Here is a 60,948-nt window from a genome sequence, read left to right on the forward strand (position 1 = left end):
ACAGGTGAGTGTGTCACCTGTGACAGTGATCCAGCTGGATGGAGACTCTCCATGACCGCTGATGTCACACTTGTAGAGGCCTTCATCAGACCTGGAAACATGCTGGATGGTCATGTGACCTGTAGGCTGCTTCCTGATGAGGGAGCCATCTTTATAGAAAGCAGCTGGGAGGTTGGAGGGAGTGGTCTTTGTTTTACAGAGCAGAGTGACGTCATCTCCCTCCATCACAGGGAGGACAGGACTCTGCAGGATCACTGATCCACCTCAACACAGAGACAAACTACAGCATTTCATCCATTTACACACAGCTTCATCAACACTAACTCCACACACTCAGCTTACCAGTGACTGTCAGGTTAACCATGTTACTGATGGGACCCTCTCTGGACTCACACCAGTAAACTCCACTGTCCCATGTAAAGAGATGGGTGATGTTACAGGAAGAACTATAATTTTTTCCCCAGTCGACCCCACACTGAGTACTGTTTTCTGTGTTTGTGTTTCTCCTCAGAGTCCATCCAGCAGAGCTGTCGTCCTCCTCACAGCTCAGAGACACAGAGTCATCTTTAAAGAACTGAGAGCTGCTGGGACTCACAGTCAGACGAGCTGTGAGGGTTAAAATAAAAATTATGTTGATCTTTTTAAAAATATTGCCAGAAAATTATTTCTACTTTTAGTAGTTTTACATTAGTGACCACCACTGAAAGAAGGAGTAACAGACTTGATCATTTAACATAATTGGAATAAATAAATAAAAAAGGTTACTGACCTTGAGTTGCTGCACAGCTCAGCACTAAGATCAGAACTGAAGAGAAATAAAACAGTTCACTGAATTACTGAGAGGAAAACAATTTAGTTTTCTAAAGGTAACCAAGGAACAAACTCTGGTGGCTCCTTTTATTATGTGGCAACTAGATATTAAAAGGAGACACTAGATGGAAGAAAAAGAAGATAGAGATGGATAAGATGCACTGTACAGGGAGTGCAGAATTATTAGGCAAGTTGTATTTTTGAGGAATAATTTTATTATTGAACAACAACCATGTTCTCAATGAACCCAAAAAACTCATTAATATCAAAGCTGAATGTTTTTGGAAGTAGTTTTTAGTTTGTTTTTACTTTTAGCTATTTTAGGGGGATATCTGTGTGTGCAGGTGACTATTACTGTGCATAATTATTAGGTAACTTAACAAAAAACAAATATATACCCATTTCAATTATTTATTTTTACCAGTGAAACCAATATAACATCTCCACATTCACAAATATACATTTAGAATAGAATAGAATAGAATTCAACTTTATTGTCATTGCACATGTCACAGGTACAAGGCAACGAAATGCAGTTTGCATCCATCCAGAAGTGCTTTAGCCGCGATATAGATATATTACAATATATATTAGCAATAATATAGATATGTAAGTATACTACAGAAATGGGTCTATTATGGTATGTTATAATGTACACGGTGTGAAGTATGTTATGAATATTCTATAACTATAAGTATGTACAGGCTGTAGTGAGTACAAGCTATGTACAGGCTATGAACAGGATATAAATATGAAATAAAAACTATACAGAAATCTGAGATATACAGTTATACAGAAATGTGAACTATGCAAGTTATAAACAGTTGTAGGATTGAAAAATTATCATATGTACAGAATGATATTCACACAGAACTATACAGTAGTGCAGTTAGGATAATTGTGATAGTGATAAAGTGCTAGTGGTTGTGGGTGTGTGTATGTTCAGTCCATGAGTTTAACGTGGGTCAGATGTCAGGAGGCAGAGTTCAGGAGTCTGACAGCTGTGGGGAAGAAGCTGTTCCGGTACCTGGTGGTCTTAGTCCGGAGGCTCCTGTAGCGCCTCCCAGAGGGCAGGAGGGTGAAGAGTCCATGTGATGGGTGACTGGGGTCTCTGATGATTTTCCCAGCCCTTTTCAGACACCGCTTCCTGTAGATGTCCTTTATGGCAGGAAGTGGTGCTCCGGCGATGCGCTGGGCAGTTTTCACGACCCTCTGCAACGCCTTCCGGTCCGAGGCGGAGCAGTTCCCGTATCAGACTGTTATACAGTTGGTCAGGATGCTCTCGATGGTGCAGCGATAGAAGTTCACCAGGATGTCTGAGGACAGGTGGTTCTTCCTCAGAGTCCTCAAGAAGAAGAGGCGCTGGTGAGCCTTCTTGACCAGCTTGGAGCAGTTGGTTTTCTGACATTCAAAAACAAAACAAAAACAAATCAGCGACCAATATAGCCACCTTTCTTTGCAAGGACACTCAAAAGCCTGCCATCCATGGATTCTGTCAGTGTTTTGATCTGTTCACCATCAACATTGCGTGCAGCAGCAACCACAGCCTCCCAGACGCTGTTCAGAGAGGTGTACTGTTTTCCCTCCTTGTAAATCTCACATTTGATGATGGACCACAGGTTCTCAATGGGGTTCAGATCAGGTGAACAAGGAGGCCATGTCATTAGTTTTTCTTCTTTTATACCCTTTCTTGCCAGCCACGCTGTGGAGTACTTGGACGCGCGTGATGGAGCATTGTCCTGCATGAAAATCATGTTTTTCTTGAAGGATGCAGACTTCTTCCTGTACCACTGCTTGAAGAAGGTGTCTTCCAGAAACTGGCAGTAGGACTGGGAGTTGAGCTTGACTCCATCCTCAACCCGAAAAAGCCCCACAAGCTCATCTTTGATGATACCAGCCCAAACCAGTACTCCACCTCCACCTTGCTGGCGCCTGAGTCGGACTGGAGCTCTCTGCCCTTTACCAATCCAGCCACGGGCCCATCCATCTGGCCCATCAAGACTCACTCTCATTTCATCAGTCCATAAAACCTTAGAAAAATCAGTCTTGAGATATTTCTTGGCCCAGTCTTGACGTTTCAGCTTGTGTGTCTTGTTCAGTGGTGGTCGTCTTTCAGCCTTTCTTACCTTGGCCATGTCTCTGAGTATTGCACACCTTGTGCTTTTGGGCACTCCAGTGATGTTGCAGCTCTGAAATATGGCCAAACTGGTGGCAAGTGGCATCTTGGCAGCTGCACGCTTGACTTTTCTCAGTTCATGGGCAGTTATTTTGCGCCTTGGTTTTTCCACACGCTTCTTGCGACCCTGTTGACTATTTTGAATGAAACGCTTGATTGTTCGATGATCACGCTTCAGAAGCTTTGCAATTTTAAGACTGCTGCATCCCTCTGCAAGATATCTCACTATTTTTGACTTTTCTGAGCCTGTCAAGTCCTTCTTTTGACCCATTTTGCCAAAGGAAAGGAAGTTGCCTAATAATTATGCACACCTGATATAGGGTGTTGATGTCATTAGACCACACCCCTTCTCATTACAGAGATGCACATCACCTAATATGCTTAATTGGTAGTAGGCTTTCGAGCCTATACAGCTTGGAGTAAGACAACATGCATGAAGAGGATGATGTGGACAAAATACTCATTTGCCTAATAATTCTGCACTCCCTGTAGAATCCAGCCAACAACATCACCAGACAAGCGAGGAGAAACAGGACTACACAGTAAAGAGACGTCCAAAAGTACAGCGAGAAGTTTGGATACACCTGCAATGAGATCAAGATGCAGAGATCCATGCCATTCATATATAGGTTTTCTTTTTGTTTGTTTTTTTTAATGTGCAGGGTAAAGAGGGCGTACCATAACAAACACAGACAAGGAAAAGACGTTGAAGAAGGGTATGTTGCATTTAGGGTGATAAAGTATTGAACCTGGGATAGCATTTTATAGGGCAGACACCTCCAAGAATTACAAGGTCATTGTTAAATGTTGTCATTTTTATGCTTGCCAACTCCGATGAAAGGACTTACACTGTCCCCCTCCCCAGATTCTTGAGGTTCTGGTTGGGGGTTGTAATGTTTTATTGCAGATACATCCTATCTGGAAGATCTGCTTCTTTTGATGTAAGCTTCCTGCCCAGCAGGAGGACACACACACACACACACACACACACACACACACACACACACACACACACACACACACACACACACACACACACACGTCTTTGTAACCAAGGGGGGTTAAGAGGGGAGGTACGTGTTGTAAACTATTGTGTGAACTGTAACAGTTTGTCAATAAATAGCTGCGAGGGAAGCTGCTCTTTGAAGGACTTTGGGCTGGAGACAGGTTAGGAGCGTGAGCTCCAAGAGCTGGTTCTTGACCAAAGGCCTCCCTTGCGCAAGTAAAAAACGATCGATCGCTGTTGCCTTGTTTTTCTTTCACGGGAATAAGTCCGAGATACAGCGGGGTCTGACTTTAGACCCAACAGTTATGTCTTGATTTTTTTTTTTCTTTTTTATGCTGTTACTGTGCAAGAAAACTCTGCAGTCCTAAAAATAAAACCTGAGCAGTTAAAGTGTTTTCATCAGAATAGGAAACTAGATCACCGCACAGCTGCTAGTTTCCTGTTAATCACAGATTGACAAAAATAGATGCTCCACACAGAGCAACGCTCCATCTTAGTGTTTAATGCAAGCGCAGAACAACTGCACTCATCTATCCATTTAAATTAATACTTATCAACATAAGTGGGTTCTGGAGACTGTTCCAGGTTTAGGGTGAAAAATGTGGTACAATTCGGGCAACACAAACACAACAGCAACCATTCACACTACAAAAAATGCAGGAGTAAGTCAGGGTTCAGGATTGTACCCAAAAATACTCTGATGTCCAGACCAGAGGAATCAACCTTTCTGTTAGTACTACCTGCTCTACTTCCTGAGCTAAACCTTTTAGTTTTATTCACTAAAGCTGAAAGTGAGGTTTATGCTTTACTTGGATTGAGAAATATTTAATAATCTTGAATTAGAATACTGATTGTTAATTTAAGCTGGCAGCTGTTTAACAGACAGTCTGAGCCACAGCTTGCCTCATTGGTGAGACTGGTCTAACCCATTTACTGCAACCTCAGAGGAAAGGACACCACACTGCTGCTGCATTACCAAACAAGTTGTCTGCAGGCACTGGTGACATCATACTGCTCAATTCACTCACTGAGACCACAGCCTCACTTCAGGTTTGACAGCATTTCTAGCAGGTAACGGCAGACGAATTGAATGTGAATTGAGGCTGCAGTTTGGGGAAAGTCTCAGAGGGGACTGGGGGCCGGGGTGGGTATATCCACATATACTATCATATGTGGATAAAGAAACAGTGGTCTCCATAAATGATCTCCAATTCTAAATGGATACTTTATATAACATTTCTTGCTAGTACTGGTTTCAACCATCTTTTGCCTTCTTCATGGCATAAATTTATTCACCTCAGAGAATTTGGTCTATATTGGCAAGATATCATCACACAGTTGCTGAAGATTTGTCAGCTACTTATCCACAATTCAAAGATCTCTTTTCACCAAATCCAAAAGGTTTTCTAATGCAGGTGAATTGTTGCCTTAGTTTCCTGCTTCTAGCTGACAGGAGTAGCAGCTGGTCTCTTCATGTGGTGCTGTGGCACATCAGCTTTAACTTTCCACATGTTGGGTTGTCAGAAATGTTCTTCTGCACAACTTGGATGTAATAGGTGGTCAATCATACTGAGTTACAGCAATATGATTGGCCACTTGTTGTCGATTCAGTTTTGTTTATATAGCACCAATTTACAACGACATTCGCCTCAAGGTTTACCTCATATGGTTGTGTAGCAAGATAGTATACATCAACACTGGCAACACCTCATTCTTCATTCATTTAGCCTACTTTTTATTTTATTGCTTTTTTATTACTGTATATCTTAAAAATCTAAAGAGGTTGATTCTGTTCATCTGGACGTAGCGTTTTCAGTGCGAGAAGCTTTTTCATCACTCATCCAAGTGACTTCTTCAGTCTCAGCTGACTGCAGGTTTCCCCAATCTTATAAGGTATGACTGAAACTAGCACCACTGACGAACAATGGGCTGTCAAGTCAGTTCAGTGATCATTAATATGCAAATTGTCACGACCACTGATCAATCACAATATTGATCAAGTTCGTCCTCAAGATGTTCTTAAGATGAATTCAGTCTGACGTAAATATTTTGTGCCTTCTCCATAATAACTCATCAACAGCAGATGGTTAAAGTACAGAAATGCAAACAGAGAGAATCTACTCACAGAGATAAAGCAGAAATGTTTCCTCCATTGTTGCTCTTAGTAATCTGCAGTTTCTCATCAGCAGTGACAACATATAGTGACCTGGTCCTTCCTCTTCATATATGTCTGTTTCCATATATAAAAGCATGTGTCATAGTCCCTGTTGGGTTATTTTAGGGCTCACCATTCTGGTCAGATTGTTGACACCTGTGGTCGTAATCAGGATGTTAAATCAACTGTTTGCTCGCTCTTCACCGTGCTTAGTTTTCTCTCTCTTTCTCCTTCCTTCTACCAAGCAAGAGCTCGAAATCACGTTCAGATTTCTCTGGCATTAAATTATTGTTTTTCAGAGAAAGAGAAAAAACTAAACTAACTTATGTTTGGGAGCTTGGGGGTCCCTGCTGCTATATCATTCAATAGATCCCCCAAATACACAGACACACCAGAAATTGGTTTGGTTCCACCCATAAAAAGCTCATTTCCTTTGAGACAGTACATGTTTATGCTAGTGCGTGTTGTGAGATTATTCTGTTATCATATGTTACCATATATATGTAATCAAAGTAGTTGAATTATGATACTGCTGTAGATCATATTATACCCCTTAATATAGAGTGTGTGATCAGTATGTAGTTTTAGTTTGCATTATACTTCTGACTTAAAAGAGTGTGAAAATCATTAGATCTATTGGATTGACCTGTATTACTCGACACTGTTGAATGTGTTACACTGTTTCTTGACATTTCATACTGCTGAATCATGAAGAGAATGTTGTGTGCAGAAGACCTTGTACTGATAATGGGAGAAACAGACTACATTCCATGCCCCCACCTTTACAGAGAGCAGAAAGACAGGGAGCCGAGGTCATAACTTAGGCGCCGTGTGAGAGAAAGAATGTGAATGTTTAGGCTTTTATGACTAGGTGGGGGCTACTAGAGGCTATAAAAGGCTGACTAACCCGTCACCATTTTGAGACTTGCGGTGACCCTCTGCAGGCAGGTCTCCCCATCATGATGGTTCTTATGCTCTTAAGTGTTGAATTATATGGAAATAAAATATTGTTGATTGAGCATTTATACACCGAGTATTGTCCTTCCTTCAGCCCAAAGATTAAAAGAACTGGGAGATTTTAACAGTGTCCTAACCTCACAACAAATGTACAAACCTTAGGAAATCACAGAAAAGTGTTTCTTGTAGTTGAAAAAGGCTGCAAATTGTCATATGTGCCACCAGCTACAGGTTGAGACATCAGCCATCTTGTATTCTTCTAATACATAATTATCCCCCCTTTTCTTTTCTTTTTCGACTCTCCCTGGGTTACGTGTTTGGAAGAAACAGCAACAGGCAATCATCACAGCCCGAACACCATCACACACTGAATGGTGATGCGAGCCAATACAAGCCCAGAAACCCCAAGTGGCTGCAGCCTAGAGTGAAGCCCAAGCCACAATGGAAACCATGTGTGTCGGACCAGAAACACTCAGAAAGGCCTCCATCAAGACCCGGTGAGGGCCAGATAGCACAACATGATCCCGCCCATGTAGCACAGATGACCAGGAAGAGGAGCCCAAACTAATCTCCCTTTTTTAGTAAAGTAACTAGTGTATATGTAGTGATAAGCTGGGTTAGCTGCTGATGATTTTCAGAGGTGTTCCTGAGTTCCTGCAGTGACCTGTAAGTCTGTGTTTATTGCAGTCCTGCCTGAGGGCTTCAACACCTTCAGCATTCACAGTCTGCAGCCTGGTCCTTTGTGCACTGGGACGTCTCTAGATTCTCTGAAGATGAATGTTAACTTAAAACCTCCCTGAGGTACTTTTTACGTCCAGTAGAGGGAGATGTTGGTTCTGCATGAATGTGAGCAGAAGCTACTCTTCCAAAGTGTCCTGCAAACTCAAGTTTTTAAAGGTTTGCTGATTTGTGTATTTATACATCTGCATTTACTTCATGTACTTTTGTTGCTGTCTTAGTCTATTGTTAGGACAGAATACATACATGGTAGGTCGTGAGAAATGTCGACAGCAGGACTCAGTAAACCTGTTGTCAGATATGTTAGTGGTGGCAAATGTTAACTGGGTATAAGGAGAAGCTATAGTATTAACTTTGTGTCTTGGAATTTACGCAACTAGAGAAACATGTCTTGAAAATACAGAGTACTGACCTCTATAAAACTAAAAACTATAAATGTGCACAGAAGGTGAAATGCTGTGAAGTGGTTTTAAGTGGAGCTACGTATAGAGGCCTGTATTATTAAACAAGCACTGTAAGTACTGTACAGTAGTTTATTGTAAAAGCACTTATGTGGATGGAGGTTCCCAGGTAATCTCTAGTGAATATGACCCTTTGGGATGGTTCTGATACTCACTGACCTAACCTCTAATTATGTGATTCATTAGGCGTGTTGCATGGACCCCCACAACCCACTGAAACACAAACTTAAAGTTATTAGGCGAACAAACATGACATAACCTACAAAGAGTAACTGTCTGTTATCTGGGTCTACTTACGTTTACATTTACAATCAGAGGAAACTGTCACGCCAAGCCAGTTATCAGCTCATTCAACACGTTCTCACTCCCAACTCGTCAAATGTGTGACGCATGGTCAGGCTCCCTCTGCTTCACTTATGGACGCGCAGGGTACCCCCCTCGCGTCGAGAATTGACGTGCAGGGTCTTCCTATTGAATACTATGCTGCTCCCTGTGTGTATAGTGTGTATAGTCTTACAGTGACAGCTGGGCGTCGTGTACCTGGAGTCAAGTGTTTTAACCGATGCATGAAACGATACATTTTTAGACATAAGTTGTAATGGCCGTCATTTTCTTTGTACGTATTTATTACACGGCGTGCTGCGGAGAAAAGTCTGTTCTAGCGTTTGAGTCTAAGGTTTCTTTTTTAGCACCTGACGGCTCTTTGTTGCTTTTCATCTGTAAACACTCTGCATCCTCTTTTATGTGATTCAGTTTATTTTGAAAACTCTCAACAGAATCTTGAGATTTATTGTGAAAGGTTTATGTGGAAAATAAAAAAGCGGACATGCGATGGTTTTACTGTCATTGTTGGTAATGACAACGCATAAAAACAGGCACTTGTCTGTCTCTAGTGAGGTTATATTAAGTATAAGAGAAAGAAAGAACTTTAAGAAATTAATATAGTCACTACAGTGATCATCAAAATGATGAAAAAATATTGTTGTAAATAGTTTTTTTTTCGACACCACGAAACAAACGATAGCGTAAAATGAAACGATAGATGTTTTTATATCGTCATCCGATATATATCATTATATCGAACCGCCCTACTGCAGTGTCTTCATCACAAACAGGAAACGTGCTGACCAAAGGCTAAAAACCATGCATTCCAGCATGCAAAGAACAACCTTCACGGTCAACTTAACAACTACAGCAAGAACATTTTTAGATTTTTCAACTAAGTCAACTTTTCAAAAGAAAACTACCGTTGAAACAAATTGAATCCCATACGAATATAGTAATTTGCTTATGCTGGATGTTAATGTATGTGCAAAGCATAAAAGTTTAGGTCTAGCCAATCTGTAACGCACTTTTTGGGCATTTTGTATTGCCTTGTATCTCTTTGTGTAATCTGGCTCTCTTCTATTTTTCCAGTATGTTTTTGCACCTTGTAGAACTGTACAGTTTAGTGTGGAAGAGGTGGGAAGTGGAGCTTAAAAGCTAAGAGGGAAAATAAAAAAGACAGTAAGAGATGCAAAAAAATGTGACAAATTAAGCAGCACGTCAGTAGATTATATATATTTCATTTCACACATTCCACACATAGTACAGCAGTATTTCATGTCCTATACACAAACCTTCCTTTCAATTAAAATAACACTGTATCTGAGCAGGAAGAAGAATAAATTCTTATTAACACCTGCCCCCTATCTATAATAGTACAAATAGGCGCTTACAACCAAAATACACTCTGACACTATTCTACACAGCGCAAAACAAATGGTAAATGGCCTGTATTTGTATAGCACTTTACTTAGTCCCTAAGGACTCCAAAACACTTTACACATTCAGTCATCCACCCGTTCACACACACTGTAGCCACAGGCCACGATCGCCCCAACAAAACAGCATAATAATAAATTAGCAATACACTAAATATCAAACTAAAGGGATAATTCTTTCTACAGTTAACTCCTGTTATTTTCATCTTCCTCATATTGGTTTATCATTTTATTCTTATAGCACATTTTAAGTTGAAAAACATTTGTGCAACCCTTAAGATGATCATGGAGAGAATTCCACATTCTTATACCAGTAAGTGTTTGACACAATAGCCTTTGTGTTGTCAATTTTATAAACAAACTAATAGTTTGTTCGCTATATTTAACATTATGCATAATTCTTAGCGCTGTCCTCTGTAATAAGTATAATGGTTTTATAATAGTCGCATGTATGTATATGTATATATATATATATATATATATATATATATATATATATATATATATTTAGTTTATATATATAAACACCCAGCACGCCCCTCATGGGCGGTTTATCCTTCAAGCTCGGGTCCTCTACCAGAGGCCTGGGAGCTTGAGGGTCCTCACGCAGTATCTTAGCTGTTCCCAGGACTGCGCTCTTCTGGACAGAGATCTCCGATGTTGTTCCCGGGATCTGCTGGAGCCACTCGCCTAGCTTGGGAATCACCGCACCTAGTGCTCCATTACCACGGGACCACCCTTACCTTCACCCTCCACATCCTCTCGAGCTCTTCTCTGAGCCTTTGGTATTTCTCCAGCTTCTCGTGTTCCTTCTTCCTGATATTGCTGTCATTCGGAACCGCTACATCGATCACTACAGCCGTCTTCTTCTGTTTGTCTACCACCACTATGTCCGGTTGGTTAGCCACCACCATTTTGTCCGTCTGTATCTGGAAGTCCCACATGATCTTAGCTCGGTCATTCTCCATCACCCTTGGGGGCATCTCCCATTTTGACCTTGGGACTTCCAGGTTATACTCGGCACAGATGTTCCTGTACACCATGCCGGCCACTTGGTTATGGCGTTCCATGAATGCCTTGCCAAAATGTACCAAAAGTTTTGATGAGGACTTAATTCAAGACAACAGTTGTTTTTATTTACAAACACCTTGTTTATAAACAATATGATAATGAAATTTCCATAATGTTAGAAAGTAATAATTCTGAGTCTTACCTTCAGGTTTACTCCGAAAATGCTGTCTAAGAACCAGTAACACCAGTAGAACCAAAACACAGACTGCTCCAACAGGAAATAACACACAGAGAAGGAACGAGGAATAAGCAGGAGTGTTTGTAGTAATAGAGGCTGATGTAGGTGGAGGTGTGGATGTAGGTGGAGGTGTGGTGGTGGGTTTGTCTAAAATAAAGCAAACACAGTCATTAAGTTGTCGTCACATTGTGAATTTTGAAACCTGCAGAAACACAGACAGGTGAGTGTGTCACCTGTGACAGTGATCCAGCTGGATGGAGACTCTCCATGACCGCTGATGTCACACTTGTAGAGGCCTTCATCAGACCTGGAAACATGCTGGATGGTCATGTGACCTGTAGGCTGCTTCCTGATGAGGGAGCCATCTTTATAGAAAGCAGCTGGGAGGTTGGAGGAGTGGTCTTTGTTTTACAGAGCAGAGTGACGTCATCTCCTCCATCACAGGGAGGACAGGACTCTGCAGGATCACTGATCCACCTCAACACAGAGACAAACTACAGCATTTCATCCATTTACACACAGCTTCATCAACACTAACTCCACACACTCAGCTTACCAGTGACTGTCAGGTTAACCATGTTACTGATGGGACCCTCTCTGACTCACACCAGTAAACTCCACTGTCCCATGTAAAGAGATCAGTGATTTTACAGGAAGAACTATGCTTTTTTCCCCAGTCGACTCCACACTGAGTCCTCTGTTTTTTACTTGTGTTTCTCCTCAGAGTCCATCCAGCAGAGCTGTCGTCCTCCTCACAGCTCAGAGACACAAAGTCTCCTTTATAGAGCTGAGAGCTGCTGGGACTCACAGTCAGACGAGCTGTGAAGTGTTAAAATAAAATTAAGATGATCAATGACAATGTCTTAAAATAATTAATAATATCACAAAATTATTTAGGAAAATCAAAAGTGAAAGCACATGTGTGTTGTGAGGGCTACGAGAGCAGCTGTCAGATTGTGAACCCTTTAAATTCATTTAGCTACTTCCAGCAATTTTACATTGGAAACTTCCACTAAAACAATGCATATCAATCTTGACAATTTAACGTATTTGAAAAACAAAACTATTTATAAATATAATATAATAAATAAATAACTAAGGTTACTGACCTTGGTTTGCTGTGCAGCTCAGCACTGAGATCAGAACTGAAGAGAAATAAAACAGTTCACTGAGTCAGTGAGAGGAAAGCAAGTTTGTTCTTCTAAAGGTAACTAAGGAACATTAAACTCAACACAAGTGGGTATGTTGTTTTTTTATACAGGATGTGTTAAAAGGACAAGATGAAGGAAGAAAAAGATGGAGATGAGTAAGACATACGCTGTGGAAACCAGGCAACAGCATTAATAAACAAGACCTGACACAGACCCAGGAAGGGAGGCCAAAGAATACACGATGAAGAGAACTCCAACACAGAGAGAACACGGAGCACTGTGGAAGATGCTGATGGCCTATACAGCAGGAGGTTTATTAGGCATAAGTAAATAAGTAAGTAAGTGTTAGAGAACGATGGCTTCACAGGCAAAACGGCCGAAGGAATCAGTGCACACACAACTATTTATCCACATTCCTGTATTAACATCAAGCAAATCTATCATGCAGCGCTGGTGCTTTCAGAGCAGCTCTGAAGGTGTTCAGTACTAACAGGCATAAATGTGTGGATGTGGGGAATTTTGAGGCCCAGTTAAGTTCAGCCTGTTTTCTTATGTTTTCCTATTCACATGTAGGTTGGTTGATGAGATTATTCTGTTCATGTGCTCTAACCTCACAAGAGGTGCTTTATGTTGTAAGGTAAAGACGCTACAATAACCGAGAGCAATCAGTAACCTATGAGCAAGCAGTTGGAAACAGTTGGGGTTAAAAACTTTGTTTTAACAGGAAGAAACCTCCAGTGAAACCAGGCTCAGGCCGGGGCAGCCATCTGGTTATGGGTGATGATATTTCTACTAACAAGGGATTTAGCAGGCGTACCTAATATAGAGGCCAGTTAGTATACATCAACAATGGCAACCCTTCAATCCTCAATCATTTCCTTTCACTTTTGTTTTATTGCTTATTTATTATTGCATACACTCACCAATCACTCTAAACCTCTGCAATCAGTTTGTTACCAAACATACCCACAACTGACTGAGTGTAACATGTCTGCACATTTCAAGTAAATCCACATTTTCTACAAGATTCCTTCTTACTGTGTAACATGGTATGAGTCCCTCTGTAGACCTGCTCTGTGTTCTCATGATGTTCTTAAGATAAATTCAGTCCAATCTAAATTTCTCTTGTCTTCTCCAGTAATAACCCGACTAAAATACAGACACTCAAACAACCAGAGAGAATTTACTCACAGAACAGATGAAGCAGAAACATTTTCTTGTTTGTTCCTCTCAGTAATCTGCCCTTTCTCATCTGTTATCAGTGACAGCAAATAAAGCACGTCCGCTTCCTCTCTGTATTTTTCCCCTTCTATATATAAAAGCCTGTGTCACAGCCATTTGGGTTATTTAAGTACTCACAGTTCTTGTTGGATCATTTCACCTATTCATTCTCACACCCACTCCTTCACACCCTGATGAACACAGCAGAGCTACTTGATGTCCTCCAGTATCTTGCAAAAAGATACTCTGGTATGCAAACTGGAGCAGCCAGATATCGAACCATGAACCACAAAGCGGTTGTGGCTCAGACTGACAGTCTGTTTTATGTGGAGCTTCATGAATCAGATTCATTTGTGTTTTTATTTCTGTCGTCTGATTTTTGGAGCACCGCTGTATCCTGGTACCTTACATCTCCCTTTATAAAGCTCTCTGCAAGCTACCAACACCCACACACATGTACATGCACACACTAATGCTTACACATACACATCATATATCTATGGCCTTTAAGTGACTCCTGACCTCTTTACTGTTAATCAGACCTGATTTGGGGGTCACATGTCATCAAGTGCTCTTTTCTCCCTGAGGTAAGTCCAATCACATTTGTCCTCCCATAGAAAGTTTTTTTTTTGCTCATTTCCTCCAAGTTAGTACATGTTCATGTTAGTGCATGGTTTGATTGCTCACATATCCCATCACTCTATGCTCTTATAAGGTGATCCCAATCCCTGCTCTATAATAATAAATTCATGTAGTAAATAAATTAAATCAAAGACTGTCTATAAATAATCAGAAACATCTCTTCAGATATTCATGTAAATGCAAAAAAATATTTAACTTCATACTTCAGTTACTTATTCAGTTTATGCATACAAATATGATTTTAAGTAGAGTCCCATTATTCTCTTGAACTCAAAAATTAGAATAAAATAATAATATAATAAAATCAACATTACAAATGGTGAAAAAGCTGATGTATAAGTGAAATAACTTCTTTTCAGTTTGATTATTTTTCTAAAATTCAATTCAATTCAGTTATATTCATACGGCACAAAATGAAACAACAGTCGCCACAAGGCGCTTTATATTATAAGGTAGAACTTACAATAATACACATGAGAAAATCCCAAAAATTAAAAACAAAGAAAAACTCATTTTTAACAGGAAGAAAGTTCCAGCAGAACCAGGCTCAGAGAGGGGCGGGGCCATCTGCCGCGAGCAGTCTGGGTGAGAGAAGGAAAACAGGATAAAGTCATGCTGTGGAAGAGAGACAGAGATAACAAGTACAATTCAATGCAGAGAGGTCTGTTAACACATAGTGGGCAAGAAAGGTGACTGAAAAAAAAACACTCAATGCATCATGGGAATTCCCCAGTTGCCTATACCTACTGCAGCATAAGTAGAGGAGGAGGATTCGGGGTCACCTGGTCCAGCCCTAAATATTTGATTTAACAAACAGGAAACTTTTAAGTCTGATCTTAAATATATATATTTATATGATGTGAACACTGATGGGTCTTTACCTTACAGTCTTTTCAACAAAGTGCCAGGAGGATTGCCATTATTTATACATCAGGGAAACCAAACAACATCTGGGGAAGTGGATGGCACCACACAGAAGAGCTAACTCATCAGTAAGTCAAGGAGGTCATCTATGTGAAAAGGGAAGATATACAAATGTATAAATAGTTTAAGAAAAAAAAACAGGTTGGGGGATGACTTGGTTCTTGGTTGATAAGAGAGGACGATGTTTTGGTAGATCTGGGGTTTATAATAGTGGCAATATTAATTAGACAAGGACAGCTGAGTCTTAACGTGGTGACTCCCTTCCTTTATTGCCAGGCTGCAACCCACCAAAACACACACAAGGCACAACCACCAGAGGGCGCAGTCCTCATAAAAGAACAGTGCTCTTTAATGAATTCACAAACTTACATCGAAGGGGTAGCAGTAACACACATCAGTTATCAGTTAGCCATCTAACTATATTCTAACGCTTAACTTTTACCGACTCTGCTTTACTCTTATTTTGCGACACCACCCTCTAGTGGTGCATTATGATATAAACATTACAGAACACAACAACCTTTAGTTACAGGAGGGAGAACACTGGCTGTGTCCCAATTCAGGGTATGCACACTTGAAGTACGCATTTCAAGTGCGAATACGTCACCGCCACGCGACGACGGCTGTCCCAATTCAAAGTGTACTTCAAATGCATACTCCAAATGCACCGTCGATTTCCCTAAATATCAAGCGTGGTCCGGTGCACGCTTCGTGGCACGCAGCAGTGGGTGTGGATAATTTTGCCGCAAAATACGGCAGAAGGAAGCAGCTGAAGAGTGAGCTGTCAAAAGTAAGTACTGAATATTAATAACGAAGAACATTAAAACATTACTGTTGGCCACATGTCGGCAAAGTTATGTGACATTAGTGATGTTTGTACTTTCAGCGTTGACTTGGTTTTAAAGCCTCCACTTCTAAATATATATCTAGTTGACCTTAATCTTACAGAGAATGTGATGATTTTATGGATAATTAAAGTCAGTCATATATCCACAAACACAACAAGCTGAAAGTCAGTGATGCTGCTCGGTTTGCAGTCCTGAATATGACGGCACAAGCAGGATTCACTGCACTGTTAATGTTAGCTATGTTATATTGCTGCCTCTGTTCGGTGGTGTCGAGCCAAACGGACTTTAACGTGTGTTTGAACGAGCTGACGGTTCACTCGTTAAGCTGAAAGAAAGATGCTTTAATCACAGGAGTCACACATGTGTCCACTGGACCATCTGGAACTCTTCTTGTTTAGCACTCGTAATAACACAAACACTAAATCCTCCTTCTCTTGTGCTGTTTTGTAGCAGTGTGTACACCTGAGACTGTCACCTGTCTGTCTGTCCTGCACTCTCTCTCTGTTTCTTTCTCTCTGATTGTGGAATAAAAGTATGAACATGTGTTTATAAGTTACACTTGTGTTTGAATCCTGCAGCTTATCACACATTTGATTTCCATGTGTGACAACTGCAAGTGTCCAGAGTGAGGACAGACTGAGGGACCCACTGCTGCACATCATCTGTGAGGCTTTGCACCCTGATGATCCACCAGGACAAACTCAGCAGTGTGTGAGGAAGAGGAGGAGGAAGAGCCAGCAGCAGCTGACAGATGGAGAGAATAGACAGACTGTTCCCTGTTTGTGAAGGACTGCTAGGAAAGTTTAACATAACTAATTGTCTGTCCTGAATCAGTCTTATTAGGTAATGTTCAAATAATTTTATCATCCCAGTGTTTCCAGTGTGGGAGAAAGTACTCAGGGCCTTCAAGTTACACACTATGAAAGGCAGCAACAAGTTTAATATTCAGAAACCTAAAGTATGTATCAGCAGCAGAATGGAGCTAAAAATAAATGTTTGTTTCAGTTCTATGAAGCTTTGAGTATTTTGGATTAGTAGCACTGCTGTGTTTGTTGCATCATATTGCTGTAATTGTTTATATGCTTTATATATTCTGAGGTAAGTTGATCTATAGTGTTACATCATATTCTATAAGGATGTTATGTGTTTGTGTACTTTCTGCCCAGTTTGACCCATTTAGCAGAAGTCAGCCTGTTTAAGGCTCTGATATCTATTCTGTATGACTTAAAGCAGTTATGACATGGTCTGATTTTCTCACCCAATAAAGGAATATTTCATATATCAGTCTGTTCTTCATTCTATCAGACACAGTTATCACAGCTCGTACATTTTCTTTTTATGCATATATGTAAGCATTGAGCCAAATGTAATAATGCCAACATATTAAACGAACAATATTTGTCTCTTATGTATAATACATCTGTATATACACTGTCAAAGATACTTGTCTTTGAGTGAAGATTTAAGGTGATAGGAAATATAAATAACTGCAACTTTAATCTTTGACCCAGAGTTCAAGCTCACTGCTGTAATATATCCTGTAATATATATATATATATATGTATATATATATATATATATATCGTATATATATATCATAATAATCTGACAATACATATAATATTGGCCATATTATATTAACATTACCACAGTGAGATGACTTTAGTCTCATGAACAACATTAGCTAATTATTATTTACTAACTAATCTTGAAATGACTGTTCAGTACAGAAATGAAGCCCAACTATCATGTTTTACAGTCCTGTGGTCTCAACTAATCACAGTGATGTCATGACAAAAATGAATGAACAACAAAACATTTTTTTCTCCTTCATTTCTGTCACAAAGCTGTATGAAACATTTCTCGCGGTTAGTATCATGGTTGCTAGGCAACCTGAACAGCGCGACGAAGGCTAGACCATCCCATTTCACAAGCCTCTCACTTCCGCACTTCCCGTACTTGTAGTACGCACCGTCCGTAGTACGCGTAGTGTGCGTACTTCAAGCGTGCAGACCCTGAATTGGGACACAGCCTAAGAGACGAATGTTTCTCTGCTGAGAGGACAGACAAAGAGGGAACTGTTATTGTTATTTGATTACAGTGTGTGACGCAATACACAAGAGGCCAGGATAGAAAATTTCACAATCATTTCTCTCCAATGTAATTAAGCTGTGTTTCATCAGTCTATCACAGGCTCACTACAGAGAGGCAAACAGTCATTCGTGCTGTTAAATCAAAGTAAAAAGTATGTGTTTTAGTTTAGTAGATGATCATGAAAAAAGTCACAGCACAAACAAGAACCAGAACGCAAGATGGAAAACATAAACAAGGACAAAATGCCGTTCTTTTCTTCTTTGGGATTAAGAAAACAAGAGTTGCTTTTTGGAGGCCTTTGTTTTCCAATATCTTATTCATGTTTTTTATGATGGATCGGATTTTCATCAGATTGACAGAGGTTCAATCCCAGTATCTTATCATATGTATCTCAAATAACAATCAGGTATGCATTCATGTGAAGGTTAAAATGTGTCTGCTGTTACAGCTTGGAGTGCAAAGTGCTTTGAGTGTTAGGCGAGAGTAAAATATGGTTTATGCTTCCTGCATTCTGTGAGTTCACAGTCCATTTACCATGGACTAAACTGGGGAGAGTCGGGCAAAGAGAGCACTGCATAAATAAATTTACCAACCAACAGCTGGGCAGACCAGTATTGTATCAGTCAGTGTCAATTTTATTTCTATAGCACATTTAAAAGCAACAAAGTTGACCAAAGTGTTTCACAAGTTAGTTAATGAACAAGAGAAAACAAATACAGAAAACAAGACGTGAGATGACGCACATACAATGTATTTAACATAAAAACAAACATAAAACAAACCCGATGGTTCTCAGACTGAACTCAGGTTAAAGCTAACATAAAAAGTGACTTTTAGTTTGAAACAGAATTTGAAAGACTGGATAGATTCTGAATTGCCAATATCGCGTATCAAGTTATTCCAGAGTCTAAGCACTGCAGCTGCGATACTACCATAATAAATTATCCAGCGAAGGCCCAAATTCCTCTCTGCTTTAAACCAGACCTGAGTCCTAATAAGATCATGCTGCTCGATGATCTCAGTGCTCCTGCTGAGTTATATTTGCTGAGGAGCTTGCTTTTATTACTGGGCGCAATACATTTGGCACCAGAAGAATATTTAACGTCCAAAAGTGGCTGAATGCTGCAATTTGTTGTCAATAAAGTAACAGAGTCATCCTGGAACCTGCTCAGTATGGATCAGCCAGGGTCAACATCACACCACTGGAGCAACCTGTAACATGTGTGGCACTGCAAGTTTTTGTTAGTTTTTTTCCCCCTTTTCCCCCAAAATGATGAACATGCACATTTGTTTCCATTATCTGCTGCTCTTTGCAGCACTTAAAGAGGATGTTTCACTTCCTAAAAGGCCTCAAGAGTAAAAATACTTGAGAAATACTGTGTGAACTTTACTGTTAAGACACAGCCCTGTGTTTCCTGACTCTTTCCCGAATCAACTAATGATTTTTTATCAGACGTTTGGGCCTCGGTGCGTTGCTCATAGCTCTACTGCACCACTACTACTGCTTCTCTGGGCCACACTACAAAGGTGTTGCTGCTTTGCCTTTTTGTCTTTTTCCTTTTTTTGTTGCTGACTTTGACCTTTAAAATGTAACTTGCTGAGTCACATCTTAAGTAGAAAGTATATCAATTACAATGAATACTTTCCTCTCAGACATAACTGACTTCAATCTCTGGTGACCCAGAAAGTTTTAAACTTTGAAGGTTTGTGTCTCGTCTTGTGACTGATGACACAAAGTCAAACAGAAAACACAAACGACACAAATGTCACAAATGCGGGGACACGAACAGAACACCTGGAGAGGACACAGGTAGGGATACTAGAAAGACTAAACACAAGACTTGAACCCTAAGAACTAATACAAAATGGAAAAAAATAATAACAACAAACTCAAAACTCTTGGCCAGCGACCCAGGACCACGACAGCTCTAAAACAGAGGTGTCAAACTTAAGTTTTAACTTCTTTTCTTCTCATATTAAGTTTAAAAGTGCAGTGAAACTTCTGTACAGTAACAGAAAAAAGGAACTTCCCTTGTTTGGCAGTCATTAAAGCTGGCTGTGTGTGGCTCACGATGCAATCTAACGCTTGCAATCATTGTCAGGAAACCATTTGTATGACCTGAACAACATCTCTTAGGTTCAATGGACCTTCTTGGTAATTAGTACCGTTTTGATATATTTGCTGGGTAAAATTCCCAAGGCAGTGCAGTATTTGTTCTTCCTGTGTATTTTTAAAGCTTCAAACCTATAAATATGTCACGGCCCAGAGGATCAGCAGGTCACTGATCAGTAGTTCTCTCTCTCTCCCTCTCTCTCTCTCTCCCTCTCTCTCTCTCTCGCTCTCTCTCACTTTCTCACGGCGGGTTCACGACCTGGGCCTACCTGGGCCTCATTACTGTTACTCGCATCACTCCAGCCCACTTCTGAGCAAGTCTACTGATGCATGTTAGCGCATTCCTTCTTCTTGTGTTCCCCAAGGTGCATTCCTGTTTTGTGAGTGTTTGGTGAGACACTGATCGTGAGTGGAGAGTGCCTGAAGAAGAGCAAGTGTTTTTTTTTCCCTCCATGGATTCCCCAGAGCCTTTTTCCCTATCACCGCTCTGTATATAACACTTCCCCTGCACAACTTTATTACAGTTCCACACCTGGTGGAACTGTAATAAAACGGCGAACCGTGACAAAATTATCATAATTCTTTCTCCTTCTCATCAAACATTTCTTTGTGTTCCCACAAATGATGTTTTTGGTTGTGACACAGGAAAAGGGACTGAAACACAGATGAAATGTGTGAATCACACAGGGAGGACTACAGAAATAACTCCCACACACTTCCCACACACATTCCTAGAAATAACTGTTTCAGTTGTTCAGTTGTTCAAGGACAGTGGCGCTCCTACCCTGTTTGGCGCCCTGGGCGTAGACTCCCTCTGCCCCCCACACACACACCCATATGAAGAGAGAGAGAGAGTATGCATAGTATGCAAACAGTTACCAAACAGCCATCATAATACATCATACAATGAGAACAGGACAAATCAACAATTGACAATGACTAATTAATATTATAATCTCTAACTTAATGTATTGTTTGGAGTTTAGTCTGTTACTATTTTTATCATTTCTTCTTGGAGCAACTGTAACCAACATAATTTCCTTAGGGATTAATAAAGTATTCTGATTCTGATTGTTTCAGGATGACCTGCCATTATCCAATGACACATCTGCTTACCTGTATCTTTTGCTCGTTTCTCCTCCGCTTCTTTTCTCTTTTTTCTAAATTGAGGACCTAATGGCTTTGAACCCAGGATTCAAATCATGAATACATAATGGGCTTGGATTTACAACATTATGATTGAAATGTGCTCTATTTGGAAGCAGCCGGGCCCCCTCTCCTTTCCACGGGTTGTGTGTAAGACATTAAATCATCAAAATATAAATTTTAAATTGTTAGTGATCCCTTTACACCGAGTTCTAAAGTGTATATTTATTTTATTACTCTTCTTATATTTATTGTTCGGTTACTTGCACTGCTGTAACTGGAGCCTTGTTGTCTCGTGTCTCTATATACTGGACTGTATGTAGCGGAGATGACAATAAAGTTTACTTTGAATTCAGCTGCGGTGCAAATTATAAGTCTGTATCATGATGTCTGGTGTTTTCGTGTTTGTTGGTTTATTTTATTTAGTTTTATTTTGCGAGTTGGTTATTAGATGCTGCTCCAGCCAGTCAGAGAATCCCCCGCCGCCCCGCCCTCTCCTCCCTGTGCCGCAAGCAGCAGGCGCACCTCGCAAACGGAGGGCGCCCTTACTCTCAGCAAATGAGCGATAGAAAACAGTGCCTATGCCATCCCCAGTATGCGCTGGCATGACGTCGCGCAGCATGAGTACGAGCAATTTTTTAATTTAATCTTCTTTTTTTTTTTGCCGATGCCCGTGATGCCGCTCCCCACCATGATGCCACCCCGGGCAACCACCCGTGTCGCCCGTATCTAAAACCGCTACTGTTCAAGGATGCTAAATGTGACAGCAGATACATAATATTTGATGGGCGAGTTTATTTTTTAGACTTGTACATCATCAGTGTTGTTTATTAATACCAGCCCTACCTTTATGTGTTTTTGTTGGTGTAAGATGAACTGAGTAACATGCACAAACAATTGCAGATGTCGCAAATGATCCTATTTGAAACTCATATCTGTAAATTTTATTACTATTATTTTTAACTTGTTATAAGGTTCAATAAACACTATATCAGACATGGTTCAGGCTCTAAAGCAGGGGTGTCCAAACTTTTTTCACTGAGGGCCACATACATAGAAATATATAGAAATATAGGAGGGGCTGGGCCACTTACTAGAAATTAGGTATATAACCTTAACTGTAGCGTATTAAAGTTAGAAAAATCACTTAAAAGTGGTCAAATGTGTTATATTGTTGAATATAATTAAAGACAAAACTGCCTTCATCACAGCTTTCCATAAATGGATCTTTATTAATTTATTCAGAAAAAGCTTTGGTAGCTCATTCTCAGAACAGCAGCAGATTTCTTGTTAGACAGAAGATTTACAGCACAGAGAAAAAACAATAAAGGGTTAAATGGGACGGGTACATTTCAAGTTTGTTATTTAAGTTATTAGGCTTAGCAAAACATCTATTAACGTTCATTTGAAACGATTATCAACACTAACAGACTGAACTGGACTTAATAACAGGAGTGTATAATTTTAGTGAATTATTCTGGTGAGTATCAGCTGCGCAGGGTAAATCGGGCCATCCGGCTGCGGTGCTGATCGCCACTCGTGCCAAAAATCCGGACAAATGTCACTTGATCAAGGAGCAGATCTGCATCAGATGAGATCAGCTGACTCTGCGTGTGTGTGCGCTGTGCACAGCGGTGTGTACTCTGTGTGTTAACAAGAAAAACGCATATAAGAAAGTGGTGCGCAAAAGCAGGGTAGTGACAGAACTGATGCGCATTATTGATATTTGAAGCATGTGTACCTGCACATTAACACACGGGTACTGTGGAATATATATTTTACTCACCTAAAGCGCTCGTGCTCTCGTCCACTCCCCGCAAAGAAATTAGCAGCTGTGCGGTGTCTGTGGCATCGGTGCTCAAAAGTACAGCTTTATCAGACAGCTGCAGTTTAATGTTGGCTGACGAGTCTTCAATGCGTCGCACAACTGTATTTCTGGACATGCTGACGTTGTTGAAGTCCTGCACTGTTTCTGGGCACATTATTTCGATGACTTTCACGAGGTCGTGTTTTATGAGGTCTCCATCTGAAAAAGGCTTGCCATGTCTTGCGATGAGTTGGGCGACCTCATAGCTGCTATTGGAGCCTTTTCCTGGACAATTTGAGCTCGAAAGAAATACTGTTGTTGACCCTGCAGGAGAGCTACCCTTTGCTTTAATTTCTGCTCTCCTTCAGCACCAGTGTAGGATGCATAGGCCTGATGTTTGGTTTCATAATGACGTTGTACATTATACTCTTTCATAACTGCCATAGTTTCAGTGCATATTCTATTCTATTTATAAAATTACTTGCGGGCCAATTAAAAATGGCCGGAGTTCGGACACCCCTGCTCTAAAGCGATCACATTAAAACGCTCTGTCTTTTGTCTTCTGGCCGATGCAGACAAACACAGAATCTTTTATTTCCTATTTTATATGTCAACGCTGATTTACTGATATGAAGCTTGTCCATCCAACCATCACGGTCTCTTTTAAAGCAGAGCTCCCTCTCCTGTTCACAGATACATGTTATGAAGGCTGATTCCAATTTGCTCTCTGGAGTTTTGGAATTTCCAGCGATTTCTCTTCTTAGAGTAAAAATCCCAGGAACAGACACAGCTGGATCTCATCTACACCATTTCCTCTGCTAAGCATGACCTGTCCAGGCAGATCTCTGGCTGGCAGATGGCCACCCCTCCCTCATCCTGGTGGTTTTATAGGATTTTTGCATAAAAGAGAGTTTTTCTTTCTCAATGTCATCAAAGTGATTGCTCATACAGAATGGGGATCATTTGATTGCTGAGTTTTCTTTCTTTTATAGTAGTCTCTACTTTAAAATATAAAGTACCTTAAGGTAATTCTTGTTGTCATTTGACACTATTTAACTAAGCTAAACTGACTTTGTTTAAATGTCACTTGGGAATATATGAGGCAGAGTTGAGGCAGTTAGCCTAATGCCAACCCTCAGTTAATGTGGTCAGTCAAGTCCAAAGATTTCAGAGATTTGGGCCAAATCTGGGCAAAATATTAATTACCATCAAGAATTAATGAATTCCTTGCTCCTGATATCCAGACTAATTTGGTTGGTTCTCACATACATTCCTCCTCCAAAGGACACACTGAAATCTGTTCATCCATGACTTTATGATGTTTCCTCTAATTCTTTTAAGGTCATGTAAGCTCTAATGTCCTCTGACCCAGATGAGTCATCTTACATCACAGGTGTCGAACTCCAGGCCTCGAGGGCCGGTATCCTGCAGGTTTTAGATGTGTCCTTGATCTAACACAGCTGATTTAAATGGCTAAATGACCTCCTCAACATGTCTTGAAGTTCTCCAGAGGCCTGGTAATGAACTAATCATTTCATTCAGGTGTGCTGACCCAGGGTGAGATCTAAAACCTGCAGGACACCGGCCCTCAAGGCCTGGAGTTCGACACCCCTGTCTTACATCCATCCATCTTCCTTCCTTCATGGTAAAGGGCTGGAGCCTAAGACCCCATTATGCTATGTTGTCTGTGTCACGGGTGTTGCGTGCGTACGATCTTTGTGGCACCTCCAAGGTGGATTGCATCGAAGATAAAATATATGATTGGGTCAGTTTTGACCTACAGCTAAATGATACTTTAGATCAGGAGCTCTCAGTTTTGGCCTTCCATCCACACTGAGACAGCCTTTTTGGTCATGGAAAATTGACCTTTTTCAAAACGCTCTCCAAAGCGGATACATTTGTAAATGCCATTTTTGTACGGCAGTGTAGATGGAGGCTTAACCCAGCTGCCAGAGAGCGAGAGTCAGGATACAGTCTAGACAGGTCACCAGCTTGACACATGGCTGATGCAAAGAAACAGACAACCACACACTCATGTTCACACCTGTGGGCAATTTAGATCACCTAACCACACTAACGACAACCCAGAGCCTACACAGGAAGAACATGCAAACTCCATCCAGAAAGGCCCAGGAGAGGTTTCTTCCTCCCATTGTTAAGAAAAAACTATTTCGAATCCAAGGATTGTATTTCCACCTCTTTACACTGAGCCAAATTATAAGAAAAGATTTTTTTGCACTGTGTGCAGTTTATGACTGGGATTTGTTGACCAACTGCAGACAGAGCCGGCAGTCTGTGTTGGACCTGATTTGTTACCCTGCCACACAGATGCTGGATGAGTCACAGGGTGATGAGTTAAATTCAGTCTAAAAGAAAAAGACTGGCAAACAACAGGAATACTTCAGGACTTTATTCTGTGTGAAAACGGACATGAAGCCTGATTGTGTACTTGATTTTTGTAGCAAGAAGTGTCACGATGAAACGACTGCTTGACATTCAAAAAAATACACAAAATATAAACACAAGATAAATACACAAATATCCTCTTAAGAAAAAAAAGAGCTGAAAACCAGAAACGCTGTGATGATGATTTTCACATGTAAGTTTTACTCTTTTCTTGCTCTTGCTGAGTTTTGCAAACAAGCATTTTCACTGATCATTCTCACATGTTAATAGGAACAATGACAGAGAGGTTACAGGATCACACTGCAGCAGTTGTTCATCAGTTCTTAATCAGGTTGCATCTGTGACAGTCTTTTGTTCCTCATGAGTTTATTCATACTCGTGTAAAAGTAAATGCAGTGTTTTAGATGACAGAGCTCCTGGCACTGCCAAATCACACACGGCAAATATGTGATTACATGAATTTCATCCCAACACCTGTTTCAAACTTCCACTGAAATTTCCTCAATCTCTTGTTTTAACATTATCACTATTGTTGAAATTGTTCTTTTATTTGATTTCCACAGGAATTAAACATGATTGTGTTTCAGATGTTTAGTGTACCATAAATAAAGATTAGAAATATAATGACCAAAGCCCCTTCCACCCTTATTTATTATATTATGTTTGGACATTGGGGGTTTTGCACCTTTGTGGTCTTGCTAGCTAATTCCTCTGTGCAGGCAACTGTACAATGGCAATGAATAAAGTTCAAAAGTGGGATTAATGACTTAGCAAGTTGTGTCAAGCTTACAGCCACAGTTTAAAGTATCAGGAAAACAGCTCTGATTTTACCTTACTCAACATGGTAACATTTGCTGAAGGCCAACATAGATTCATGTGGGAATACATTTAACATGTGCATAAATAAGCATAAATCAAGCATAGCTCGAAGGTTACAGCCGTGAAAACTGAGCATCACATTTTCACATGAGTGTGCATGATGTATATGTGCATGTATGTATAAATGTTTTTACATTTGATTCTGGTCTCCTTTTAGGTCACATTTACGCTGCTGAACAACCTCCAAGAATGACCGTTGAATCAGTCAAATTAATTTCACTTCACACTTGATCTACTGACAAACTAAAGCAATTTCCACATATCCTTTATCAGGCTGTGTTAAAGCCTGATAAAGTGCTGAGTTAAATTTTGAGACACTAATCTGCAGCAATAAGATTAGTAAAAAACAGAAGCACCACTTTTCTTAAAAAATTGGAATTTATGAGCAAGTCTAATTTTACTAGATTTACTAGAAAGATTTTCTAGATGATAATGGCATCTTTGAGGTTTTTCAATCAGGTTTTAAAACTCTTCAAAGCACAGAATGTGCATTATTAAGGGTTTTTAATGACATCCTTCTGGCATGCGATTGTGGTAACCATGTTGTTCTTGTCTTGCTTGACCTAACTGCTGCCTTTGACACCGTAGACCACAATATTCTAATTTCTCGATTACATGATGTAGTGGGTATTGGTGGCACTGCACTTAATTGGTTTAGGTCTTATTTGTCAAATAGAACTTTCTCTGTCAGCCTTCTCGGTTACGAATCGTCTTCTGCTCATCTGTCATGCGGCGTCCCACAGGGCTCAATTTTAGGGCCACTGCTCTTTTTACTGTATCTATTGCCTCTGGGTTCTATCCTCAGAAGGCATGGGATCTCATTTCATTGTTATGCCGATGACTGCCAAATTTATTTGTCACTAAAGCACAAGGATGGCATCTCCATAAAACCTCTCTTGACATGTCTAGATGATATTAAAGCTTGGTTGGCTCTGAACTTTTTAAATTTTAACGAAAAGAAAATAGAAGTGTTGGTGTTTGGACCCAGTGGTCCCTGTGAGTCCTCCTCTGATGTTTTAGGATCCCTGGAAGTCTATTTTAAACCTGTTGTTACTGACCTTGGTTTCAAGTTGGACAGTGATTTTAAATTGGACAACCAAATCAGAGCAGTGGTGAAGTCCAGTTTTTATCATTTAAGGTGACTGGCAAGAGTAAAATCTTTTCTTTCGAGGCAGCACCTTGAAACAGTGATCCATGCATTTATTTCTTCCCGCCTGGACTACTGTAACTCACTTTATGTGGGGGCCAGTCAGTCATTGCTCTCACGTCTGCAGCTGATTCAAAATGCAGCTGCACGACTCCTAACAGGAACTCGAAAAAGAGAGCATATAACCCCCGTGCTAGCCTCTCTGCACTGGCTGTCTTTTAGAGTTCATTTTAGAATTTTCATGTTTGTTTTTAAATGCCTTCACAGTTTTGCCCCGCCTTACCTCTCTGAGCTTCTTCATCTCCACACACCCTGTCGGTCTCTCAGGTCAGCTGACCAGCTGCTCCTGGAGGTACCGAGATCCAAGAGGAAGCTCAGAGGGGACAGGGCCTTCTCTATTGTGGCTCCAAAATTATGGAATAATTTGCCCATACACGTTAGAGAGGCCCTCTTCACTGTCCACTTTTAAATCGCGTCTTAAAACTCACTTTTATTCTTGGCTTTTAACCTCAGTGAGACTTAGTTTTTCTTTTAATTGAAGTAGTTATTTAATTAATGATTTCACTCTTCTTTTATTTGGTTTTCACTTATATCTAATGTTATTTTATTTAACAGTTCTAATGTACAGCACTTTGTGTCAACTGTGGTTGTTTTAAAGTGCTTTATAAATAAATAAAGTTGAAGTTGAAGTACTGTGTAAGCTGGAAGCAGCAAATAACACAATAACTGTTAAATCAGCAGAATTCTGTTTTCTTTTAGAATTTCTTTACTCTGCATTCCTCACAAAGACTTAACATTGTCTCCATACCCCGAGATAAGACAGAATAACTTTTTCAATGTGAAACTTCATAATTAATTTCTTTGTGAGGTCCCTGCTGTCTGTCCCCCTGTTCACTAATATCACTTGGAAGTTGGGACAGCAGCAGGAGCTGTTCAGAGGTCTGAGACACTTAGATGTGCTGCAGATCATCGGTAGGTTAGTGTGAACCCTGAATCTTTTCTCCTTTATGCTTCCTGTAGATCACAAACCCAACAAAAGCAGCAATGATGAGGACAGCAGCAACTACCACACCAACGATCAGTCCAACAGATCCTGCAGGTGAGAAACAGGTGTGAGGTGTCAGCTGTCAGGTAGGTGATGAGTGAAGAACAGAACAGAATCCATTTCCTCTTCAAACTGCTGTCAGACATTATCTACTGCACTCTGATCACATCACTCAGACCAGCTGCTTTCTACAAAGTCTCATCAACAACATCTTTAGAAACAAACATCAACAACCAGGAAGCAGCTTCACCTCTGATCACACACACACTCAACTCTACTCACTCACCTGGAGGATCAACATGAAGGTAGATGATGCTGATGGGGGGAGCATTCAGATTAGCTCTCTTCCTGCGTCTTTTTTTGTTTGCCTTTACACGACACTCGTATGTTCCAGTGTCATTAATCGTCACATTCTTCAGAATCAAGGACACGTTTCCATCCTTCATCTGTTTGTCCTGTAGATCCACCCGGTCCTTAAAAGATGGATGTTGGTGCACTAAAGTTTCCCTCCCATCCCGATACAAAAAAACATATTTCTCTCCCAGGTCAGCTCTGCTCCACTCCACAGTCTGGATGTTGCCTGGAGCTCGACATGTCAGCGTGACATTCTGTCCAGACTCAGCTGTGATGTTTTTCTGGGCTGAAAAAAGAAAAACCGGAGAGCAGAGATGTTAAAGGTCAAAGTACAAATGTTCATTTCTACAGCAGACAGAACTCTTCTGCTGAGAATTTCCCTTTAACTTCAATTCCGCTTAAGTTTACTAGTTTAACTGGTGAAATTTTTTTTTCCAATGCCCTTAAAAATTTCTTATATGCTGAGGAAAAGGAAAAGAGTTTCTTAAGGCAGAGAAGCTCATTTAAATTTCAGATCGTAGAGACCATTACTTTCCCGTAGGAACGCTGCGTTACTGTGTTACTAAAACGGTGAGTTTTTTTTGCAAGAATGACTCATGACAGTGACTTAAGCAAGTGCGACGTTTGTGACAACAGCTGTGTGCAGATCAACAATGGGTAATATATAGAGTGTGGGAGAGAGTATGAGCATGCAGCGTTTAAAGCGTGGAAGTACTGACCTTACTTTGAGTTTGATACCATATAAAGTGACAAAAACATAAAAAAAAAACCCTGAACTTCCAAGCAAGCACCGAGTGCACTATGACGTAATGGGAAATTCCCAGAGAATCTTGCAGATTATTCCACTGACTGCTGCAGCTTAACTGGACCAGGGCAAACCTCCGCCTACCCCACGCCTGCTTTATAGGTGAAAATAGAGCAACAGGACCGCTAGTGTTTGATTTTATTTATTTTCTGCTGTGTTTCACTTGCATCTATTTGAAAGACTGAGTGTAAACACAAAAAGATATTTCATTGTATACGCTGGAATATGCAGAAAATAGGTTTAAATGTTAAACAAATTTCTTCCAGTCAGAGAATGTTGCATATAATTTAATTTTTGCTTGATGCATAAAGTTAAAAGATTAAAACTAATAAAACAAGTTTTAAACAGAGAATTTTCCATTTGATTACATTTTATATGATGGATTAGGCAGAAAGTAGAAGAGTAGAAGATCTATCGCTTTATCACCTATTCAGGTTGTAAATCATGTTTTTAAAAAGTAACTAAGAAACTAATTACTTTTGAAAATAAGTAATTGTAAAGTAAAGTGTCGTTGTCAGAGGCTACGATGCACGTGTACCATCATGAATTTTAAACAGGGTTTAATTTAAAACAGAAAAGTGGGAATCATGTGTGGCTGCCATTCACATGTGTTACTGATCATGTGACTCTGAGGGTTTACAGATTTACACTCCTGTGACATAATATCACAGCACAATATATATATATATATATATATACATATATATATATATATATATATATATATATATATATATATATATATATATATATATATATATATATATATATTTTAGCATTATTTATCAAGGTGTTGACATGAACATGACAATTTATATCAACTATGCACTGAACTTTATTTCAGTGGTTTGCCACACGTTAGATTAATTAACAAATTAGTCAACAATTTATCTTCTGAGAGCTAAATTATCTATGATGGCTTACCCAAAAGACCCAGCAACCTAGCCCTCACATTTTGAGTGTATGGGAATACACGCCACACTGAAAGCTAAATATCAGATATTAAATCCATCTGAAAGGAAGATTTACACAGCTTTACTGAATAGAATTTAAAACTATAAACGCAGACAAACCCTAAACAACCTAAAGTTAAAAACCCTGGTTCCAAGACCTGGAGATCATGACGACCACATTCAGCTGCTGCTTGTTTGTGTGTCTGTCTGTATTCACCTGAAAAGCTGCCCTGTGGGGCAGAAATTAGATGACTAATGTTGCTGCTGATGACTGTCCCATTTCTTCATCTTCTTCACCGTGAGAAACCCTTAGGTTGCATAGTTTAAAAAAATCATTTGTTTCAGAGCATTTGGACGAAGCTCAGCCAAGTATGGCCCCGTAGACTGCACTAATATTATTAGAGGCATATCTCTGTTCTAGACTTTAAGAATAATACTCCTCCTTTCTCTCTCTTCTCCCTTTTAGTGCTGCTGAGCTCACTATGAAGTCCATATTCAACAGCATGAATCAACCTCAGCTATTATGTCTACTTCATTTGTGATGAAATAACAGGGAACCAGACCTCACCTGCCCATAAAACTACATGTACAGACAATCCCCCAACTGAAAATGAGGGACTGTGAATAAAAATCTCTGTAACTCCTAAAGTCTTAATGGAAAACATCTTTAAACACATTTGAAGTAAACATGAACACCAACTAAGGGTTAAAAATCCACATCCCAAATTCCTCCTCAATATTTGATACTTTCTTAACTTGATTTTCATAACTTTTATCTTGAAGGCACCCATTGCAGGTTTAGGTTGCATTTAATTCTAATTGTACATCTTAGATAATAGAAGCAATTTTTCTTTTAAAAAAATGAAAAAAGTTGTAAATCCTGGCTTACTTATTAAACCCAGATGTTTTAAAATTGGTAGAGACCACAGCTCACCTTGCGAGGCAGAAACCAGCAGGCACACAGAGAGCAGAGTCCAGCCGAGAAACACAACCATTCTCACCCTCCAATACATGAACTGATGAATGAAAACTAAAGTGCTGTGAAAGCTAAAAATTCTGACTGTGAGAAGAAGTGGAAGTGGGAGGAGTTAAGTGGGAACAATGCAGTGGGCGTGGGTGAAAGGCTTTGCTCTTGAGTCAATAAATGAATAGACTAATAAAACACTGATGGCAGAACTACACTACCTACAGTATTCTGTTATGTCATTTTAAAGCCTTTAAATTATACTCATGTATAGTTTTACAGTCGTTTTAATACATGACTGTTCAGTGGCGTGTTGCTAAGAGACACTCCTGATCCTGCTGTATTGAATCCATGTAAGAAAACAAAAATCCAGGCACTGAGAGCGAAATGACTTGTGCCAGTGTGAAAGCTGCTGCCGTTGGTTATCAGGTCTCAGTGTGGCAGCTCTGCCTGTGTGTTTCTTACAGTGAGGAAAAACATGCCAATAAAACTACACCACCTCCTCTTCCAGGGCTCTGAGAGCCATTACACAGCATTTTTCTGATAATAAAATGAAGCCTTTATTTTATTTTGATTTTTTTTCCATTTAAGAATGAACTCTCACTATTAGGGAGGGCCAGCTCTGCAGCAGGAGTGTATTCATTCAGTGTAGGTGTAACGGAGTTAAAAAGACATCTGAAAAACATGCACTCACCTGGTCTTAATTATTATTTTAAGTGTGAATTTTATCATTTTTTTTTGTTGTATTTTATTTTTGAAAACCCAGAAGCCGGATCTCACTCTAGCGTTTAGAAGCTGCTAACGGTGCGCACACACCGAACGCGAAAGAGGCGGCCAGAGCGTCAGGTTCACATGTAAAGTCAATGGAAAGAGCACGATGACACGCGATTGCGCGTCTGGCGAAAATGCGGAGGCAGATTTGCGCCGGAAAACGCCAAAACCCGTGAAATGCGCGTCAGTGTACCGCGTGGGGCACGTGTGACTCGCGAAAGAAAACCACGCGCGTCAGGTTGTGTGTTGCATTTTGTGCACACGCTGAGTTGGAAAATATGAACTCCGGTGTCAAATCACGCCCCGACAACCAATCAGGAGCCTGGTGACGTGGCTGTAACTAGGTCAAAGGGGCAGATCCAGTCACCCCGTATGGAGGAAAAGCTCATCTGTGCCGTGGCTAATCATCCAGAGCTAAATGATGCATGTTGCTACTTCTACCGAGACAGGAATAAAACGGACCTAGCTTGGAGGCACATTAGTGAGGAGATTGGGCAACCTGGTAAGTTCATTCATTCTGCTTTTTAATTTCCAGACTGACCCAATGAAACCGTGCAAAAGCTAGCAAGCCCACCTACTGTCCTGATATTTTCCCACTGATGTACAAATACCTTTCCGCTAACAAGATAATGTGTTTATTCAGAGGACATCTGCAGCACAACACATCTGGCACAACTTCCTCCCACATTTCCGGTTCACGTGCGTGGAAACATGCAATTTTGAGGCGCGGTGGATTTTCCCTGGACACGCGTTGAGGTGCAAATGTGCACGCGTGACATTAGGGGCGTTTGGGCGTTTTCGCTCGCCTCTTTCGCGTCCGGTGTGAACGCACCGTAAGGCTTCCGCTCCTCACAGCGCGCGTTTGCACTGTGAGGGTAAGTTCTGTAATGAAAGGCTCTGGCATTTTTATGGTTTCTGGTGTGAATGTTGATACATAAGTTGTACATGTCGATGCATATAGGTTTATATTGATGTTAGGATGTTACTGTGTAACCGAAACAAAGGCTGGTTGCTGTTAAAAGGTGTTTGTGCCGTATTTATGCTCTTTGGCAGTAAGCTTCTGTCGGCCCCCTAGTGGTTGCTGCGCATAGCAGTAAATGTGTTTGGATTTACTGTTTTTCTGTGCTTTTTGTAATGTTGTTTTACATTGTAGGAGCTACAATTGCTGTACCACCAGAAGACACCTGTTAAGTGTTTTCTGTCTTCTGCAGGTACGTGAGCTTGTTAACAGTCATTTTGTCTGCAAAGCACAAGCAAATGAAAATGTAATGCGCTACTGTTAATTTGTCCACTAGAGGGAAATGTTTAGCCAGTGATATTTTTGTTATCCTGTTATTTTGTTTTATACGGTTGTGAAATGTATTTTTATAAGTGATAAGATTTCTTTTTGTATACAAGTTCAGTGTGACAGACTGTAAAATTGAAGAAATGATTATTTTCCATCTTTTCTTTATTAAGAAGTTGATTTTAAGTCTGTTTACACAGCGCGCGTTTGCACTGTGAGGGAGCTACAATTGCTGTACCACCAGAAGACACCTGTTAAGTGTTTTCTGTCTTCTGCAGGGGAATAAACTGTGAAAAGCCAACCTTTCTGAGTGTCTGTGATTCATGAAGAACGGAAGCATTACATAGGCTTCCTTCCCCTCTGTCTTTCTCATTGCAACCCTAACCCTAATCCTAACCCTTACATTGGAACCTACCACTAAAGCAATGCATCAATCGTGACAATTTAACGCATTTGAAAAAAAAAACTATTTATAAATATAATATAATAAATAAATAACTAAGGTTACTGACCTTGGTTTGCTGTGCAGCTCAGCACTGAGATCAGAACGGAAGAGAAATAAAATAGTTCATTGAGTCAGTGAGAAGAAAGCAATTTTGTTTTTCTAAAGGTAACTAAGGAACATTAAACTCAACACAAGTGTTTTTCTTTTTTTTGGGGTTTTTTTTTTTTTTTTTACACAGGATGTGTTAAAAGGACAAGATGAAGGAAGAAAAAGATGGAGATGAATAAGACGTACGCTGTGGAAACCAGGCAACAGCAGACAGACAAGACCTGACACAGACCCAGGAAGGGAGGCCAAAGGATACACGATGAAGAGAACTCCAACACAGAGAGAACACGGAGCACTGTGGAAGATGCTGATGGCCTATACAGCAGGAAGTTTATTAGGCATAAGTAAATAAGTAAGTAAGTGTTAGAGAACGATGGCTTCACAGGCAAAACGGCCGAAGGAATCAGTGCACACACAACTATTTATCCACATTCCTGTATTAACATCAAGCAAATCTATCATGCAGCTCTGGTGCTTTCAGAGCAGCTCTGAAGGTGTTTGGCACAAATGTGTGGATGTGGGGAATTTTGAGGCCCTGTTAAGTTTAGCCTGTTTTCTTATGTTTTCCTATTCACATGGAGGTTGTTGTTTTTTTTGTTTTGTTTTGTTTTTTCAAATGCAGGGTAAAGACAGACACTATGACCTGTATAACCTATTAAGCCAATAACCTATTAAGGTTTACTGCATGTTCTGTTGAGAGTCAGATGAGTCAGATTTTCTATGTGGCCGTTAAGGAACTCCCTGTGAATCAACACACACAGTACTGATTCACTGGTTACATGTGCAGCTTTCCTTATCTATTAACACGAAGATACTCACTGCTTTTCTTTCTAGTATATAAGAACTATTTAAATAATAAAAAAAATAACATTAATTTTAAAACTGGGTTACCAGGATGTCGTGTCCAACAATACTGTGACATGCAGACTGGAGCAGCCCGATTGGTACTACCTGCTCTACTTCCTGAGCTAAAGCCTTTGGTGTTAAAGCTGGAAATGACTTTAATGTTTTGTTCACATTAACACAGAATTCAGAAATTCAGTAATAAAGACATATTTTAATACATATTTTAATCACTCAAACAACCAGAGAGAATTTACTGACAGAACAGATGAAGCAGAAACATTTTCTTGTTTGTTCCTTTCAGTAATCTGCCCTTTTTTAATCTTGCTTTTCCACCTAGTTAACATAAAACTACTTTTATGTATTATGATTATCAAGGTTTTATAATTGATACGTGCCAGGTCCTCTCTCTTTTCCCTCCCATCTCCTTTTTCGTATTTTATTTTTATTTTTTGTCAAGCACCTTGGTATACCCTTGGTTTTTTAGTGTGCTTTATAAATAAAGTTTATTTTTATTATTATTCTCATCTGTTATCAGTGACAGCAAATAAAGCACGTCCGCTTATTCTCTGTATTTTTCTCCTTCTATATATAAAAGCCTGTGTCACAGCCATTTGGGTTTTTTAAGTACTCACAGTTCTTGTTGGATCGTTTCACCTATTCATTCTCACACCCACTCCTTCACACCCTGATGAACACAGCAGAGCTACTTGATGTCCTCCAGTATCTTGTAAAAAGATACTCTGGTATTTCCAACTGGAGCAGCCAGCAATGGAACCATGAACCACAAAGCGGTTGTGGCTCAGACTGACAGTCTGTATTATGTGGAGCTTCATGAATCAGATTCATTTGTGTTTTTATTTCTGTCGTCTGATTTTTGGAGCACCGTTGTGTCCTGGTACCTTACATCTCCCTTTATAAAGCTCTCTGCAAGCTACCAACACCCACACACATACACATCATATATCTATGGCGTTTAAAGGACTCCTGACCTCTTTACTGTTAATCAGACCTGATTTGGGTTTCCAATGTCATCAAGTGCTTTTTTCTCCCTGAGGTAAGTCCAATCACATTTTTCCTCGCGTATAAAGTTTTTTTTTGCTCATTCCTCCAAGTTAGTACATGTTCATGTTAGTGCATGGTTTGATTGCTCACATATCCCATCACTCTATGTTCTTATAAGGTGATCATAAATCCCTGCTCTATGATAATAAATTAATGTAGTGAACGAATTAAAGCAAAGACTGTCTATAAATAATCAGAAACATTTCTTCAGATATTCATGTAAATGCAAAGAAAATATTCAATTACTTCAGTTACTTATTCAGTTTATGCATACAAATATGATTTTAAGTATTCTCTTGAACTGAAAAATTAGAATAAAATAATAATATAAATATAATAAAAATCATGGCAATCTGCCGTGAGCAGTTTGGGTGAGAGAGGGAAAACAGGATAAAGACATGCTGTGGAAGAGAGACAGAGATAACAAGTACGATTCAATGCAGCGAGGCCTATTAATACATAGTGATGACTGAATAAAAAACACTCAATACATATATATATATGCTTCCTAAATTTGTAAGGTCTGAGTTCAATCTATAGGATCAAGACATTCCTTTGTCTCTGACCACTGGCAGGAGAGGCTTTTATTGCAGATACATTCTATCTGGTAGATCTGTTTCTTGTGATGTTGCTTCCTGCTTTTATGACCCTTTTGGTGAGCAGGAAGTCATGCATACAGCAGCTGTGTCCCAAAACGTCGGCTGCATCCTCTGGAGGCTGCATTTGAAGGCCGATTACGTCACAGCCAGGCGACGAAGGCTGTCCCAATTCGTCGACTCCTTCAAATGCGGCCAACAAATGCGTCCTTCATTTCCGCGAATTTGAAGGATGGGTCGGGTGTGTCCTTCCTGGCCCCCCATATCCCAGAATTCATAGCGCGGCCCAGCCAAATTTCAGCTGCCAACAATGGCAGCCGCTACTAAGTTTTAAAATTAGTCTTATTAATCTTTCTGGGTCGCAAAATAAACTTTTAACATACTTTCAGGCGAGAAAGTAGCGGTGTAAATTACAAATATCTGCTTGGTTTATCAAGACATCGTATATTTGCAAAAGTGTGCCGACGTTTTCGGAGACGTCTGTTACCCACCCGCTCGATAGCAAGCTGGGGGGTTCAATGGTCACTCCAACCGGCAAGAGCAGCGGACTCCCGGCTTCATCGTTTTCAGACATCGGCTCTTTCGCTACTCAGGTTAAACATGATATATAAGTCACTGGGATAACATAAAAATGTAATTGTTTGCCTTTTTCGGTGTTTTATTTGTTCCGGAGTAAATCGGTTTGGCTGAGATCGAAGTTATTAGATTATTAGATTAAATAAAACTTTATTAATCTATCGGGTGGGTTCCTCCGGGATTTTCACACAGCTGAATAAACGTCAAAAAGAAAACTAATTAAACAGAACTGTGAGACGGTTGAGAATTTATGCCTGTTATATTTTAGATAGCAAGGAGCAGACGGCCGAGTTTATTAAACTCCACCGAGACAGTGGTGACGCAAATCTGAAGGCTAGACTGTCCCATTTCAGAACCTCGCACTTCCGGCCTTCTTGGTCTGCGGAGGATCCGGCCCAGGTATCCCACGAAGCCCGGGTCCTCCGAAGGATGCAGCCGACGTTTTGGGACACAGCTAGAGACACACACATTCTCACACACTCACTCGAACACACACACACACATATTCTCACATGCATACAGATGTTTACACAGACACATAGTGCCTTGTCTTAGAACCATTTGGAGGTTTTATGGTGGGAGGTGCTTGTATTGTAACAGTTTGTCAATAAATAGCTGCCAGTGAGCTACTCTTTGAAGGAGTTGGTTTGGGAGACAGGTGAGGAGCGTGAGCTCCAAGAGCTGATTCCGACCAAGCCTTCCCTCGCTAGCAGGTTGAAGATGTTCTGTTGTGCTTTGTTTTCTTCATGATGAATAAGTCTCTAAACTAGCTGGGCTTGTGGAAATACAGACCCAACAAGCCCTGTGTTTCTTGTGAATGGTGTGCGTCACATAAACTTGAGTTAATATTCCATGTTTAAAATACTTTACTCTGTTACTTGCATGCTGTAATATTATTGTATTACATGGTGGCTAAGTAGAGGGCTGACTGCTTACCAACTGCCTAGATATAAATATCCGTCCCTTGTGTTGGAGTTCCATCTTGTGGCCCAATTTGAGTAGTGAATGTGAACCCTCTTAAGAAGTGGCATCAGATTGATGCACTGCCTTAGCAGAGTTGTTGTGGAGGAATTTGTTGCCAGCTTTATGACCCTTTAATCTGTATTCATGTTCTAATTATTTCCTCTTCTTGATCACAGGACCAACACCACATCACCCCTCCACATCCTCCTACACTATGCCATATCTCACTGTAGCATCAATCTGAGTCATTTTGAGCCATCACTACTTTGTCTCCCTACACTCAATACTCCAAGCCCATCATGTCTGATGTTTCCCTGATGTCCCCTTAATGTCTCAATGTAGCTCCAGTACTTAGTAAGGAAAAAGATGACTTACAATTATGCTTTTGTAAAATAAAGTTCTTAAATTCAGTATGTGCTGTCTCAGTTTGCTCCCATGACACAGATCAGGCAAATGTTATTTATTTATTACTAAAATACTGTAATTACTCAGGGGAAAATCTGATATTCAAAAGAAGGTGAGGTAAAAGAATCACAGATGGGGTTAAATGATGCAACAATTCACATGATAAATTCAGTTTAAAGCTGATATTTAGAAGTACAGAGTAAGGACTGAAGTAAGTGTGGGGCTTCACAGATGCCAGTTAGACATTGTTCCAGTGGAACAGCTGAAGCTGCTCTTATGATCAATTGTCTTGCAGTAAATAGGGCTGGAAGAATTTAGATATCGAAATGTTTCGGATAAGTTTCAAACATTACGGTTTCTATTACCGGGTCCTCATTTGGTCTGTTTAGTGTTTTTAGACACTGTTTAGTGTCTAAAAACATAAGTTTGTGCTCCGAGACTGTCGGAAGGATGCTGGCTCGAACCAGCAACCTTCCGATTACAAAACAAACTGCCAACTGTTAAGCCACAATCAGCCAGGTTATCGCTTAAATAACTGTGATCCTTAACTTCCAGGCAAGAAGAGGAAGTAGAAGTCACTGCTGTGAAGAAATTGAGGCTATAGTTCACATGGACTCAAATGTTGCCTGGTCTCACGACTCTCCATTTTTCTGCAACATTTGGATGGCAGGTCATGACTTCGTCCTGCCTCCCATCATCACTTCGGGCTGGTGTTGGTGGTGTAGTGTTGCGAGACATGTTTTTATATGTCTTTTTTATCAAAACACGCTATGTCACAAAGCTCAAATCATGTCAAAATGGTTTCCTCAATCCAGCAGAGCACCTTTGGGATCGTCGTGGAACGAGATTTACATCACAGATGTGCAGCCAATAAATCTTCTGTATGATGCTTTTGTATTATTTCCACCAGCTTGTTGTCTGTATACTACAAAGAAAAAAGGAAGCTCCTAAAGTAAAAGGGGTCCAGCTTAGTAGTAATCAAATGTACATAACATAGTGGCCTTTGAGTGTAAGCGCTATGAACAGACATCACTCACTGCTTAATAACAGCCAGTAGGTGGCAGCAGAGGAGCTTCTATAATGCACAGCACATGCAGGCCTTCACTTGACCTTTGACCTTTAGTTACAGGAGGGAAAACACTGTAAGAGACGAGTGTTTCTCTGCTGAGAGGACAGACAAAAAGGGAAGTGTTATTGTTATTTGATTATAGTGTGTGACGCAATACACAAGAGATGTAGAGAGCCTGCAGATGAGCGGTAGCTAACATTCTTTAAGCAAAGCACACAAAGAACAGACAACAAAGCTTGATGGAGCCCATGGATGTCCGCGCGACAGACGGTCAGCAGAGTCTCCCTGAGCCTAGCATGGTTCTCAGTTAAATACCTTCTCCAGGAACGAAAGGCAGTACACAGCTGTTTCACACCTTAAGGTTCACACTCCCTTGCTACCTCCCAGAGTCCTCAAAGAGACAAAAGAATGGAGTTGTCTGCTTCCCCCCAACTTCCTTACTAGACCCCCACCCTTTGTCTTACTGTATTGGTGTGAAACATTTAAATCCAGGAAAACCAAGGCATTATACAATAAAATAATGCGATTAATACATAAGTAAAAGAAATTCCTATAAAATCCCACCCTTTGATTCTCAAATCAAGAATCACATTAATACCAGAATTTCTTTCCTGACATTCTGTATATCACATCAACATTATTGTACACTTAAAGGAGTTTCACACTGTGTATCCTCACTTCACTGTTCTCCCACCACCCTTTGTTCATCTTTAATCCTCCCCACAATCTAAGCTCTCACATGCAAATGGCAACAACAATGATACAGAGGAAAGGCCTCCTCCAGAGTGTCCAAGTACTTTGCATGGCAAAGTGAAAAAGCATTAGATGGTCATTCCCAGTCCCGGTCATGGCTCCTGGTGTCTGTGCCATTTACAGAGTCATTATTCCAACGCTGGTCTCCCTTTGCGCTGTCACTTTTGGAGCTTGGCACGCTCTCTTCATCCCTCCATTTCTGTTCCAACGCGGCTGTAGATTAGGAGCACAGCAAGTTGTACACTCCTCTAGTCTTCCTCAACGTCAACGTAGAAATCTCTTTCATTTTATTTAAGATTTTTCTGTTCAAAATCTTCTCGTGACAATCCTTTGGAAGCCCAGTGGTGCAGCCCACTGTCGTTTGCCAGCTGTCCTGCAGATGGTCCCTGCTTCTCACTGGTCCTCTTGAAGCCTTCTCGCCTGGTCATGGTCTGCATCTGTACCTCAGTCAGTCCTTCCATATCCCTCATGTCATGATCTCTGCAATTTAAAATTGAAAACTTCCCCGGAAAACCTCTTTTGCCAAATGTTAGCAGAGTCTCCCTGAGCCTAACATGGCTCTCAGTTAAATACCTTCTCCAGGAACGAAAGGCAGTACACAGCTGGGCCTTGGTGCGTTGCTCATATCTCTACTGCACCACCATTACTGCTTCTCTGAGCCACACTACAAAGGTAAATGGCCTGTATTTATATAGCGCTTTACTAGTCCCTAAGGACCCCAAAGCGGTTTACATATCCAGTCATTCACCCATTCACACACTGGTGATGGCAAGCTACATTGTAGCCACAGCCACCCTGGGGCGCACTGACAGAGGCGAGGCTGCCGGACACTGGCGCCACCGGGCCCTCTGACCACCACCATCAGGCAACGGGTGAAGTGTCTTGCCCAAGGACACAACGACCGAGACTGTCCGAGTAGGGGCTCGAACCGGCAACCTTCCAATTACAAGGCGAACTCCCAACTCTTGAGCCACGATCGCCCCTAGGTGTTGCTGCTTTGCATTTTTGTCTTTATTTTTCTTTTTCTGTTGCTGACTTTGACCTTTAAAATGTAACTTGCTGAGTCGCATCTTAAGTAGAAAGTATATCAGTTTTAGAAATTAAACTGAATACTTTCATCTCAGACATAACTGACTTCAATCTCTGGTGATCCAGAAAGCTTTAAACTTTGTGTCATCAGTCACAAGACAAGACACAAACCTTCAAAGTCAAACAGAAAACACAAACGACACAAATGTGGGGACACGAACAGAATACCGGGAGAGGACACAGGTAGGGATAATAGAAAAACTAAACAAGACTTGAACCCTAAGAACTAATAAAAAATGGAAAAAAAAACAATAACATCCTCCCTGGATTCCCCAGAGCCTTTTCCCTATCACCATTCTGTATATAACACTTCCCCTGCGCAACTTGTATATACACCTGGTGAAACCGTAATAAAACGGCGAACCGTGACAAAATTATCATAAGTCTTTCTCCTTCTCATCAAACATTTCTTTTTGTTCCTACAAATGATGTTTTTGGTTGTGACACAAGAAACTGGACTGAAACACAGCTGAAATGTGTGATTCACACAGGGAGGAGGACTACAGGAATAACTCAAACACACTTTGTTCCTAGAAATAACTGTTTCAGTTGTTCAAGGATGCTACACCAATACATAATATTTGATGGGCGAGTTTATTTTTTAGACTTAGACAGGTGCAGTTTAATGTTGGCTGACGAGTCTTCAAGGCGTCACACAACTGTATTTCTGGACATGCTGATGTTGTTGAAGTCCTGCACTTTTTCTGTGCACATTATTTTGGTGACTTTAACGAGGCCGTGTTTTATGAGATCTCCATCTGAAAAAGGCTCGCCATGTCTTGCGATGAGTTGGGCGACCTCATAGCTGGCTATTGGAGCCTTTTCCTGGACAATTTGAGCACGAAAAAAATACTGTTGCTGACAATGCAGGAGAGCTACCCTTTGCTTTAATTTCTGCTCTCATTCAGAACCAGTGTAGGATGCATAGGCCTGATGTTTGGTTTCATAATGACGTCGTACATTATACTCTTTCATAACTGCCACAGTTTCAGTGCAGATCAAACAGACAAACGTCCCCTTAAATTCTTTGAAGAAATATTCACTCTCCCACCGTGTCTGAAATTTTCTGCACTCACTTTTCTACCTTTCGCTTCTTTGGTTCTGCCATGTTTAGTAACTTGGGGGTAAATTTCTTCTGTGGGAAGAGGGGGGGAGGGGCGGTAGTTAGTCGCAGTAGCACAGGAACAGAGCCGGAGGGAAAGACAACGTCACATTAGAAAAGTATAGTGATCATCCACAACTATTTTCAGTTGCAGATGATAAAGGATTCAGAAAGTTTCTTCATGCAGGCCCATATGACAGAGAATGTGCATCTTCTTTTTATTTTCATATTTTAATTTATATTTAATTGTGTTGTTTCACTTTAAATTTGTTTAAAAGGAAAAAGCTGAATATTTAAAATAGTTAAAAGTTGAAATGTGAATAGTTGGGGTTTTTTTTATATGATTTATTTTTTTACATTTTATGTGGAGTGAATAAATAAAAGTATATTTACGGTGGCCCCGAGAGACAAAACACGTACAAACTTCAAAACAGTTACGAACTCCAAAGCACGTACAAACTCCAAAACGCGTAAAAACTCCAAAACACGTACAAAAGACAACAGAAGTGCTCCAGGATGCTATGCGCAGTGTTGAGCTTTTGTTACCTAGTGGCTGCACAAGCCAGCAAGTACCAACGTCCGGATTTGGTGTGTATGGGCAGAAATCTGTGCCATCAGAAACTGAATTTGAATAAGTTAAATTTGAATTGCTCAGATTGAATCTGAATTGTAACTTGAATAAAAGCTTTTGAAAACTGAATTTGAATTAGTCTAATTTGAAATTGAATTTATGGTTTGAAAATGATCATCACTAAATTGAAATTGAATTTTATATATTGAAAATGAATTCATTTGCTTTGAAACTGCATTTTATCCTTTAAAAATTCAGCTCTCGAATAATTTCAGTTTCACGCTCACCATTCAGTTTCAGTTCTACAATTCAATTTCAGTTCCAAAATTCAGTTCTTTGGAACTTACATCCAGTACCGGTTCAAGAGCAGATTAATAGAACTACATTTTGGTAGCGGACTGAAAGTGTTACTGACGGGAATCTACAGCGTCTTGAGCTGAATTAAGACTTCAGAAGTCATTCGTCATGTCGAATGACCAGCGGATAAACTCTCAGGTTGGTAATAAATGTATTACATGTATAAGAACAAGCGTCACGTTAACAAATGATAGCCGTACAGTAACTTTTATGCTTATTGTAGCTGCTAGCTAAAAACGCTAATTTAGCGTAGTTTGCCCTGAATTCAGCTTTGACAAACAAATATGATCTACTGTTTCTAGTAGAAATCCAAAGTTGTCATCTTGTACCTTCTCAGAGCCCTGTATGCTTGCAGAGACCCCTACAGTAGGGAAACATGCAAAACAGCGTCCAAACCTTTGTATTTTAGCTTTATTTATGTCTTACACAGCACCCCAACTCTTTAGCTAACTTAATAACTTTAGCTAAAGTGAATAGTTAGTCTAATTCATTAGTGCAGCATTACTGGATCAACTCTGTTTGAAGTGATATGATATGTGACTATCACTGTGTTTAACTATCATAATAATTCTTAGGGTACTGAGTGCATGCTTAATTAGTTGTTTTATTTAAAACATACTGCTCCATTGCCATGTTTGACAGGCTGAAGGTGTCGGGTCACCTCCTAAATCGACCATCTTTTACAGGTGTTTTTGTGCCAGAAATGGAGTGTCCACTGAAGACTGAAGATACTGAATCTCTACGCCGTGCCATTGATCCCTCTTGTGCCTTCATCTAGACAAGAGACATAACCACTCTCACATGCTCTGTACCTACATCACCTTCCCTGACAGTCGTAGCTTGGCTCATCTGAGGGTGAAATTATAAGAATGTGTTATTTGCAAAGTGCTCTCTAGGGTTCCTAAATAAAATATGGCATTGAGGTCATTTCTTTTGAATTAATCCCTTTTTCTGAAATATAAGAACCTCTCCTGGTTTTAATGACACTTTGGATTTCCTTACTTTCTGTTCCACTCCCAACCCCAAACAGATGCTGACACAGTAACATGGAAGAGGGAAAGAAGTTGGAAAGGACTACTATAAATAAACCTAATGCCTAACAATGAAAAATGTAAAATAAGAACAATAATAATAATAAAGATAAAAGATGAAGTAACAAGTTTTTAGTTTTTTGTTTATTCCAAATGATCATCCAGATGTCTGTGACATGTGATGACAAACACCATAATGGAATGCCTTTGTCATCACATGCTTAAACTCATATATTTTTGCATATGCTGAACAGGCAGTCAGACATGCTGTAACTGTGGGGTAGAAAACTGCATGAACACCATACGGCAGGGGTCTCAAACTCCAGTCCTTGAGGGCCGCTGTCCTGCAACTTTTCCATGTGTCCCTGTTGCAACACACCTAGTAGGTCATTAGCAAGAGTATAGAACTTGAATGCATGCTGAGTTGGCAATTAAGCCATTTGATCCAGGTTACAGCAGCTCATGAGTGAATGAACATGGTGCAATAAAAGTATTTTAGAAGTATATGTTTCCAAATACATATATTTACTTAAATTTACTTGAGTAGGTAGGGGTTAGGGGCTGCCACCTCAGCATGCAGTCAAGTTCTATACTCTTGCTAAAGACCTACTAATTGTATTCAGGTGTGTTGCACCAGGGACAAATGGAAAAGTTGCATGACACCGGCCCTCGAGGACTGGAGTTTGAGACCCCTGTCATATGGAATATGACAGGTGTGGTTGAACTGCATGAAGACTCTGAAGTTTCTCTTCTCTCCTGGCAGGACAGGAATGTGGCCTTGTCCTGTGAGCCACCGTAAGGATGTACTTGGAGTAGAACTGGACTAGCGGATTTATCAGTTAACTTAGACCAAAACTTCTGGTCTCAGATTTGCTTAAAAACCTTTCATCTAATTAGAAATCCCGGTCTTCAATTAATTCAATACAAAATACTACATAGAGTGCACTATACAGGTCATCGGATGTTCAAGATGGGCTTTACGTCTACCAACAACTGCTCACACTGCCAAACCAATTCACCGGACAATTATATCCACGCTCTTTGGTTCTGTCCACCAGTTCAGAAGTTTTGGCGCGAGATATGTGAAGACTTATCAAAGTGTTTGAAATGTAACATTCCAACTTCCCCTTTAGCATGTTTGTTGGGCAGCTTAGATAATGTCACTACGGAAAAGAATATAGCCCATATGGTTTTCACTGCCTTATGCATAGCCAAGAAAACAGTCCTCATGAACTGGAAAAATAAAAATAATCTTAATTCTAACCAATATAGAAATTATCTATTAGATTACATTAGTCTTGATACAGCCTCTGCCACCACATCAGATCAATTGCTCTGGGCTCCTTTGATCAGCTCCATCACCTAGTGGGGGTGGGGGGGTCATAGTTTGGTCCCACCTTCACTGTTGTGATTGGTGTGGGGGTAGGGACAGGCTTAGGGCATCGGGGGGTTCCCCAGGAGCATCTTCCTTGGGGGGCTCAACCCGGGGTAGCGGTCATGGCCAATTAGGGGCTCTGTTGGCTCTTAGGTGACGGTTTCCTCGTGGCTACGTGCAGCGGGGCTAGGGGAGGGTCTGTGCTGACGGACGTGGGTTACTGACCTGGTAGCCTGGCTGCCCCTCGGTGGGTCCGGGATGGGCGTGAGGTTCTGGGGGCGCTCAGTCTCTGGGCTGGGGCCCTGGCCGGGCCTCAGGGGCTTGGGTCCTGGTTGGTGTGTTGCCGGGGTTGTGGGCGGGTGGGTGTATGGGGGTCCAGTCCTGGCGCAGGGTGCCGCCGGTGCATCGAGCCACCTGGGGGGCTCTGTAACTGGTGTGGGAGGTTGTCACATCTTGCAGGAGCTTTCCTCTCTTCAGGAACTCTCTCTGCAGGAGGGGGAGATACAGGAGAGGTGGAGGAAGATCTCAGCCTGGGCGTCTATTGTCTTGTGTAGTTTGGAAGATGAGTGGATGATGGGGTGGGTGCAGTTTTCTCTGTGGTGGGGACAGGTGGACTGTCCCGGGCTCTGTGGGGCCGGGCGGCGCTGCTGCACTGGGCCCCGGTCCGGATGGGCCTGGGCCCCCCTTTCTCTGGCGGGTTGCAGAGTATGGGGGTGCCTACTGGGGTCAGCGGGGAGCTGGCCCCAGGAGGGGTCACTGCCCCTCCCTTCCTTCCCTCCCATCTCCAGCTGCCTCCCTCTTCCCGCTCCACCACAGTCACCCACACATGCAGGGCCTTGGGGTAGGGGTGTGTCACCAGGGTGCAGAGGAGGCATCCCCCCCTCTGTCCCCTTCTGGCTGCCTCTGCCTCAATTTTATCCTACAACTTAGAGATTCACATTACTCACACTCTCATTACACATACATATAGGATCTTGGGGGTGGGCATGCCACACAGAATCCAAATTACCATCAGGGTGTACACCTCACCCCTGGCGTCGTTGCCCACCTCTCAATTTTAAATACACGTAGACATTGAGGGCTAGCAGGAGGGGCTATGCGCTTACCTACTGCTCTGGCAGGTAGCTCCATGCCCTCCTGGGTTTTAAATGCACCTTAGAACACACATACATCAACACTACATAAGAGCGGGTGGAGGGAGGTTTGGAGTCTTCACACACCCCTGTTCTCTGAGGCCTGCTGGAGCGGGGGGGCTGGGAGGAGGAGTTGGCCGTCCGACTGGGGTCTGGAATATGGGGCCTCCCTGCTGCTGCGGAGTCGGGGCGGTCTGCTTCTCCCCACCGCAGGGAAAAGGGTAACACCACCTGGGTCTGGGTGCAGTTTCCCCCTCCAGGGGCAAGGGTACCTAGACCCGGTTCTTAGAGTACGCTTGGGGAGAGTAATTGTGTGTACAGCGTCTCTTTATGTCTGTCTCCACGTTGGTTGAGTGTGGAGTGATTGCTTATGAGAGCATGAGGGTGGGAATGGATGCTTGTATTTGTGTGTGCCTGTATGTCTGTGTCTATATGTCAGGTTGGGTATCAGACGCCCCCCACCACTTCCCCTGCCAGTGGCGGATGCCTTCAGACATCGGTGCGTTGGTGGTTCTTTGTGTCCGGGGATGGGCGCCCAGGTACACACCGGCTCACTCCTTGGCGGCTGCTTATCGCGGCCTGGAGCCTGGGGCTCGCTCGGGCCACTTCGGAGATGGGGTGTCCTCGGCCTCTCGGCCCGGGGCTCGGTCACTCAGGCACAGCTGGCTGCCAGCGGAGCTCACGGGCACGTCACTGCAACCCCCCCTGGCTTCTGCTCCGCGGCTGCTGGGTGACCCCTCATCTGGGACTCTCCTTAGCTCTTTCTGGGATAGTCATGCAGCTGCCCCTCTGTTGGTCTTCCTTGGTCTCTTGTGTTCTGGGGGCCTCTGGATGTCTGGAGTTTTGATCTCCTCCATACCTGCGTCATGCCCTGGAGGACGGGGCAGTGGCCCCCCACACCCTCTAGCAGATCATTACATGAAGGAACCTTTAAAAAAAAAAAAAAAAAAAACCAAGCGCGTCCATGCTCACAGGTGTACACACAGGTGATCACACACACAAACTACACCCTTTTTGGCTCTTACCTCAAAGCACACTGTGCGCTGTCGATATTACGTGCTGCACAATAATGTTTAATATTTAGTATTTACTGTCATATTCCCATATATCATTGTGATGTTGTTTATTACTCTCGTTTTGTTCTGCTTGCTTTCGTTTTTCTTTCTCAACAGGTGATCCAGGTGATCGATATATGTATTTTTTGTCTGCTTATTCTGTTGGTTTTTGTTTTTTGCCCTTTTTTCCCCCGTCCCTCTTCTCAGCTGTCTTTCTTTCCCTCTTTCTTTCTCCCCTTTCTTTCCCCCAGTCAAGTCTGTCCTGTATTCAGCAAGTGAAAATAAAATAAACAATAAAAGGTGAATCACATGGACCATTACGGCAAGGCTGGGATGGTCAATTTGGTAAAGTAAATCCGTTGGGCATCTTTCTTCACCTTTAGACAATAATTCTGATGGCAAAAGAACCAAACGGGACAGGTTTAAAAAAAAAAAAAAAAAAAAAAAAAAAAAAAAAGAACTGGACTGTCACCGGCCTCAGGCTCTGCACCTTTTCAAAGACAAAGCAGTCATTTAGACAAAATATTAGATATTGTTTACCTGTAAATGCACAAAGAGAATTTAGAAATGTAATTATTGTCAAGAGTGAAAAAGCACTGATAGTGTAATCTACAGCTGTGGCCAAACGTTTAGAGAATGAGAAGTGTTGTTTATTTACAAAGTTTGCTGTTTCAGTGATAGTTGTATATCATATTATATCACTTCAAACACAGGTGATCCAGTAATGCTGCACTAATGAATTAGACTAACTATTCACTTTAGCTAAAGTTATTAAGTTGGCTAAAGAGTTGGGGTGCTGTGTAAGACATAAATAAAGCTAAAATACAAAGGTTTGGACACCGTTTTGCATGTTTCCCTACTGTAGGGGTCTCTGCAAGAATACAGGGCTCTGACAGGGTACAAGATGACAACTTTGGATTTCTACTAGAAACAGTCGATCATATTTGTCAAAGCTGAATTCAGAGCAAACTACGCTAAATTAGCGTTTTTAGCTAGCAGCTACAATAAGCATAAAAGTTACTGTACGGCTATCATTTGTTAACGTGACGCTTGTTCTTATACATGTAATACATTTATTACCAACCTGAGAGTTTATCCGCTGGTCATTCGACATGACGAATGACTTCTGAAGTCTTAATTCAGCTCAAGACGCTGTAGATTCCCGTCAGTAACACTTTCGGTCCGCTGGCAAAATGTAGTTCTATTAATCTGCGCTTGAACCGGAACTGGATGTAAGTCCCAAAAAAAATGAATTTTGGAACTGAAATTGAATTGTAGAACTGAAACTGAATGGTGAGCGTGAAACTGAAATTATTCGAGAGCTGAATTTTTAAAGGATAAAATGCAGTTTCAAAGCAAATGAATTCATTTTCAATATATAAAATTCAATTTCAATTTAGTGATGATCATTTTCAAACCATAAATTCAATTTCAAATTAGACTAATTCAAATTCAGTTTTCAAAAGCATTTATTCAAGTTACAATTCAGATTCAATCTGAGCAATTCAAATTCAAATTTAACTTATTCAAATTTAACTTATTCAAATTCAGTTTCTGATGACACAGATTTCTGCCCATAGGTGTGTGGTAGTAACAGGTAAATTAACATTTTTTTTTGAATAATTTAACTATATATGAGTGCTTGTGTATAAATACACAAACAATACACATATGCTTTCAATTGTGTAATTTAAGTGATCTAGGTAGCTCTGTTTTGGAAGTTCAATTAACTCTAGAAATGTGTTTTTTGGAGTTTGTACATGTTTTGTCTATAGTGGCCACCGCATATATTTATAAATAAACATATATAAATAAAACCACTTTTATTTTACATTAGTAATTCCTTTTGTGCATAATGTTATATTGTTGTTAATAATAAATTAATTAAAGCAACAAAACAACGTAAAGAGCCGGTTCGGAGCCGAAAGAGCCGGTTCTCTAAAAAGAGCCGGAAATCCCATCACTTCCGGTTGAGTGAACGCTGGCGTGACTTGCTGCCGCTACTCACCGCAATCTCTGTCGCTCGGACTCCTGTCCTGTTTCGTCTCTGCGGCCCACCGGTGTCTCTGTCCGGCTGTTCCTGTCCGTGATGTGGCCTCTCAGGATCTATGCACTGTCTTTGTGGGTTTGGATCTTTATGTCATCGATCTACCGACTGGGCACTGGGCTCCATCAGTATACAGCTGATGAGTTCCTCCGGCTCCGCTTCTCCCTGGCTGCCCCACCGCTGGCCGCTCTTCATCTCCACACGGACATTGCCTTCCTCGCCGAAAGTACGTCCATCGGGGCTCCCGTCGGTATTTCCATCAGGATAATTCCAAGCCAATTCAGTCCTTCTGGTCCACCTCTGGTCGCTCTCAACGGAACCCCGGCAGGTCCGTTGACCACAATGTTTTGGCTAACCTGCCTAGGTCGGCCAACACTCTCACCCAGTCTGACAGTACTTCCGTCAACTTCGTCCTGCTTAATATCCGTTCGCTTACAAACAAAGGACATCTCATCCAGGATCTCCTAACAGACCGTAAGTTTGACTTTTTCTGCTTGACTGAGACATGGCAAGAGCCCAATGACTTTTCGCAACTCAACGACTCCACCCCCCTGGGGTTTGTTTACACCTGCCAACCTCGCGAGTCCGGTCGTGGTGGTGGCCTCGCGGTAATTTATCACGAGAACTGGAAAATCTCGCCACTGTCGGTCCCTACCTACAGCTCCTTTGAATCTGTTGTTTGTCAACTTTCAGGACCCACTCCAACTGTCATAGCTGTCATTTACCACCCCCCAAAATTTAATTCTGTTTTTATAAGTGACTTTGCTGATCTGCTGACCAACCTAGCTACTGTTTCCACTAATATAATATTGCTGGGTGACTTCAACGTCCATGTGGATAACTGTGATCATCCTCTTACCAAGGAGGTATCCTGCTTTGATAGCTTCAGCCTTAAAAAATACATAAACTTCTAGGGCTGTTCGATATAACGATATATATCGGATGACGATAGAAAAACGTCTATCGTTTCATTTTACGCTATCGTTTGTTTCGTGGTGTTGCAAAATAAACTGTTTACGGCAATATTTTTTTATCGTTCTGATGGTCACTGTAGTGTCTATATTAATTTCTTAAAGTTCTCTCTTTCTCTTATATTAAATATAACCACACTACGGACCGACAAGCGCCTGTTTTCATGCGTTGTTGTTAGCAACAACAACGGTAACACCATTGCGTGTCCGGTTGTTTATGTTCCACATAAACCTTTCACAATAAAACTCAAGATCCTGTTGAGACTTTTCAAAATAAACTGAATCACGTGAAAGAGCAGATTATTTACGGACGAGAAGTAAAAAAAGAGCCGCCAGGTGCTAAAAAATAAACCTTGGACTCAAACGTTAGAACAGGCTTTTCCCTGCAGCACGCCTCGTAATAAACACTCACAAAGAAAACGGCGGCCGTTACAACTTATGTCTAAAAATGTATCGTTTCATGCATCGGTTAAAACACATGACTCTAGCTACATGACGCGCAGCTGGAAACACTTCCCGCAAGTCGAGCTGCCCGAGATTCACAGAATTTACATAAAATGTTACATTTTTGTGATTTATATCGTTATCGGGAAGATAGAATTCTTCTATCGGGATATGAGATTTTGGTCATATCGCACAGCCCTATAAACTTCCCTACCCACACTAAGGGCCATACTTTGGACCTAGTCTGTTGTTCTGGACTTGCCCCTTCCAACTGCACAGCTGACGAGCTGCTAATCTCGGATCATCTACTTCTCTCCTTTAATGTTCACATGACTTTCTCTATAATTAACAATCCTCGTATTATTTCTTTCCGGAATATCAAGAATATAAATCTTGATATACTTTCTTCTGCTCTCTCTAGCTGCTTGTCTCCTAACAATTTGGCTATTCAAGATGATCTAGTATTTTATTATAATCATAGCCTCAGTAGTATTTTGAATTCTCTTGCTCCACAAAAAACCAGAACTGTACTCTTCTCTCGCTCTGCACACTGGTACACACCTGAACTCCGACTATTGAAAGCTAAAGGTCGACGGCTTGAACATCTTTATAAGAAAACTGGCCTTACTATTCATAAGGATATGTTTAATAACCATGTTCTGTTTAACCCTTTAAGACCTACCATAGAACCAAGTCCACCAGAGCTTATATTATATTTTTACATGCTGTAGTGCCATTTATGGGAGCATTTCAAGTAGGTCTGCACGATTAATCGTTAGAAAATCGCGATCTCATTTCCAAATGACAACGATTTAAAAAAAAAAAAAAAAAAAAAAGACGACCATTGTACCGCATTTTGATCCGGGACGTAATCTGCATGAAAACAAGCGCTCACTCTTCCTGCTCAACAAATGACAAGGGCATAGCCTTATACCACGTGTTACAGAAACTGTGCCGTGATGCTCAAATTGGCAGGGAAAAAACAACGGAGAACATGTCGGGGATGACGAGAAAGTGACAGGAGAAAATTCGTCCCGGCCAACCACCCAAACATCAATAACGGGAAGCTTATACAGCGCTTCCCTATCCGGTTGTTCAGTCTGACGTCACTGGCCGTGTCTGGGCCTAAACTCCACTGCAGGTCCAAATATCAAACGATCACTGTGGCATTACTGACAAAACTGTCTAAAGTCTTTCATCTTTAATAAAATGATCAGTGTTCTGCTCTACCAGGTGTAACAATTGAGTTTAACATCCAGGCATCCATGAAAACGGAATTTATGACATTTAATGGGGAAGGAAGGAAGTTAGCTCGCTAGCTTCTATCTAAATACAATATAGCATGTCCTGACTGCGGGGTTTTGGAAACAAATTCAAACGTACAGCTCTGCTATCACTTCCAACATAAATGATGACAGAAAACTAAACAGCAGTGACGTTTGTAGGGTTACTGAAGTTTGGCTAGCTGGTATATAATGATGTGCTACATGACCGCTAGCGACACAGCTATGTTAGCATAATATAAACAAGCTAACTTTTTTTCCACTCGATAAAAGTTAACGTGAGTGTTCTCGGTGGTCAGGAACAAATGTAATCGCATTACAGGATGCTGTAAAAGGACTAAACTTCAGCCAGGAGAACAAGTGAGATAATCCATCCACAATACTAGGTTAGTCATTCATATACTGCTGCATGGGCTGTGCTGTAGTTACATCGTAAGGTTTAAAAAACTGAGCTTAAATAAATGATTAGCGGTAATAAAAGCCGAGGGAGGTCAACAGTGATCACTGACTGTTTTCTGAGCTTTTTGAGATTAAATAGAAGAAAATACAAAACATTAAACATGTTAACAACACAAAAGCCATATTAAACGCAGACTACTTTAGGCCCGGAAGTAGGATTCGTCACGTCATCACTGAACAACCGGATACACGTCGAACTCCCGCAGGCACAAAGAAATTACGGAGGCTATTACTCATCACCTGACCAAAGATATATCAACACTGTGCAAAACAAGGGATTTACGAAAATGATCAACACCCTAGACAAACGCTGCACAGTGCCGTCCCACAACTATTTTTCTATTGTTGCACTACCTGCTCTCTACACGCAGTGTCGAGCAACGGTGGAAACGGAATTTCAAGCATTACAACATTTTGCAGCAACCACAAAATGTGAGGCATTTATTGTTTTTATGTTTATTTATTGTTTTTATGTTCAGTTTCAACTGTTACAAAGTTGATGTGCAGTTAATAAGTGCAATAAATATTTATATTGGAAAAGAAAATCGTGAAAGAATCGTGATCACAATTCTAAGCAAAAGAAATCGTGATTCTCATTTTATGCAAAATCGTGCAGCCCTAACCATAATTGACCTTAGTGTGTGAAGAGGACTGTCCATTTACATGTACAAATTGGAGTCTATTAGATAGATATGATACAATCCACTGCAGCGCAGTACCTGTAATACCTACAGCATGTTCTAATCGCTCTAATAGGCTCTAATAGGATATTATGATCAACAGCATCGAACGCTGCACTAAGGTCTAGCAGGACAAGCACAGAGATGAGTCCACTGTCAGAGGCCATAAGAAGATCATTTGTAACCTTCACTAAAGCTGTTTCTGTGCTGTGATGAGCTCTGAAACCTGACTGAAACTCTTCAAATAAGCCATTCCTCTGCAGATGATCTGTTAGTTGTTTAACAACTACTCTTTCAAGGATTTTTGATATGAAAGGAAGGTTGGAGATTGGCCTATAATTAGCTAAGACTTCTGGGTCTAGAGATGGCTTTTTGAGTAGAGGTTTAACTACAGCCACCTTGAAGGCCTGTAATACATAGCCGATTATTAGAGATAGGTTGATCATATTTAAGATCGAAGAATTAATTAATGGCAGGACTTCTTTGAGCAGTTTTGTAGGAATGGGGTCTAAAAGACACGTTGATGGTTTGGAGGAAGTAATTATTGAAGTTAACTCAGAAAGATCAATTGGAGAAAAAGAGTCTAACTTAACGTCAATGGCATTAAAAGTAGACCTGAGACCTTAGTTTTCACAGGAGCTACAGTATCCAGAGTCGTACGTAGTGAAGAGGTAAAATTATTAACAAAAGATAATTGACCGCTGTTGGAGTAGTGTTCAGATAACTGCTCTGCTCTATGTTGGTACAAGGCATTGAAAATGATAACAGTGGGTGGATTATATTCTTAAACTTAGTTACAGCGCTTTCAGAAAGACATCTACTGTGATATAATCAACTCTCCACTGCTGTGTAATCAATTATTGTAAATGTAAATGTTATCAGGAAATTATCAGACAGCAGAGGGCTTTCAGGAAACACTTAAATGTTCAGTTTCTATGCCATTTGTTAAAACAAGATCTAGAGTGTGATTAAAGTGGTGGGTGGGTTCTTTTACATTTTGAGAGAAGCCAATTGAGTCTAATAACAGATTAAATGCCATGTTGAGGCTGTCATTTTTAGCATCTACATGGATGTTAAAATCACCCACAATAATTATTTTATCTGAGCTGAGCACTAAATCAGATAAAAAGTCTGAGAAATCAGAGAGAAACTCTGTGTAAGGCCCAGGTGGACGATACATGATAACAAGTAAGACTGGTTTCTGAGTTTTACAGCTGGGGTGGACAAGGCTAAGCATCAGGCTTTCAAATGAATTAAAAGTCTGTCTTGGTCTTTCGTTAATTAATAGGCTGGTGTGAAAAATTGCTGCCACACCGCCCCCTCGGCCTGTGCTTCGAGGTTTCTGGTAGTTAGAATGACTCGGGGGTGTTGATTCATTTAAACTAACATAATCATCCGGCTGCAACCAGGTTTCTGTAAGGCAGAGTAAATCGATTTGTTGATCAATTATTAAGTCATGTACTAACATAGACTTGGAGGAGAGAGACCTAATATTTAATAATCCACATTTCACTGTTTTACTCTTTGGTTCAGATGTGGATACTGTATTGTTCTTTCTTCTTGATTTTGTATGTTTAAGTTGTTTATTGCTGGTTTTTAGTTTGTTTTTTGTCTGTTTGGGAGCTGACACGGTCTCTATGGAGATGGGTTTTTGGGGGGGTAGCAGGAGGAGAGAAGCTGCAGAGGGGCATGTAAGACTGCAACTCTGCTTCCTGTTCCCAACTCTGGATAGTCATATTTTGGGGGGTTTAATAAATTGGCCCATATTTCTGGAAATGAGAGCTGCTCCATCCAAAGTGGGATGGATGCCGTCTCTCCTAACAAGACCAGGTTTCCTCCAGAAGGTTTGCCAATTATCTATAAAGTCCACATCGTTTCTGGGACACCACTCAGCCAACCAGCAATTTAAGGAGAACATGCAGCTAAACATGTCACTCCTGGTCTGATTGGGGAAAGTATCTCCAAAGTGGATACATTTGAAAATGCCATTTTCGTATGGCAGTGTAGATGGAGGCTTAACCCAGCTGCCATCTTAACCCAGCTGCCATAGAACGACAGTCAGGATACAGTCTAGACAGGTCACCAGCTTGACACAGGGCTGATGCACAGAAACAGACAACCACACACTCATGTTCAAACCTGTGGGCAATTTAGATCACCAGTTCACCTAACGACACTAACGGCAACTGAGAGCCTATACAGCACAGGTGTCGAACTGCAGGCCTCGAGGACCGGTGTCCTGCAGGTTTTAGATGTGTCCTTGATCCAACACAGCTGATTTAAATGGCAAACTGACCTCCTCAACGGCTGTGTCCGAATTCAGGGGAAGGATGTGTAACACTTCTGGAGTCGTTACAGTATACTAGGACCAGTTAGGTTCGACTACTAGAGTAGTAATGAGTGATAAAGACCACAGACCAGAAAATAAGTTTAAATTGCCGGCTTGTTATTTTGTAAAGACAGAGAATAGACAGTTAACACACATTACATAAAACATTCAAATTCACATTTAAGGAAAAGAAGATATTTTCTTTCCCCTTTTTTAGTTCAGTAATTTCTGTTAATTTATCCGTTTTATTTCAAAACCTTTTATTTGGCTTTAAAAGGATGTTATTTTCAACCTAGGTTATTGTCTTTTCATTTCAAGTTCTAAGTTCAAGTTTATTCTTTGATCTATTTGCATTAACACTGTGTTACTTTAAATCAAGCTTAGTTCTTTTAAGCCCAAGATTTAATTTAATCTTGGTCTAAGTTCACCTTTAAATTTCAACCATTCCTTATTTTGTTTTAACCCAAATTAAATTATTTACATTTCCATTAACACCATTACAGCATTAAAATGCAAGGTTGACCAAAATAAATTACAAAAATAAATAAATAAATGTAAAACTGAAAACAATTCAGCAAAACTCTGAACAAATCCCTTAAGCAAACAAAAGAAAATTGTCTCTGTGTCCTTTAACTATAAATCCTGGAATTGCTCTGAATGATTTTCCAGTGCTTTGAAAGTCCACTGTTCTTTTGCAGAGGTGTATGGATTAATCCTACCAGTTTTTTTTAGTGAAAGAGTTCAACGTCCAGCAGGGGGCGGTTTCTTTTTTCCTGCTCGGTACAGTTCAATGGGTCCCTGGGTGGCTCGCCATCTTGTTTCTCGCTCAGCGGATCAAACTCCGAATCTAGCTCGGCATTTCCCGATCCAAATCTTAATGGCCTACCATAACAACAAAGCAATATGCATAAACATTTGAAAATAACACACGGGTAGCCCTTAAATAACAGTAAAAGTCCGTTTTTTCCAGCTTATTCAGTCTTAAATGAGGTGACGCCGCTGAAACACCCTCAAAGGCCTTTGAACTGCAGCCTGTTTGTCGGTTAAGCACTAATCCACCGTTTTTTTAACATAAAACAGCATAAATCTGCTACCTTGACTTTCCATTTGCATGAAATGAGCAATATAATACAACAAAACATTTCTTGCATGAAATAAAATACAATTTCTGAACTCACCAAGTCCCGTTCGGTTACGTTCACGACGTCACCAAGGCAAAGACAGGTCGGAAAAACAAAAATATATTCTCCAGAGTACAAAAATGGCTTTATGTAGACTTCTGGCTTGTTTTTTAATATTTTTTCACTCGTTTAGGCAGCAGCTCCGCAAGGACTACCTGCATTTCTCCCTCTCCAGCATCAAAAAGAAGGAACAACACGATTGGGTGTGGCTGATCACAGGAGTCACGCTGCAGCGTACCCTTTCACAATAAGAGTCTGAACACATATTTTAGCCATTTTACCTTAATTAACATAAAACACCATGAATTAGCAAGTTTTTTAACCTTTTAACATGTTTTTAAACACAAATGAAACACTATACCATGAATTATATCATTGCTGATGTTTTTAATAAATTTTCTTAACCATTATGTTCTATTTATTGACTATTTATCACCTGTAATATATTTCTTATGACTGTTTTTACTAACAGGCTTTTAACCAGGGTTACAGATGCTCACAAGGACACTAACTACCTACGTCACAAGGTAGTGTCCTTAGACGGACGGGTAGTCAGGAAGTGAGCGGCTGTGGACGGCCCCCTTTTTTCTCCATAGAACCTTTATTGAACAAACAATGAGTATCCAACATAACAGATGGGCTGTGGACAGCCTCCTAGCCTTCAACTCCGCCCTTACTTGCGTGTTTTTCCCATTCGCCAGCGCTACAGCGCGAAAACTTTAAAATGGACCCAGAAATGTCGCTCCTTTGTGTGGACAATTTTATTTCTCGAGGAGCTTGAAAAACCTTATCGTCGTCGCCCACACGTTTTGTACCTTAGGCTCATCAGAGACAATCATATCCAGGTAAAAATATTTCCTTTAATCTACACGTATTTAGGAATTACTTAGCTAATTACACGGATAATTGAAATATTGCCAGCATTGTGCCAAAAAAGTGTTCGCCTGCCAAAACTGATTTCCAATGTTTCCGAGTGTAATATGTGTAATATCTTTATGCATGTTGGTAAATAGCTGTCTGCTGTCCTCTTGGCCAGATCCCTCTTAAAAAATAAAAATCTAATATCAATAAGATTTTTTTTAACTGGATAAATAAAGGATATATAAAAGTCACTGCCAAAAACTGATTGCAGCTTCTACCTTGTTACAGGAATGTTGCTGGTGGCAGGTGACTACATATCAGATGTCAGTGAAGTTGGCCCCCCCACCTTCTTCAAATCCAACAAAAGTGGAATCGAACGTTTGTGCTACGTTTGTGCTATGTTTGTGCTGCAAAAATTTTCGTTTGTGCTGCTATCATTTTAAAGATATTAATAAAAATTTCTAGAGGTCATCAGAGGTCAACCAGCCCCCCCACATTACCCAAATCCAACAAAAGTGGTATCAAACGTTTGTGCTACGTTTGTGCTGGTTTGTGCTGCAAAAATTTTCGTTTGTGCTGCTATCATTTTAAAGATAATAATAAAAATTTCTAGAGGTCATCAAAGATCAACCAGCCCCCCGATATTAATGGAATCAAACAAAATTGGTGTCAATCAGTTGTGCTATGTTTGTGTTGGTTTGTGCTGCTAAAATTGTCATTTGTGCTGCTTCTGTTTTAAAGATATTAATGAAAAGGTAAAGGTCAAAAGGTCAACCAGCCCCCCCACATTACCCAAATCAAACAAAATTGATGTTAAACGTTTGTGCTACGTTTGTGCTGCAAAAATTTTTGTTTGTGCTGCTATCATTTTAAAAATTTTAATAAAATAACATCTTGATGCGTGCTTGATCGTCCAGGTAAGTAAATCCCAAAAGGTTGATTCTGTTCATCTGGACATTTTCAGTTGGAGAAATGTTTCGTCACTCATCCAAGTGACTTCTTCAGTCTCAGCTGACTGCAGGTTTTCCCAACCTTATAAACACATGTGAGTGAAGTTGCCCCCCCTACCTTCTTCAAATAGAACAAAATTGATGTCAAACATTTGTCCTGCAAATTATTTTGTTTGTGCAGGTTATGTTTCACTAATTTTATAAACAGTACATGTACAGTGACAGACAGATGTTACATCTGTCTTCACTTGCATCCCAGTCACGGAAGCGTTGGAGGTAGTTCATAAGATATTACAGGATCACCCCAACCTCAGCAACAGGACCACTCTCTGCACTGATCAGTTGTGTTTGGTTTTGGAACTGTGTCTTAATTCCACCTATTTTGCATAAGGGTCAGTACTACAGGCAGAAACCTAGGTGTGCCATGGGTTCCCCCAGGCCCCTGGTCAAAGTCACCAAACCAGTTTGTAAGCAGGTACAGGTGTGGCCAGAAGGGTCCTCAGAGGCACTGCAAGACTGCTTTTCCACCACAGGCTGCCACACACGATAACACCACAGACTTTCAGGAATATACAGAAACTGTTATTGCCTACATCCCAAAATGCATCGATGATGTCACAGAGACCAGGACTATCACTGTCCGGGCCAATCAGAAACCATGGCTCAAAGGTCAGGTTTAAATGCTCCTAAGGTTGAAAAATGCAAGCCTTCAGAGCCTAAGAACAGCAAGGGCAAACCTGTCACGTGGCATCAGCTACAGCAAAGCTTCAGCGACAGCAGAGATACTTGGAGGCAGTTGCAAGGAATACAAACCATCACAGACTACAAGCCCACTCTGCAGACCGTGGTGACACAATCCCCAGACAGTGTGTGGAGATCCCTTGCCAAAATCAGTACACGCAAAGCTCCAGGTCCTGATAACATCCTTGGACGAGCACTGACGGACTATGCTGTGGAACTCACAAATGTCTTCACAGACATCTTTAACACATCACTAGGGTCAGGCCGTTGTTCCCACATGCCTCAAAGCCTCCACCATCATTACTGTACCCAAGAAGTCATCTACCTCCTGCTTTAAAGACTATCGTCCTGTCAAACTCATCTCCATCATTATGAAGTGCTTTCAACGGTTAGTCATGCATCAAATCAAATTATCGCTTTCCCCCAACCTGGATCCATTTGAGTTTGCATACCGGTCAAAACGCTCAACTGATAATGGAATTTCAACTGCCCCTCACTCAGCCCTCACACATCTGAACACTAGAGACTCATATGTCAGAGTGCTGTTCATAGACTTCAGTTCAGCATTCAACACCATGATTCCCCAGCAACTCATT

The 60,948-nt window shown here is 40.8% G+C and overlaps 1 protein-coding gene and 1 long non-coding RNA gene across 3 annotated transcripts; one reads left to right on the top strand and one right to left on the bottom strand.

Annotated features, from left to right (window-relative positions):
- Positions 1–25,656: 25,656 nt before the first annotated feature.
- Positions 25,657–58,114, bottom strand: LOC120436151 (selection and upkeep of intraepithelial T-cells protein 1-like). Of its 2 annotated transcripts, none has more exons than XR_005610192.1 (3): positions 57,798–58,114; positions 29,025–29,378; positions 25,657–28,786 (listed from the first exon to the last, which is right to left on the bottom strand). XR_005610192.1 is itself a non-coding variant. In XM_039606601.1 (3 exons), exons 1-3 carry the CDS (start codon positions 31,861–31,863, stop codon positions 28,671–28,673), a joined length of 549 nt encoding a protein of 182 aa, XP_039462535.1. In that variant the 5' UTR covers positions 31,864–32,162; the 3' UTR covers positions 25,657–28,670. The 2 variants fall into 2 exon arrangements, 1 of the variants encoding a protein (XP_039462535.1); XM_039606601.1 differs by lacking the exon at positions 57,798–58,114 and adding an exon at positions 31,785–32,162.
- Positions 32,767–33,796, top strand: LOC120436191. Its single transcript, XR_005610227.1, has 2 exons — positions 32,767–33,460; positions 33,739–33,796. It is a non-coding gene; the product is annotated as an uncharacterized LOC120436191 (long non-coding RNA).
- Positions 58,115–60,948: the final 2,834 nt, after the last annotated feature.

Source organism: Oreochromis aureus, linkage group 3, assembly GCF_013358895.1.
Source record: "Oreochromis aureus strain Israel breed Guangdong linkage group 3, ZZ_aureus, whole genome shotgun sequence".
NCBI classification, from domain to species: Eukaryota; Metazoa; Chordata; class Actinopteri; order Cichliformes; family Cichlidae; genus Oreochromis; species Oreochromis aureus.

Excerpts from the sequence above, each read along its gene's own strand:
- LOC120436151 (XM_039606601.1), bottom strand. The coding sequence starts at position 31,863 with ATGTATTGGAGGGTGAGAATGGTTGTGTTTCTCGGCTGGACTCTGCTC. Across the intron at positions 29,379-31,784 it reads GCTGGTTTCTGCCTCGCAAG|CCCAGAAAAACATCACAGCT; the intron begins GTGAGCTGTGGT and ends TTCTTTTTTCAG. Across the intron at positions 28,787-29,024 it reads CCTTCATGTTGATCCTCCAG|GATCTGTTGGACTGATCGTT; the intron begins GTGAGTGAGTAG and ends TCTCACCTGCAG.